This window comes from Podarcis gaigeae, assembly GCF_964106915.1.
Source record: "Podarcis gaigeae genome assembly, chromosome: 8".
In the NCBI taxonomy this organism is placed as follows: Eukaryota; Metazoa; Chordata; class Lepidosauria; order Squamata; family Lacertidae; genus Podarcis; species Podarcis gaigeae.
In genome coordinates, this window is record NC_139684.1 from 70,974,928 (window position 1) to 71,046,503 (window position 71,576).

The 71,576-nt window shown below is 45.1% G+C and overlaps 3 protein-coding genes across 5 annotated transcripts in view; all 3 read right to left on the reverse strand.

Annotated features, from left to right (window-relative positions):
- Window positions 1-20,010: 20,010 nt before the first annotated feature.
- LOC310849946 (trypsin-3-like) lies at window positions 20,011-33,362 on the reverse strand. 2 transcript variants are annotated; one of them, XM_083750974.1, is made up of 6 exons: window positions 33,178-33,362; window positions 29,228-29,314; window positions 22,842-23,022; window positions 22,388-22,638; window positions 22,060-22,196; window positions 20,011-20,397 (listed from the first exon to the last, which is right to left on the reverse strand). In XM_083750974.1, the coding sequence occupies exons 2-6, from the start codon at window positions 29,268-29,270 to the stop codon at window positions 20,242-20,244; spliced, it is 768 nt and encodes a 255-aa protein (XP_083607100.1). In that variant the 5' UTR covers window positions 29,271-29,314; window positions 33,178-33,362; the 3' UTR covers window positions 20,011-20,241. The 2 variants fall into 2 exon arrangements, with proteins under 2 accessions (XP_083607100.1, XP_083607101.1); XM_083750975.1 differs by lacking the exon at window positions 33,178-33,362 and adding an exon at window positions 32,636-32,656.
- A 15,837-nt stretch (window positions 33,363-49,199) lies between these two features.
- LOC310850523 (trypsin-like) lies at window positions 49,200-57,794 on the reverse strand (the record flags this gene model as incomplete). Its single annotated transcript, XM_083752044.1, has 5 exons — window positions 49,200-49,361; window positions 50,163-50,299; window positions 52,823-53,076; window positions 56,607-56,766; window positions 57,755-57,794. 5 exons carry the CDS (start codon window positions 57,792-57,794, stop codon window positions 49,200-49,202), a joined length of 753 nt encoding a protein of 250 aa, XP_083608170.1.
- A 6,999-nt stretch (window positions 57,795-64,793) lies between these two features.
- The window catches only part of LOC310849947 (trypsin-like), a 10,902-nt gene continuing 4,119 nt past the window's right edge, over window positions 64,794-71,576 (reverse strand). For both annotated transcript variants that reach the window (XM_083750976.1, XM_083750977.1), the window contains exons 3-6: window positions 70,261-70,420; window positions 68,405-68,658; window positions 66,852-66,988; window positions 64,794-65,286 (exon numbers count right to left, since the gene is read on the reverse strand). In XM_083750976.1, the coding sequence (XP_083607102.1) occupies window positions 65,134-65,286; window positions 66,852-66,988; window positions 68,405-68,658; window positions 70,261-70,420 (704 nt within the window). In that variant the 3' untranslated portion in view covers window positions 64,794-65,133. The remainder of the gene's footprint in view (window positions 65,287-66,851; window positions 66,989-68,404; window positions 68,659-70,260; window positions 70,421-71,576) is intronic.

Genomic DNA, 71,576 nt, shown 5'->3' on the forward strand with positions numbered 1-71,576 from the left:
GCTATGGGTTGTGGGGTTGGCATATATAAGTAAGTGCAATGCTGTTTCTCTAGAAAAAGAGAATAGCAATGCACCTCCTATGCTCAAACCTGTATTTTTATAAACAAACACATTGGGTAAGTTTTTATCAGTGTAAACCCACTGAAATGAATTAGCCTAATTTAGGCATGCTCAGTAATTTCAATAGACCTAGTCTGAGAAGGACTATCCTTAGTGGGTACAACCCAAGTATTATAAAATGCTATAAGCCTCCAGTGTCAATTTCATTCATAATGAAATTGAACCCCAGTACGTGCTAAAACTTTGGAGATTCTTACTGTTTGGCAAATTAGGGCAGGTGCAACAAGATAGTCAGGCAGGCAGGATGACAGGCTGTATCTGATATGGTTGCTCTATGTTAGTTAACACTGTCCAATAGTGTAGGCCGTGCCGAGAAAAAATTAGATGCTGAGGAGGATGATAATTTGGCTAAACGCACAGCTGTTGACAGCAGGTATTCCCAGGCCACCCTTTTCATCCGAACAAAGCACTAGTCCAGCTCTTTGGCTGTGAAACAGGATCTTACCATCTTTAGCCACTCATTCCTAGGGAGGAGCGATTATCCTACTTTGCAAATACGTATAAGCAAACCAAGCGTCTTAGCAAAGGGAATCTCTGCTGAGGAAACACAGCCAAGTCCTCCTTCGTTCTTGAGTCTTCATTTGCCTTTATTTCCTTTCTCATACTGAGCTCATGTGGCCACTGTGATCAAATTACAGGGGAGGCAGAGGGAACCCATCCAGTCCTCTTGCCCTTTGTGTGACATACATATTATTTCTTGAAGGGTGCAAGAGGGCCATAATTTGGGGGGAAATGGGGGAGTCACAGGGTGAAGCTTTTGGATCTTGTTAAATTCCCCTCTCTTCCTTCTCTCTCCTCCCGTCACTAAACCATAGTGTGGCAGACTGTTCCTGCCACTGGTTGTTGGAGGTCCTGGTTTTCCATGGTTACCAAGAGCAGTGATGCTTGCTGTGTCCAGTTCTGTGAAAAGTGGGTGTTCCTGGGATCACAGGCAGCACCCAGAAGAGGGTGAGCCTGTTCCGTATTGCAGTTGCTGTGACATCTCACCTCTTCCCAAGGCCGCTGGCAATGTGCAAGAGCCCATGGTGTCATCGGGACATGCCCACACAAGCTGCTTTTGGTCACTGAGCAAGCACATTTGCAATGCACCTTGTGAATGGCCAGTGAGCGCAGAGGCCCCCTACATTTGCTTTCTGATTCAATAGCCTAGAAGTGTCACAGGTGCATCCAAAAAACTGCAATGGAATCAGAATCTCCATATTGCTCTGTTCCTGAAAAAAAACAAACAAAAAGTGGTGTTCCCTTCTCTTTTTCAGAATAGGTAAAGGTAAAGGTACCCCTGACCATTAGGTCCAGTTGTGACCGACTCTGGGGTTGTGCGCTCATCTCACTCTATAGGCCGAGGGAGCGGTGTTTGTCCGCAGACAGCTTCTGGGTCATGTGGCCAGCATGACAAAGCCGCTTCTGGTGAACCAGAGCAGCACATGGAAATGCCGTTTACCTTCCCGCTGGAGTGGTACCTATTTATCTACTTGCACTTTGATGTGCTTTCGAACTGCTAGGTGGGCAGGAACTGGGACCGAGCAACGGGAGCTCCCCCTGTTGCAGGGATTCGAACTGCCGACCTTCTGATAGGCAAGTCCTAGGCTCTGTGGTTTAACCCACAGCGCCACCCACGTCCCCTTTTTCAGAATAGCCTACCCCAATTTAGAATCATAGAATTGTAGAGCTGAAAGGGACTGTCTAGTCCAAACCTCCTGCTATGCAGGAATCTCAGCTAAAGCATCCAGGACCTGATGCCCTCCAGGTGTTTTAGAATGTACCTTCTATTGTTTTTGAAAATTGGGGATGCTGGCTGAGACGTATGAGAGCTGAGGTCCGAAACCCCAAGGAGCTCCACTATTGCACTCAAGACAATGCAGCCTAGCCTCTGATGCAGAGCCAGGAGTTTGCTGCCATGTTTCCTTGAGTCCATGGCCGCATGACCTCAGAATGTAGGCCAGGGGTAGAGGGCCACATTCCTTTCTAGGCACTCTTCCCGGGGGCCACATGCCAGGGTGGGCAGGGCCAAAGGCAAAAGAAGGAGCGACAAATGCAACTCTTACCTGCTATAGTCACTCACACGCCCCTCTCTGCCCTCCATTCAGTCAAACAAGAGGAATTATCAAAGTTCAAAGACGCATCTCACCCAGTCAAGAACCCTCACTGGAGGGTGATAAGAGGAATCACAGAAATATTTGTTTGACTGATTAGTTTCAATTTATATCATTTATTAGCTGTCGTAAAGTGGTCTTCCTTCTATCTCGGTTACAGCAGCCACTATGGAGAAATTATCTCAACATTCTATATTGAAGTATACTCTGCGGATGTGAGCTTAATCTGTAATATAAAGTATTTTCTCAGTCTGTTTTGATGCAGTGTGGATGACTGCATACGAGACTTAACAGTTGTACGTGTTTTTGTCTTGGAAGACAATACTTTATGCTTGTTGTTGTTGTTGTTTTTAAATCTATAAGTTTGTAATCATGCCATTTTAAAAAGTCATGGCTTCGCCCAACAAATCCTGAGAATCGTAGTTTGTTAAGGGTGTTGAGAATTGTTAGGAGATCCCTGTTCCCTTCACTGATCTACAGTTTCGAGATCAGTATAACAGTCAGTCCCTTCTTCCAAGGGAAGTCTGGAAACTGTGGCTCTCAGAGGAGGCTGGTATGATGTCTCCTAACAGCTCTCAGCACCTTTAAGAAACCACAGTTCCTACAATTCTTTGGGAAAGCCGTAACTGTTTAAAGTGGTATTGTGCTTCTTTAAATGTATTGTACAGACGGGGCCTGAGTGGGATGAGGGGACAGGAAAGGCGTCAGTGTTTGCATGCTCCCCCGGCACAAAATTGCTCTCTAGATTATCAGCAGTTAATCAGTTAATTGAGAAATTTGCTTTCTTGAGGATTCAGCAACATTCGCTCTGTTTCTCCTCACAAGCTGCAAAGCGCAACAAATTTCCTGGCAGGCTGCGGAAGGTGATGACATGTAGCATCTCGTTGAGATATTTAAGAGCCATAAGTCATTGCACCTCAGATGTGGAATCAAGAGAGGCTTAGAAGCAGGACGGTTCATGTTGACTTTTCTTTTGTTCTCTAACTCCCACTGTTCTTTCATTCTATCTCTTTCGTACCCCATCTTTAAGAACAGGTTCTCCCACATCACCTAATCAACAAAAAGATAAGGCAGCAAACATGTTCACACTACATGATAATCAAAAGGAGAAGAAGCCCCACACTAGGGATGGGGAAGAAATTTGATTCAGCAGGCATTTAAAGGAGATCTTAGCCAATTTTCGCTTTCCAAAAGAAATGAACTGATAAAAACCAGCCCCTCTTTGAAATTCACACTTCTCCGAATTTTGCAATGCCAAATAACGTGTACGAAAAATGCATATGCTAGGGTGAAGTGCTTATAAAAATGCACACGTTGGTGAAAATAGCATACTAGTTTGCATTATTTATGGGGAAACGGCAAAAAAATTATTAGGGGAAATTGCATACCAAAATAAGAGATATCTGCACTAAAATGTTCCTGAATTTTCATGATGACTTTAAAAAGAGAATTGCAAACTGATGTGGAGAACTAAAACTGAGATTGGGAAAATGAGTAACTGAAAGGGACAGATTCACTTCGGAGAACCAGTTCCTAGGGCAGGTAGGGCTTTAGAGGTCAATACCAGTACCTTAAGTGGGACTTGGAGACAAATTGGCAGCCACTGTAATTGGTACAGGATTGGAGCAATGTGTGCAAAACCACCTTGACTTCATAGCATCCTGGTGGCTGCATTTTGAACCAACTGCAATTTCAGAACTGCTTTCAAAGCCAGTTTCTGGACTGTCTTTATCACTGCCACCAACAACACCCGTGATGATGGAGCGCGTGGTTAATTCTGTACCAAAATATGTGCTCTTTTACCAGCGACTGTTTCCGATTTTGTGTAGGTTTCCTGTCTCTGACTACCAGTCTTCCTCTTTGCCCTTGCTCAAAAGTGCAGGCCTGTAATTTGGCATACTTAACTGGCAGACAAGCTTGAAATGCATTGACTGTTAATTAATTTGTGGTCGGCAGTAATCTTACCCAGGCAATTAGGCTTTCATCTTGCCAGATTGATAGATTTTACATGCTGCCCTGGGAACGTATGTGCCAAACCGATAATTGATTTGTGATGAAGCTTTGTAGTCTCTTTCTTTTCAGTTTTTTTTGTTATTAATAATGTTTTACTGTTCTTTCTTACCTTGTGAAACTGTAAGATGTGCCAGAACTATACCTACATATACCTTTATTTTTTTCTAACCGCTAAAGTAGACTTTTAGATAGTCTATCATGCTCGCAAGTATGCTTTTTAGCTATTCTTTTATTGGCTGTCTAAAATTCTACCGTAACTCCTAGATTATATAGGAAAAGATCTTTCCAACCGAAGCCCCTTTTACAGTGGAACCTCGGTTCTCAAACAAAATCCATACTGGAAGCCTGTTCGGTTTCTGAAAACCAAAGCGTGGCCTCCCATTGGTTGCAAGAGCTTCTTGCACTCAGTTGAAGCTGCGTTGCACGTTTGGGTTCTGAAAAATGGAAACGGAAGAATTTACTTCTGGGTTTTTGGCGTTCGGGAACCAAAATGTATGAGAACAGAGGCGTTCGAGAATGGAGGTCCCACTGTACAGTTCATCAAGCCTGAGCTCTGTTTTCGTGCTGGTTTTGACAACTGTATTGAAAGCAAACCTGGATGTTGTAGTCTGACCACTGTCAGGTTGGGGTAGGGCTGATCCATCATATCATGAGACTATTTGCAGGCTGTCCTTTAGTGATCCTCTAGAGTCTAGACTAATTGTCACAGGGGGAATTAATATCTTCATCACTGAGCAGAGGGACCAAATTTTAAAATGTTAGCATCTCTCTCCAACTTGCTATGATTAGGGTGGTTATATGTCTTTATAGAGAATACTCCTCTGTTTGAAGGGTTGCCAGAGGACAGTTCTCTCTTGACAGCATCCTTTATATGAAGGGATGGATGTCTGGTCCAAATATGAGGACCATGAGAAAGAACCATGAGAGGGGAAAACAGAAGGGGCTTTGGGATTGCCAGTTCACAAAGAGCCCCTAGATTGCAGGCTCAGCAGGAACATGAGTCACATGATTTCTGCCCCACTCTGGTGTACTGTATCGCTATTTAAATTATACAATTCTACATTTACATCTCCAAATGTGATTTGAGGCTTGCAAATGTTATGCAAACCTGTGCCCTCTTTTATTTTTGGTGACGTGTTTCCTCATTTTGGGCGGTGCGTGGTAATTGCTAATTCTTAATTTGTCACCGTTCGTAATTTCTTTTGCAGAGGCTGCAGGTTTTTTTATTATTATTTTGCATTGAGAGCTGGGTGGCCATATTGCACGTATTATTGCTGCTGCTGCTGCTGCTACTCTTACCTTTCAAGTCCCCGCACAGCTTGGAACCCAGATATCCAAGGGAATATTTCCCAAACCAAACTCATACATTGAAAGCGCATGGCTTCCCTCTCCCCCCAAAGAATTATGGGAACTGTAGCTTGTTAAGGGAGCTGGGAATCATAAATCTGTGAGGGCCTAACTGCGGTCCCCAGGATTCCTTTGGGAGGAGTGATGGTTGTTCAAGTAATATTGATGTGCTTTGGTGGTATGGATATGATCCAACTTGCCCACACATTAAAATTTGCTTCCAAAATCCTCTCCCAGGTGCCCCCGCCATCAGAGGGTGGCAAGATGGGTGGTGACTGAAAGGAGGGTTTCCTTTGTTGTTGTGTGGGATTTTCTGCTAGAGTTACTCCCTCTTATCTTTTAAGCTTTTATCTTTAAGGCACCATGAAAATACCTTTTTATTCTGATTTTCCCAGGCTTTATAATTGCTGCTGTTTTATCTCTGCTGGATTGTTTGTTTCTATAACGCCCTTCAGTGGAAAGGAAGGGAGGTTCACAACGGCTGAACAACGACAGAAACATCATTGAATGTTGCCTCTAATTATGTTGCCTCTGATCTGTTGTTGTTTTTGATTTATTAGTCGCCTTCTAAACAACCGTTTCGAGGCAATTTCTACATAATTCAAAGCAGTTTAAAATGGGGAAGCTCAGAAACCAAGAAGACCAAAACTTTAATAAAGAATGGGGGAATTTATAGTTTATCTGGGAGACCACTGTAAGCAGATGAAAGCATCAGCAGGATTGAAATAACACTTGTAATGTAGCAAATATTGTGGACAAAATGGAGAGACATAAAATATGGATTACAGAACAATATGAAGTTGGAAAGGTTGACAATAGGACCCATGGAGGGGAAAGTGGGTAGTCCAGAGATTCGGAGAAATCTCTAAATATGGATATGTATTTTGTGTTGTTATAATTCTATACTTGTAAAATCAAATAAAAATTATTATTTTTAAAAGCAGTTTAAAATGCAAATACATTTAAAATATGACTAAAAGTAGGCACTTGTAGCAGAGGCTAGGGGACCTGGCCGCTGGGGGCTGAGCCACTGGGCCCCCACAATCAATGTCCAGTGTGGTGTAGTGGTTAAGAGTGGTAAACTCGTAGTCTGGTGAACCGGGTTTGCGTCTCTGCTCCTCCACATGCAGCTGCTGGGTGACCTTGGGCCAGTCACACTTCTCTGAAGTCTCTCAGCCCCACTCACCTCACAGAGTCTTCTTCTTCTTCTTCTTCTTCTTCTTCTTCTTCTTCTTCTTCTTCTTCGTGGGACTCACAACAAGAACTGTTCTGTGACCTGGGATGGTGGCTGTGGGTTCTCTTCCAGTTCTTGAAAGGGCCTTTCCTGTTTTATTTCTTTATTTCTCATCCTTTGCTCAAAGGAACTTGAAGTGGCATACACAAGATATCCCCCTACTCATTTAACCTCCACAACAACCCTGTGAGGTAGGTTAGCTTAGGCTGAGAAGCAGTGACTGGCTCAGTGAACTTCATGACCAAATGGGGATTCAGCTGGGTGTGTGAAGTAAAGCACAGCAAGGACTGTTTCAAGGGCAGAAAGTCACCTGTGGTAATTCACTGTCGTATGCCTGGATCCTTCATGAAACAGTCACCTACAGATGAACGTCCATTATGTAACAAGGGGTACCAAAGGCAGAAAGTGGAGCTGCAAAAAAATGCACTACGCTAAGAGCTGATGGGGGACTGAGTAGGAATATAAATGCTCTATAATACTTTGCATGTACCCCAGCCAATGTAAACTGCTTTGGAATTTCATTTGTGGTTTCCCAGTGGAATTCCTTATCTTATTGAGGTCTATACCCTGCCTCAACCTTTGTCCTGATGACTCCAGATGTTCCTCAAAGTAATCAAACTCCAGCAAGGTTCCCATCTGGATTCTCCAGGCAATATGGTGGGTGTGGCAATCCATCCACAAATCAACCATGCGTGCCATTTGATAATATAATTTAACAGCCTAACTAACAGGTACTCTCAGGGAGTCTGTGATACAATGTGATGTAATTGCAGCCACAATTAATTGGAGCCATTTTGTAAACGGCCTCAAAAATCTGGCTCTGCATGTTCTGGGATGATGGCACCACTTTTGGAACTGGGTAGGAACCCAAATCGCTTTTGTCAACACGGAGGCTATATAGGGAAAGACTGTAGCTCAGTGGCGTTCAGAAGGTCCCAGTTTTAATCCCCAGCAACTTCAAGCAGGGCTCAGGAAGACTGCTGTAGACAATGCTTAGCTGGATGGACCAGTGGTAGCACCTAGCTCAGGATTGTCCTGTGTTCCTCTCTTCATGCTTTCCCAACAGTAATGTGTTTATCTGCCCTTGCTTATCCCTCAAGAGGTTGCAACTGTTGGCATATGCTTCCATGGGTTACTGAAGACACCACCCGCTTCCAGATGACCTGTTCATTGTGCATTTGTCTTGATTTGTTTGCACAAAGTTTGTGGGGAGGTTATACAATGCCTGCTGTTATTTATGAGTGAGGCATTTATTGACGCAGTGGCTGCTAAACTGTCAACCACTAAGTTTCATGGCTGAGTGGGGATTTGAACCCTGGTCTCCTAGGTCATAGACTCATAGAATCCTAGAGTTGGGAGGAACCATGAGGGTCACTGAGTCCAGCCCCCTGCAATGCAGAAATCTCAACTAGGTCATACTTGACAGATGTATGACAGAGCATGCATGAGAGATGCACCACACTGCCTTCCATCCTGAATGTTTTCATTCAAATACATGTATCTTCAGTTGTCTTGCTTTTCAGTGTTTCAGCTGATTAAGTTGCTGGCGTTCATCTGTCTCAAGAGACAATGGAGTGTGCCTCCAGGGGTGAAGTCAAACTGCTGCGTTAGCATCACCCAAGTGACCTCCTGGGGCACAAGTCTGGGCAGTGTGTAAGGAGGTTCTGGACTGCCCAGACAGCAAGATCCCCCTCTGAGCCACACTGATGTGGTCCAAAGGAAAGCAGAGCAATGTGTTTGGCCCCAGCTTGACTGCAGCCATTGCTGGAAGTGGATGGCGCAAATTTAAATCAGTGTGATTGAAAGTTAATGTACGTTCCCAGTGCCACTTGGCGATGAAGCTCATTGGGTGACCTTGGCTCCCTCAATCCTTCATCTTACCCTAATTACTGGGTTGTTGTGAGGATAAAGGGATGGGGTGCTACAGAAAACCCTGTTCCTTGGAGGAAGGGTGGGATAAAGATGTACTACAGTGGTACCTCGGGTTACAGACGCTTCACGTTACAGACTCCGCTAACCCAGAAATAGTACCTTGGGTTAAAAACTTTGCTTCAGGATGAGAACAGAAATCGTGCTCCGGTGGCGCGGCAGCAGCAGGAGGCCCCATTAGCTAAAGTGGTGCTTCAGGTTAAGAACAGTTTCAGGTTAAGAACGGACCTCCAGAACGAATTAAGTTCTTAACCTGAGGTACCACTGTATTTCTGATAAGGCACTGTGGTTGGGATTTGGAGAAGCTATTGGATTTGAATCAATTGATAGAAACCAGGTGATGAATCATTTTTTATAAATTTTATTTTAAACCTTCTGTTGGTAGACAGTCCTGTTGACAGGAAGCCTCCTTCCTCCTGGTTGTTTAGTGCTTCTCCTGTGCCGATGCCTTTTGCCCCGATCCGTCCGATTTGCTTGCCTCTCCAGTTTAGCAGCCCTGGAGCCAGCAATACACGCCTCAGCCGTTGCCTCATCTTTGCCATCCCTTCAGAGAGATGCCTATTTCCTTGGCTCATCTTTTGTTTGTGTTTGGTCTTAAGCAGACTTGGAGAAGAGGTGGGAGGGGTGGTGCGGCAGAATGTGGCCCCTCCTTAGCTAAGACATCAGAGTCACAAAGAGCAGCATTGTTGACAGGAGACGAAGTGCACAGCTTCTTTCTGGAGCCCCAGACTTCCTTTTGTGTTGTGTTTCAAGGCACTTTCTGGGTTTTAAAGCTCCATGGCCCAGCAGGGATTGCTTTGTTTTGTTTTTTACCTGGCACTTTTCTTGGGAAAACCGGCATTTTACCGCTGAATCAGAGCATTTGGCAATTGCCATTTGCTCCAGTTCAGTGGTAAAACATAGGTTCTCTCCGGGAAATCACTGGGACAACAAAACCCGCTCAGACGCAGAGCTTTAAATTGCGGACCTGTGCCTGGGAATTGTGTGGCACAAAAGGAAGTCTGGATGAGCCTAAAGAACAAGCAAGGGGATGGTTGACCTTTCAGAGGAGAGGACATCATCCTGTGGTTCTGGAAAGCAGGGGGCAGGCAGAAGTGGTGGTCTGAGATGAAAAATCATGGCACCGATTTTCATTTTTTTAAAAAATAAATTTTTATTAGTGCTTATAGAGGAAAAAATACGAAACTTAATATTGAATATATTTTTTCCTCTTTTTGGGGGGGGGGCAAACTAAGACTTTGATCTAAAGACAATACAAACATAAAGAGAAAGGGAAAGAGAGGAATAATGAAAGAAAGAGAAATAAGGAAAAGGGGTTAAGAAAGAGAGAGAGAGAAAATAAAATCCAGAAGCTATTGCACTAGTTTTCAAACAAGCACTGGAAAAAAGAAAACATCGCCTCTACTGATTCCAGGGCTACAGATTTGGGTGCCAGGTATCTGTCAGATATTTGCTTCAGCAGCCATCATTTGACCTTTTACACTGAGTAGTTAACAAGTAGGGACTAGAAATAGAATGCTTTGGCATATCCGCAGCCCCTAACAGGAGCTCTTCTGTTCAGTGCTCTAACCAACTTGGAACTGGGGAGAAGATCAAGGAGAAGAAAGAGGACACCTTTTTTTCATTCTTTCCCACCTTCCTGGAACTTTTTCACTCTCTGCCAGACCCAAATAGGGTGACCAGATGTAAAAGAGGACAGAGCTCCTGCACCCACCTGAAATATACATAAAAGTTATATATAAAATCAGACCTTTAAGACAAGCCTTTGATGTGTGTCTTCTACATACCTATTCATGGCGCAGGAGAACTTCTCTTTTGTGTCTGGTCACCTGAGATGGAAACCTGGATACCTTTGGTATCTTTGGCTCTTCACTTGTTGTTGGGACGCAGTTGCCATCATTCCTGACCCACTGCTGTGCTGACTGGGGCTGGTGACAGTTAAGAGTCTATCAACATCTGGAGGGCCAGTGGTTTGTCTTATTGCTATATAGCTAGGAAGGGAATAAGTTTCTAGTAAGAAGGAAAGGTGAAAGTGCACCCTCTTCCTGCAACCTGCCTGGTCTTCAGCCATCTTGACAGCAGTGCTGTCTGGATTTCCAGTATAGAGTGAGTGACCAAAGCATGGCATTTCCAGGGAACAGGGAAAGCATATTCCTTTTATTTAAAACACGTACACCCTGCCTTTCCTCTGAGGAGCTGAAGGCAGCTGATAACAAGGTAAAACACTGAATTCACAATTCAAAACAACCTTCCCAATTTCCAGAGGAGTTGCAGTGTGAGTCTTCTGCGACAGAAGCACCGGGGAGTCTTGCAGCATCTTAAAGAGTATCAGTGAACAGTTAACGTCAAAACTGTCAGCTGAGGGGGTCCACTGTCTGCATCTTCAGCATGTGCTACATTTAATGTCCAATCCAGCAGTCCTCTCTTAACCTTCTTTGAAAAGTTGACCATCGATATGAACTCAACATCTAAAAGACAACTGTGTATTATAGATAAGATATTTAGTAATGCCCAGTTGGGTCAAACCAATATTATAAAACAAATCTGGAACGGGAGTAGAATTGGGAAAGAGGCGATTTCTCCTGTTTATTCTTGCCTTGTATGAAATTCAATAAAAATATATATTTTTTAAAAGACTAACACAGTTATCCAAACTACCTTTCCTGAGGTGGGTGGGTGTATTGGGTAGAGGTCTCCTTCTGCCCAGCCCTGCCAGTCTCTACCTGCGGAATGATGCCAGGCAGATGGAAATTCCATTGGTGGGTTATCCGCTGGCATCAGCCCTGGAATGGGGCATTTTTAGGGGTGGGGAGAGGCTGAGTCAGCTCAGGATTTATTGAATCTTGAGCCAGCACCACTCCCATCGCATGACAACACTGGGACTGATCTGGGCTAAGTTACTGGGCTAAGTTACTCCAGGCTGGCCCAGTGACCTGGCTGACCCACCGCAATCTTCTGACCTTGGTGAAATGGACCACAGTCCAGGAAAGCTTATGGCTTCATGGTCCTCACCTTCTGACAGGAGTGCTTCAGGTTACTCCAGTCCATCCTTGATATGCCTCCATCTCCCCGACACTTAACGTTTGTTGGCTACGGAGCTTGCTCAGCCATTGCTGGGTTAATTGGGAGGTTGCTGTTTTCTTGCTGCCCCCACCAACCTCCCCCCGACCCTGGAAGTCATTTATTAAGAATTGTCCTTCTGCAAATCCTAGGGTCTACCTGATATTGAGCTGCTGATGAACAAACACCTGGAAAAAAAAATGCTTCTGAATTCCTTCCATGTGAAAAGGGAACAGTGACAGTAATTAAGAGATAGACACATTAGAATCACAGCCTCATTCCTTTGATCTAGATAAGCAACTTGGATCACCGTCAAGGAGCTACACAAATCCCAGGCTCCAGACAAGTCTGTGCAGCCAAAATACTTAACACGGAAGCATCTGTTCAGGAGGCTTGAAATCATTTTTGTATCTCTATTAAGTCTGACTTTAGCAACTGTTCAGGCGGAATGATAAGGCTGAGCACAGAAGCACTTGTAATGCAAATGAGCATTCTGGTTGGTGTCTTTTACATTTGCGTTCCATATCTGATGGAAGCGAGGGCGCTTTAAGCTTTATTTGCGAAAACACCTGTACAGACAATCAGAAAACCCTCCCCGAAACCAGTAGCAATTCACATTTACCAATACAAAGGTTGTCTCTCTTCCAGTTCCGCTGTCTTTCAGCACCTCAGGCTTAGCTTTCAATGTAAAAACATCAATCAAATATTGAAATTTGGTTGGAAGTTTGGCTTCCTTTCCGAACTGTCACTTTCGCACTGCGTATATTGAATAGTGCAGTGCTTTGTACTCCATGCTAGTCCTTCTGAGAGTTGTTGTTTAGTCGTTTAGTCGTGTCCGACTCTTCGTGACCCCCTGGACCAGAGCACGCCAGGCACTCCTGTCCTCCACTGCCTCCCGCAGTTTGGTCAAACTCATGCTGGTAACCTCGAAAACACTATCCAACCATCTCGTCCTCTGTCGCTCCCTTCTCCTTGTGCCCTCCATCTTTCCCAACACCAGGGTCTTTTCCAGGGAGTCTTCTCTTCTCATGAGGTGGCCAAAGTACTGGAGCCTCAGCTTCATGATCTGTCCTTCCAGTGAGCACTCAGGGCTGATTCCTTAAGAATGGATGCATTTGATCTTCTTGCAGTCCATGGGACTCTCAAGAGTCTCCTCCAGCATCATAATTCAAAAGCATCTGAGAGTAGAACCACTAATATTAATGAACATTATTAAGTTAGGTCCTTTAATCTCAGAGGTTTTACTGTGATTTAAACTTTTTTTGATACAACCCTATGTTTCTATAGATCACATAGGCTCTTGTTTATTTATTATTGATCTGATGAATTCATAGCCCGCTCTTAAAGAGACGTTCTATCCAAAGCACCTTACAAAAATATGCCTGAAAATATAATTTTCAGCTTATTAAAGCATCTACTCCACTGTATTACTAAAAGCCAGCACAAATGTAATAAATAGCCCAGCGTGATTTCACATGTACAAAAACCAGACCATTAACTCCATTTATACAGTTCAGTCTGTAAGTAGCTACTGAAGGCTCCTATGACAAAATAGAAACAACTATTTCAACTTTGTTTCGCAAATTACACATGGAAATAATCACTTATAAAAATGGCAGAAGGGAAGAGTTTACCCTAAAAGGCAGCATACAAATGTTTTCTATAAATAAATGAAAGATCTATTGTATGCTGTAGCTTCTGAAGAGCACCAGTTTGGTGTAGTGGTTATACTGTCAAACTAGGGATGTGGGTGGAGCTGTGGTCTAAACCACTGAGCCTCTTGGGCTTGCTGATCAGAAAGTCAGCAGTTCAAATCCCCACAATGAGATGAGCTTCTGTTGCTCTGTCCCAGCTCCTGCCGACCTAGCAGTTCGAAAGCATAGCAGTGCAAGTAGATAAATAGGTACCACTGCAGTGGGAAAGTAAACGGCATTTCCATGTGCTCTGGTTTCTGTCATGGTGTTCCATTGTGCCAGAAGCGGTTTAGTCATGCTGGCCACATGACCCAGAAAGCTGTCTGTGGACAAACGCCGGCTCCCTCGGCCTGAAAGAGAGATGAGTGCCACAATCCCATTCGCCTTTGACTGGACTTAACCGTCCAGGGGCCCTTTACCTTTTATAGTGTCAAACTAGGACCTGGGTTCAAATAACCACTCAGCCAAGAAGCTCATTGGGTGACCTTGAGCTACTCACTTTTCCTTTTAAATTAACCAATTTCACACAATAGATTATCTCACATGATGGGGACACAGGTGGCGCTGTGGGTTAGACCACAGAGCCCAGAACTTGCCAATCAGAAGGTCGGTGGTTCGAATCCCCGCGACGGGGTGAGCTCCCATTGCTCAGTCACAGCTCCTGCCAACCTAGCAGTTTGAAAGCACATCAAAGTGCAAGTAGATAAATAGGTACCACTCCAGTGGGAAGGTAAACGGCGTTTCTGTGCGCTGCTCTGATTCGTCAGAAGTGGCTTAGTCATGCTGGCCACATGACCTGGAAGCTGTACGCCGGCTCCCTCGGCCAATAAAGCGAGATGAGCGCCGCAACCCCAGAGTCGGTCACGACTGGACCTAATGGTCAGGGGTGTCTTTACCTTTACCTATCTCACACGATTATTGAGAAGACAAAATGGGTGGCAGGAGGGAGGGCATGCATGTCATTTTGAGCTCCTTGGCCCTGCCCCTCACCTTCCAATGGATGCTTTTGCTTGGCTAAAATGTCGTTTTGAACTGTGGTAACGCCTCTGGTATGTCTGGAAGGAGCCTAGAGAGATATGTATGTACATATGTTATATAGAAAGCTGTGGCTAGAATGCAACCTATTTCACAATGGTAAGGATCATACCCAACACTCTCTCTACAAGGACTTGTGCAAGTGTGTACAAAGCTGGGGGCCACAAGTGAGAATTAATGCATGCACGGACTACATGAGAGGAGGAGGAAGCTGACAGCCAGTGAATCTTCCTGGAGTGGTTGTAAGCAAGGAGGCAGTCTGGTGGGGGCTGGCTGAGGGCAAAATGGGGTTGGTGGTGGGGCAGAGCCCCATTTGCCCTAAAGAACCAGCCTCCACTGCTTAGCAGTGACTCTTCACGCCAGGAACAGGGAACCTGTGGCCCTTCAAGATGTTGCTGGACTCCAACTCCCATAATCCCTGAACATTGGTCACACTGGCTGGGGACAATGGGAGCTGAAGTGCAACAGCACCAGGAAGGCCTATCTCTGCTTCACAAGGTCTGCCGTGTGTCGCTTCTGTGGGATGCCACCGAGAGGATGTCAACAGCACGAAGCATTATAGAATGGACGAGCTGCTAACCATTCAGAATCGTCACCTTGGGAGTTGAAAGCCACACCCAAGGAGTCACCAGAGGATCGTTTCCATGCACATGGCCTAGCCTAACCTTTCCAAGGCACGTAGCCTCACCCTCAGCTTAAGTAGATGGAGTTTGTTATTATTAGGTGGCACATTGGAGGGAAACACCTGGCATCGTAAGCGCTGTTGGAAAAGAGGTGGGTCCAGACAGGTTGTTCTTGAGATGATTCAAACTAGGCCCGACAGTGACACAATCATGTGTTTTAATGCAGATCCAGGTTCTGAGGGGCTCTTGAACAAGGTGCCTCCCTCCTTGCCACTGTTGTAGGAACATAGGAAGCTGTCTTAAATCAAGTCAGACTTTTGGTCTGTCTAGATCAGTACACTGACTAGCAGCAGCTCTATGGGGTTTTCAGGCAAGGGGTCTACCTGGAGATGCCGGGGATTGAACCTGGGACCTCCTGCTTGCAAGGCAGATGCTCTACCACTGAGCTATGGCCCTTCCATCCATAGGGGGTCCCTGTGGCCATCCTGATCCTGTTGCTGCTGTGCATCCATCTGCCCTGTCAATCTCCTCCCCATCCTCACACCTGCTCAGCTTGCTGCATTTCCAGCACTGTGTCTAGTTGTGCAAGCCACTTCAGCTCTTTTGCAGAACTGCAAAGGTTTAGGATTGCTCCCAAAGAAGGAACCTGTGTTCCAAAGCACACCGAGGAGTAATAAATCTTATTGCCCCTTGTTGCATTCTTTCTAGTTATTGTGCCTCCTTCCTGGCTGGGGCCTGTGTGTGAGTGCACCTGTGCCTCAACTTCTGAGTTGTTGTCCAAAATATCTAGAGGGCACCAGGGTGGCAAAGGCTGCAGCGCAACCTTGGGGGACCTTGCCTAAATAGCAGCACCCCTGTCTGTGTGCATTGCTTGTTTGTCGAGAGAGTGCATTCCTGCCCCCTGGTGGCAACCCCTACCCTGGTGGAGGTGCAGAAACTCCCTCCTCTCATGCTAGTTCAGAAGAGTTAAAGGTATATATAAATACAGAAGTTGAGCAATGACATGGAGTCATTAAGAGTGAAGCCTAACTTATGAGTTGCTCCCCCCGGCTTAACATCTAGTACAGTGGTACCTCAGGTTAAGTACTTAATTCGTTCTGGAGGTCCGTTCTTAACCTGAAACTGTTCTTAACCTGAAGCACTACTTTAGCTAATGGGGCCTCCTGCTGCCGTCGCACCTCTGGAGCACGATTTTTGTTCTCATCCTGAAGCAAAGTTCTTAACCCGAGGTACTACTTCCAGGTTACTGGAGTCTGTAACCTGAAGCATCTGTAACCCAAGGTACCACTGTATGTGCATACCACTCACACAGCCCTAAATCTGCCCCTGCTTGCAAGCAGGGCATGATCACAGCAGTTGTCTGCTGTTTTATGCCCTGTTTCTGCTGAAACTATAAAACGGGGGGAGGGGGGCTTTTTATGCCTAAGGGCCACATTTCCTTATAAGGAACCTTTTGGGAATGGGGGCACAAGCCGGTGGTGGGTAAGGCCAGAGGCAAAAGTGGAGCGAGGCGTCTTCACAGTTCAAGGACACTCTTCAGTCTGGCAAGGAAAGGATGCAGCAGGGGTGTGGCCTGGGAAGAAGCATGGCCTAGGGAGAGTCCCAAGGGCTGGCTAAAGACCTTGGGACACACATCTGGTCCATCCCCATGACAAGGTAGCCAAGTTCTCCAGACCTGTATAAGGCAGGGATGTGGAGCCTTTGGCCCTCCAGGTGTTGGACTCCAACTCTTACCAATGTGCCCAATCACTAGGGTTGATTAGAGATGGGTAAGAAATTCCATTCAGTTTGTATTTAGAGGCAAACTGACTGAATTTGAATTCTACGAAACAGCACACAAACAAAGCACAGCCCTCCTTCACAATTCACACTTTCCTGAATTTTGCAATGCCAAGTAGTGTGTTAAAAAATGCAGGAACTAAGGTAAAGTGTGCATATAAATACACATATTAGTGGAAATAGCATACAAAAATGCATTCAGTGTGGGGAAATTGCTTTGCAGAAATGTGCATGTTAGAAAAAATTGTATGCAACAACTTGTATATTAAGGGAAATTTGTACTAAAGTGCTTCCGAATTTTCATGAGGGCTTGTTTTTGTTGTTAATTGCAAACTGTTGTGAAAATGTGGAGAGCCGAACTTCAGATTGGAGAAAAATGAGAAACTGAAATTGACCCATTTGCCTATCCCTAGAGATGATGGGAGTCTGACAACAGGTGCTCCACCCCCTGATATAATATATTTTAAGACACTGTGTGTGTAGAATTGGAAAGGGGAGTGTTAATGGAGCTGGAAAACAACAGTCCTAACAAAGTTAGGAAGTTTGCCTTTTGTCAGGCAGATTGGCTCATGGTGCTCAACAGCTGGACTTTTGAAAGACTAGGAAATACCTGAAAGGTTTGTACCTCTTCCCCAACCCAAGCTAAGGTTGATGTGGTCTAGATGTCTTCATGAAAAGGACAGGCTTCCCTTTGAGATAGAAGAAGACACAGAGAGCTGAGCTTGAGTTCTGCAAGCATCATAGGGTGCCAGTGACTGTCTCTCTATGGACTTTGGCTGTCTCCTGGATTGTTCAACCTTTGCTTCCCATGATAGTCAACCCATATATTTGTAAATAAGTGAAAACATTATGATAAGCCTCCAGGGATGTCCATCCAAAGGGGTTTGAGCATGGGCAAGGGCTGCCTTCCAGGAGCTTCTCATCAGTTAGAGAAGTGGGATGAGCATAACAATATGATGCCCTTGTTAAAGGCCTAGGAGTCTCTGTCAGGAACAAATCATCATTGATGGGGAGAACATTTCAAAGGCAAATCAAGTGATCCACATGGGCAAGGCCTCCCAGTCTGTGCTGCAACTAAGATCTAGCTATCTCCTGCATGTTCCTAGCACTTCCAGATGTTGAAGAGACATCACATACATGATCTAATTTTAATCCTTACAACAGTCCTGGAAAGGTAAGTCCACATTGCGTCCCCATATTGCAGATGGAGGGGCTGAGGCTGAGGCCCAAGATCGGTTCATGGCGGAGATGAGAGTGAAACCATGGAATTCCTCATTTGCACCTTGGCGTCTTACCCAATGCACTTCATAGTTCCCAACAGGGAAAGATCTTCTTACGTTTTTAACTTGAACATTTCCAGCTGTCAGGGACCTTATTGCAGTCTCCAGTTGCAGTCAGAACATCCTTACCTTGGTGGAACAGACTTTGACTCATTTTAAAACTAGTTCTGCTTCTGTGCAGATTGACACAGTGCCGGATTTATGCATAAACTAAACAAGCTATAGCTTAGGGCCTCACTCTCTTGGGGCCCCCCAAAAAAATTAAAGGAAAAAAACCTGGATATCCATTTCCAAAATATAAGATAAAAAACAAATAAAATAAAACCTACATACAGCAACAGTGTTTTGTGTTGTGTAGGCTCCTATGATGTAAGTAATGGGCCCTGCCTGCTAGCCTGCTCCCTAAAATATCACTGGTTTGCTCATTTCTATATATAGGGTGCCCACATTCTGCATGTACTGGTTGCATCTAGGTCCATAAATTACCATGTAGCATACATTTAACACAAAAAACAGTGAGAATTTGTTGTTGACAAAGGACACCTGGACCTTCAGTAGCTTAGGGCCTCATCAAACCTAAATCTGGCCCATCTAAAACAGGGATGGGGATACTTTTGAAGGCTGCATGCCATTAGTGGGTGGGACCAGAGGCAAGAGGAGAGGGTGGAGCAATGAACATAAATTTTACCTTTGCGCAGGAAGCTAGTTTCTACGCCCGCTCACACACCCTTCTCTGTCCGCCATCCAGGCAAGCAAAAGTAATTTGGACACAATCCAACCAAGCAAACACACTCAAGAATGTGAAGCAAGGCTGGCGAGGGGGTGTGGCCTGGGAAGGTAGGGTATCAATTTACAAGGCCCTGAACAACTTAGGTCCAGGGTACTGCTTTATATGCCAGCATGATTACTGAGATCACCAGCAGGGGCATCACTCATGGTTCCACAAGTTTGCAAGGCTTATCTGACAGCAGCAAGAAACTTTGGTGTCATTGGCACTGGAATGTCATGCCAACAGAGAATTCACAAGGAGCCTTTGCTTTGAACCTGAAACATTTTCGTTGCTGTTGCACTGTAAGCTCTGTGGAGAACTCCAGCTGATTTAGGGACAGTGCATTTTGTGAAGAGGACAACCTGTTGTGTTCCATCCACACTTGTGGGAGTGACGACCAGGTTTGCATTGTTTTGGATTAATGTATGGATGTGAATGCAATTCTCCTTGTTGTTGCAATACTCCAAATGTTGCAATGCAGCTCTCGGTTCAAACAAAAAAAAAAATTAATAAAAAGCACATTTCGTCAGAAAATATGTTCTGGAACACATATTTAAATATATAGATGCTCCATAAGAGTTGAATAAACATAGAGTAGTAATGCTAGAGTGAAACACCAAGTGTGGCAATAGTTGGCAGGATAATATTGATAAACAGCGGAGCTTATTGAATGGAAGATGCTAGTGTTCTCTAAGAGCTTATGAAATGGGAATGGGACTGTTCTTTGGGGCTGCAGCCATGCATCCAGCTGTATGCACATAAGGATTTGTGAATTAAAGGGAAAGTATGAATGCAAAGCCAGAGTGGGTTTTTTCTTTAAATCAACATAATAAAGTGTATTCGTATACTGCATTTTCTTGGAAATCTCTTCCCTCTTAAAACAAGGTCATTCCACAACCACATGGGCTTCTCCAAACAAGGACACTGTGTCCTAAACCCTGCCTTAATTTCCCCTCTTACAACCTTTCTCATTCACTCCATTAACTTATAACGCATACAAATACTGCCCCCCTAATACAACACAATGAGGAATGGGTGGTACAGCCAAACTAATGTTCATTTTCAGCAGAAAAAATAGCTTAGAGCCAGACTTGGGTGGAGCTTGGCCAAACTTTGCCAAAGGTGGAACATCCTTCACCAGCAAAGGAAGGAAGAAAACTGATGTGCAAGGGGGACAATTGATCGCCAGGGTCTTTTTCCTGAAGTTTTTCCCTCCCCTGATTTCAGGGTCTTTTGGCTGAAGCTTTTTCTTCCGTTGAGGTTCATCACGAATTCTGATTGATCGTCTCCCGGATCCATGGCACGACACAGCACACTTTTGCATACACACCTGGATTCCCTCTCTGTGCGCACACTTGTGTTCCCCAAGAAACCACACCTTCGAGTTCCCCGCCGCAGGTGAGTGGGCCCCCAGAGTCACCCTGCATGGAGAAATGGAAAAAGTTTTCAGCAGGTGCACGTCTTCCTTCTGTGTGTTCTTCTGCATGGTGCTACTTAAACTCAGTTAAATGGCCTGCTTTGTTTTGCATAACATAGCAAGCATACTTGGGTCTGTTATGTTCACCAGGGGAGAGCCATTGCTCAGTGGCAGAGTGTAGTTTTGTGTGCTTGAGGTTTCAACATTCAGTTTGGTCAGAGTGGTTGGTGGGGCTGCTTACCTGGCTTCCCAGCGCCGAGGCCTATAACCAAGAGGGAGAGGGCAGAAAGGATAGTGCAGTGCAGGTGCAGTGCAGGTGCGACAGCGGAGACAATACAGTGCACCTCCCTGACCTCCCTGCCATCTTGTCCCTCTCCTTCTTGGTTGCTAGCAGTGGCCTCCTGCTTTGGGGAAGTAATAGAAGAAAAATAGTATGAGAAGAAGTTGTCCTCCTCTGAATTTTGAATATGGTTCTCCGTGCAAAAATGTACAGTGGTACCTCTGGTTAGGAACTTAATTCGTTCCAGAGGTCCGTTCTTAACCTGAAACCATTCTTAACCTGAGGTGCCACTTTAGCTAATGGGGCCTCCTGTTGCTGCCGCACCGGCACAGCGTGATTTCTCTTCTCATCCTGGGGCAAAGTTCTCAACCCGAGGTACTACTTCCGGGTTAGCAGAGTTTGTAACCTGAAGTGTCTGTAACCCGAGGTGTCTGTAACCTGAGGTATCACTGTACCAAAATGTGCACTAAAAATGCATATTTTAGGATAAAATGTGCACAAAATCTTCCAAAAGAAATAAGCTGCCTATACTGGCCCTTTAGTTTGTTTTGACCCTAGAGAAGAGGTCAGCAACATACTGTCCTGTAGGTAACATCCACCCGCCAAGGCCTTTTCTTTCTGAAAAGCTTTCCCCATTGACCCTTTTCTTTTGGAAAACCTACAAGTAAGTTGCATGGCAAGGTGGGATTGAAGAGGGATTTGGTGGAGTGGGTGCACTTGGTGGAGTGGGTGCCCATCAGTTGCTGATCTCTGCCTTAGAGACCTAAACACAGATTTGCTATCTAATTGGGGGGGGGTGTTATTGGGTTGTTGTTTTTATTTGATGATATATTTTGTGGTTTTATTTTATGATTTTGTTCTATGAGCTGCCCTGAGACCTCTGGGTATAGGGTGGTATATAAATTCAATAAATGATAACGATAACGATAATAATAACGACAACAACAACAACAACACAATCGTACCTTGGTTTTTGAACGCCTTGTGAGTTGAACGTTGCAAACCTGGAAGTGACTGTTCCGGTTTGTGAAATATTTTTGGAAGCTGAACGTCCAGCAGGGCTTTCACGGCTTCTGATTCGCTGCAGGAGCTTCCTGCAGCGAATCAGAAGCCGCGCTTTGGTTTTTGAATATTTTGGAAGTCAAATGGACTTCCGGAATGGATTCCGTTCGACTTCCAAGGTACGACTGTAATAATAATAAATTCCATACATTAAAAATAAATAAATGCAGAGTGATGCAGAAATGGGAGGGAACAGGCTAGTAAATGAAAATGTGTGAATCTGACAGGGACCAAAAACAGATTGATCTGTCCATGCTTAAGACCCTAACCCTTTTTCAGCCTCTCAAAAGGTGTAGTCTATCTTCACATCAGCCCTCCTCTCACCTGGCAAGAGTCTGTGCCTCCTTCCTGTACTCCAGCACACATCATGAACGGTGTAATAGCACCACGGTACGCCATATTACACTGTGATGTTGGGACAACATTGACATCTGCACACTGTAGCTGAGCTGGAAGCTGAGCTGGAAGAGATATGTAGAGCACCAAAAGGTCAGTGGTAGTGGTGAAACAGAAAAAAAAAGTCCAAGCAGACAGAAAGGGATGCTAAAAAAAGACTTTGAAGAACACATTGCTGAAAACTTTAATACCAACAACAAGAAGTTCTTTAGATATGTTAGTATCCCCTCCCACCTTCTAAAGTTTGCAAGCTTACCTTGAGGAGATCTGATGGTACCCCAGCCCGAGACACTGCATACACTCCCGTCAGTAGGGCTGCTCGTAGGTAGGTTGATAGTCCTTACAGTTTCGGAAAGTCTGGCACAGGGGCGAAGTCGGAGAAGCATGAAATCCTTGTTATTTTGTCTCCGGTTGTACCCTGGGTACACTTTAACTTCAGCGATATCCAAGCACTGTTCTCCCTGTTCAACCCTCTTCAAGTTGTGCTTTCCTAAGCACACCTTCATTCTGTATGGGGGTACAAGGCAAATGCAAAACTGAACAAAAGAATAGATCGTGGATGAGCTGTGTGAATGCTGATTACAGATCAATCCTGTTTATGCCTCTTTGTCAGATTGCCAGGCTGTTAAAGTAAGGCTGTTGCTTGTCCCAGAGGAAGCATTCTTTCCCCCCACTCCATGTCACTGCATCTTGCTACAGCCTTTACTTACCCGGGTCTGGGTCTGCAATGGGCTGCTGAGAGCACCCAACATGGATGCACTAAGCTTCCTCCACAATAAATGTTCCAGTTGCCTCTGCGTCCGGTTACAATGGCCGCCTGGTAAGGTCTGGACTGTTGTGGACAAACGTACCCTCCAATTATTCGATCAGCTGTGCCTGGCTGGGCAAAAGCTGCAACAAAACAAAACAAAAACATTGTGGTTATTTCCGTCATGTTTTTTATACCAATGGTTTGTTTCAGGAACTCGATTTCATGTAAGCTTAATGTGGGCAAGATTTTAAAAATTGTGAAATAATGAGAGATCCTGAGTATATAATTTTGCCTTAACACAGATTGGTGGACCACAGGATTTCTGCTAAAAAAAAGGAACAGAAGAAGCTGCCTTGTACCAAGTAAGACCATTGGTCAATCTAGCTCAGTATTGTCTACACTGGTTGGCAGCATCTCTCCAGGATTTCCGGTGGGGAACATTCCCCGCCCTACCTGGAGATGCTGGGGTTTGAACTTGGGACTTTTTACATAGAAAGAAGATGCTCCATCATGGACCTGTGGCCCTTCCTCATTCAATGACCATTCAGGACCCACACAAAAAGCTGTTTTCCCAACCTGTGCTTCACAGTTCACTCATCGACATGGTTCGCCAGTGGCACCAATGCTCTTCAGAGTCTTGTGAAGTCTAGGCACATAGAAAAAATGCCTTGCACCAGGGCAGACTATTTGTCCATCTAAGCACAGCATTGCCTACTCAGCTGGGCAGTGGATCTCTGGGGTCTCAGGCAGAGTTCTATCACATCACATGACATCTGCCTTTTAGTAAGAGATGCCAGGCATCAAAGCCAGAACATTCTGCATGCAAGTGTGTGCTCTGCATGCTCTACTACCACTGAGTTATGACCCCTCCATCAGCTCTCTTCAGAATTTTCAGGTGCCCCATATGTGTATGTGTGCAAATTCTGATCTATAGCAGATGGGAGAGGAGGCTGAGTGATGGGACTTGGCAACTTTCCCTGCTTCAGTAGTACTTATAAAGATAAAGGCAAGCTCTCCAATTGCAACCTGGTAGCTACTAACATGAGTTTGACCAAACTGCGGGAGGCAGTGGAAGACAGGAGTGCCTGGCATCCGTGGGGTCACGAAGAGTCGGACACAACTAAACGACTAAACAACAACAGTTCTCTATCTTATAACAGGGGCAGCCAATATGGTGCCCTCCACATGAGGTTGGACTACAGCGCCCATCAGCCACAGACATCAGCCTTGCCAGCTGTGACTTATGGGAGTCCAATAATACCTGGAGGGCATCATCTTGGCTACCCCTGCATTACTGTATCATAGCTTCTTCCTATACAGTGCGGTGGGATCTAAGTATGGAGGAAATAATACACATGGAGCATATAATTCTTACAACCAACAGCACATGGTTTACTGGCAAATTTGGGTTTGCCCAATGAAGGTAAAAACACAAGAAGAGCCTGCTGGATCAGGCCAGTAATACGTCTGGCCTAACATCCTTTTGTCACATTGGCCAACCAGATGCCTATGGGAAGCAGACAAGCAGAAGAACAGCCTTCTCCCTGTTTGTGATTCCCAGCAACTGACATTCAGAGGCATATTGGCTCCAACAGTGGGGACAGAACACAGCACAGGAACACAGGTAAGTTGCCTTATAGTGAGACAGACCTTTGACCCATCTATCTCAGTATTGTCTACACTGGCAGGCAGTGGCTCTCCAGGGTTTCAGGAAAGAGCCTCTTCCATCTGGAGGTGTTGGGGGTTGAACCCGGGATCTTCCCCATGCAAAACAGAAGCTCTACCACTGAGCTGCAGCCTTACAGAACAAACACCCAGTAAAGCAGGTACGTAATATGGAAGCATTCCAGGATCAGGACTGTCCATTGGTTAAGTAGGGATGTTGGGACAAGATGTCTACTGCTGTTTGACGTTAGGTATCTTTATAATTGCTGTCTGATAGGCAGCATGTTAACAACCTTGTTTATCATTCCATCAACCTGTCTGGTAGGTCCTTATTTCTTCGAGGTGAGAAATTGAGAGAGCGTGCCAGCACATTGCTGCCTCAGAACCCAGTTTGCCCAGCGCTCTTTGATTACCTGTAAGTCTCTCCATTTAAAATCCACATAAATGGTTAAAACATTTTTTTTTAAATCACACTGGTTGGAATGTAGAAAGTTTCAACCAGAGAGGGAACAACTTCCCAGATACCAAATACTGTACATATTATTTTTACCTGAGGCAAAGGCAGATGACCCTCCACTTTCATGAATATTACTTCATCACTGAGGTAGAAAGAGGCTCTTAAGGTTTCTGCTAGCTGCCATTTTATTTGCCCAATACTAATACTACTATTTTTTATTATTGTTATTGTTGTTATTATTACCTTTATAACCACCTTTCACCCTAAGGTCCAGGGTAGATTACAACATTAAAACACAATATTAAAAACAGTTTAAAACAACTTACAATCACAGAAAGGGGGGGGAGGAGGTGTCTTTAAAATATTCACCTAGAGCAGGCATAGGCAAACTTGGCCCTCCAGATGTTCTGGGACTACAACTCCCATCATCCCTAGCTAACAGAACCAGTGGTCAGGGATGATGGGAGTTGTAGTCCCAAAACATCTGAGGGGCCGAGTTTGCCTATGCCTGACCTAGAGTGTCAAATACCAGGATGGAGAGCTTCATCTTCAGTATTTGCTAGAAGCTTTAGAGAAGGAGTTACACGACTTAGGGGCTGTCACAGAGAACGCCCTCTGCTGGGCCGCCACCACCTTGTGCGTCTTGGGGGGCAAAGGAACTTCCAAGAGCAACCCAAGAGCAATTGGGGGGCAATCTAAGCACCTGAGAGGGTCTGTGTGGAAGAAGGCCGTCTTCCAGATATCTGGGGGCCTGAAATATTTAAGGCTTTAAACATAAAATGAGCACTTTGCAGTGGGCTCAGAAACCAGTGAAGCTGTTTTAAAACAGAGGCCAGAGCTGGCCTAAAGATGAGGCAGAGGAAAGCACCAGCCTCACATGGTGGAAGCACGACAGGCACTATCCTGCCCACACCACTGCTTCTACCACTAGCAGAACGCCAACCCCCTCGTGAGAGGAGAGGCATTCCAGCACACCCTGTTGCCACTCATCCTCCCAGCCCTGGGGTGGAGAAGGTGAACCCAAACACTTTGCAGAACACCCCTTCTCTGGGAAAGTTTGGCAAGAGAAGGGGCGCTGTGAAGGACAGGCAGGAGCCCGAAGGGGGGGCAGAGGAGGAGGGCGGGCATGAGGTAATCAAGGGGAAGGGGCCAGTGATATGTGGGTTTCTGTGCCACCTGTGAAGCAGGGGGGAAAGGAAGAGGCCAGGTAGCCAGAGATGGGAAGAGAGGTGAGGCTGGCGATAGAGTTGCAGGAAGGCACAGAGGTGGAAGAGACAGTCCCAGGGAGTGCCTGGCCATTAGAATCTGCTGAAGCTGCCATGCAGGAGAAGCTGCTGGCTGCTTGCATGCGCCATGTCAGAAGAAGGCGTTTAATGTGCTGGTGGAGATGAGGTCGCACTGCTGGTCTAACTGTCTGGGTTGGAGCACAGGTCTGAAGACACAGACGCCCAGCTAGCTATTTAGCAGAAGCAGTGCATGCGATTATTTCGCCTTAGAAGCTGATGTAACCAAGTGCCTTGCCAATAAAGAACTAAACCAGGCAACCTAAGGCCCATGGGCCACAAGCGGCCCACGGGGGTTGTTTAACCGGCCCATGAGCCGCCCCTGAACCGAGTGGCCCACTCGGCAAGTCCCCGCGCGTCTACACAGACGCAGATGCTGGAAATCGCAGGTGCGATCTGGCCCACAGAGGGATCTCTGCTGGAGTGAACCGGCCCAGACAACGTAAACCTTTCCAACCCCTGAACTAAACTTTCAATGGTGCATCCTCATTAGGGAGGCTGGTGTGCTCAGAACAGGCATTCTGGAGTGCTGCGTTGCCAGTGATCTTCCTGCCTCTGGGCTGGAGAAGGCGAGTGAGAGCACCTTGCAGAACATCCCTCCTCTTGCTGAGTTTGGTGAGGTGGGGTGTTCTGATAACAGCAGAATGAGAGGTTGCAGCGTGGCAGGGGGGCAGGGCAGGAGGCAGCACTTCCCATCTCACCTCAGGTGGCGAAATGGGAGAGTTATATGAGATCTAAACAGAACCCCAGCCAGCAATCTGGCTGCTGCATTTTGGACGAATTGACGTTTCCAAGTTATATTCAAGGACCACTGCAAGTAACAGCGTATTGCTGTACTCCAGTCTGGAAGTTACCAGAGCATGGAGCACAGCGAACATGTCATCTCTTGCTCAACAAAGAGTGTACCCAGAAAATCAACTGGAGCTGGAGGGAAAGGTGTTGCTACCACTAAGGCCACCTAAGCCTCCAGACAACAGTCTTGAAGTCAGAGGCACCCGCAAACTGTGAACCTGCTCTTTCCAGGGACGTGCCACCCCATTCAAGGCAGATCGCCTCCTGGACGTGAAAACTTGAGACACATGTCACCTCCATCTTTTTGAGATCCACCTTCAGCTTATTGGTCCACATCCAGCCCATCACTGCCTCCAGCACAGGCCTAAGACATCAACAACCTCTTCTGGTTCAGTCGGAACAGAGATGGTACCCCGAGTATAACATCATTTTGGGGAGCTTCTACGGGTGGCTCCAACCAGAAGGAAAACCACTCAGCGCCTCCCAATACATTTCGCTGCCTAAGGCAAAAGATAAGATGGCACCCTTCCTCCTCATCTTACCTCCTTCAACTGACAGGACTGGCAATGGAATCAGCACTGGGTTAAGAGAGGCCCTTAAGGTCATTCCTGGCTGCCATCTTATTTTCCCCCAAGGTGCCCTGGATGTAGTAACATCATCCTGGTTGGGGAAACGGCAGTCTTCACTGAGGATAATTAATTAATTAATTAATTAATTAATTAAGTAAGTAAGTAAGTAAGTAAATGTCAGCGGTGGAGGAAAACAGATAAGACTCAAATTACCACAGGTAAGCCCCTCAAACCCTTAAGAAATTTCATGCTCCCCTTCTGCGGAACTGAATATGGGACAGAGAATTAGGGAGGTGCACTCTGTGACTACTCCAATGAATGTCAGGGGCTGGCTGAGGAAGAGTGGTGGAAACCACCCAACCAAGAGCCGCCACCCCAGGGAAGGCACAGAGGAAGAGGAGCCTGGGGACTGGTGGTGGGACATTGGCCACACCTCAGAGGAGGGGAAGTGCTAGAGCAGGGCACTAGAGGGAAAGCGAAGAGACAGAAACTGGCAAAAACTGCCCCAGCATAGGACACAGCGAGGAGGCTTCCAGTTTGGATGCAGGCACCGGCAGCGATGACAGAGGGGAGGTAGACCCAGCAGTTCTCCCTCAGAGCCACTCTGACAGCTTCTCTGCTGACAGCTTGCTGCCCCGCCATTCCTAGAACGAGGTGTTTGTTGCTTGTTGCCATTCCTAGAACGAGGTGTTTGTTGCTTGTTGCCGAGCAGTGAGTCAGGCAGACACAGAGGGAGTCCCCTGGAGCTCACTGGAGCAAAAGTTCACAGAGGGAGCAACCTGATGGGGGCTAGAGAGTGAAGGAGGGACTACACACCAGTTTCGAACAACTGCTTCATTGGGCAGCTTTACCTTTTAGAAGTCTCTGTTCTTTGTTTTGCAAGTTAACCAAGCATATCTCTCTCTCTCTCTCTCTCTCTCTCTCTCTCTCTCTCTCTCTCTCTCTCCATGGCCGTTGGCTAATGCAAATAAAGTTTATCTTATATCTTATCTTATCTTATCTTAATCTTATTATCTTATCCTATCCTATCCTACCCTACCCTACCCTACCCTACCCTACCCTACCCTACCCTATCCTATCCTATCCTATCCTATCCTATCCTATCCTATCCTATCCTATCCTATCCTATCCTATCATCTTCTCTTCTCTTCTCTTCTCTTCTCTTCTCTTCTCTTCTCTTCTCTTCTCTCCTCTCCTCTCCTCTCCTCTCCTCTCCTCTCCTCTCTTCTTTCTCTCTTATCTCTCTCTCTCTCTCTCTCTCTCTCTCTCTCTCTCTCTCTCTCCTGTGAATGACCTGCTCTGCCTGTCGGCTCCCTGACACAAATAACAACAACTTAGGAACATAACAAAGAGACCTTATAGATCAGCCCTTCTATTCCAGCATCACAGTGGCCAACCAGATGCCTATGGGAAGCCTGAAAGAAGGATCTGAGCAGAAGACCACTCCCCATTTGCGATTCCCAGCAACTATTCTCATTGCTCTCAACACAATAGGCACAACAAGGGGGGAAAGGAAAAAGAAGAAAACAGTGAGCATCGAGCCGTTGCTACCCCCATGCCACTTTGCTTATTTCCTTACCTCCAGAGCTCATCAGGAGCAGCCCAAACGCCAACAGCTTCATCCTTGCACTGGCAGATCAAGAGACCAGTCTTCCCAAGGAACTTGCTGCAGGGTAAAACATTTACGGTGAACAATTGTGATGGATGGATGTCAGATTGAGTCACTGATACCGGTACCACAGCACACACCCAAATGACGATAATGAACAACATTATCATCAGTAATTGTTTATGTAAACAACTCACCAGTAGTTATTATTCATGATACATTATTGTTAGCGCTTATGCTGAAGCAAACGTCAAGGTAAATGCTTCCTGTTTGGTTGAGGACACAGGGTCAGGGCATCAAGAGGATGCGATTTCTTTCCTATCAGCCTAACAACAACACTAATAAAATAAATGAAGGAGGAAAGCAATGATAACAACAGAATAGAAGAATTGCTATGTTGGTTTAACTGGTTGTTAGTTGTTTTGGGGACTGAAGAGCAGAATGAAAAGTTATGAAATGAATAGCAAACGCAAGACAAAGCTTTTAAAGCATTTTTAAAATCAGATGTGTTGTCCCTTAGGGTGGTGCATTATTATGAACCAATGCTAGTTCCACTCAGACCAGACCTATTGAAATTAATGGACATGACTAACTTAGGTCAATTGATGTCAATGGGTCTACTCTAGGTGGAACTTAGTTGGATGCAACCCCAGGGCAGAGACATTGAAATTAGTGGACCCAAGTTAACCATGTCAATTAATTTCAATGGGTGTACTCTGATGATGGTCAACACTAGATGCAACCCCAGGAATCCAAGTGAGAAAAAAGTGGGGCAGTGTGAAGTGATGAGAGAAAGGTTGGGCAACTTGGGGCCCTCCAGGTGTCGTTGGACTACACCTCTCATCATCCCTAATGAGATGACAGTAGGATAGACAGCAGATACATTCTGTCTGCAGGCAGATGCAAATTCCAGCAGAGTATCATTGCAATCAGGTTGTAATCAGAGAGTATTTTCCATTCAACATCCCTGGTAATTGGGGGAGTAATTTTATGAGAGACAGAGCACTCTGGATTTACCTTGAAGCAGTCACATGGTGAAGAGGCTGCATGGTCAAAATGCAGGTGACTGCTAAAAGCTTTGTTTATTTACATTATGCTGTTGAAGTGAATTCCCTCCTGTCCTTTAATCTTACCTGATTAGTGTATTTAGAAGCTTTTTGATCTTATTGTTATTTTATTGATGTTTAACTATATATTGAGTGCGATCTTGCAGTTGGAGTCCAGCAACATCTGGAGGACCAGATGTTGTTGTCCATCTCTGTGTTAAAAGCCCTGGTTTGGGGCAAGCCTGGGGACCCTGTGACCCTCTCATTGGTGTTCATCTGGTAGGTTGGGACCTACTGCTGGGTTGCAGCTTAATCTAAGGCAGTACTACCACCATACAAATACAAGGGTGAATTATGGAGATGGGGATCTCCCAATGCATGTTTGGACTAAAGGTGGGTCTCAGATCTGAAAAAGTTAGGGAAATCCTTAACTCACCGAGGCTTCAACTACCCTCACGTGGTTTAGTCAGCCAGTTGAAGCCATTCCCAGGGTGTGGCCGCTGTTGCATCCGGACAGCTCCTAGAAGCCACAGGTGAAAGCTAAGCACAGGATGGGGACCTAAGGTAGACAAGCTACCGCAGAAGGAGCATGACATGTCCCCCACCAGAGGAACTACCTCTCCCCCAACTCCTCATAGGTAAAAGTAAAGGTACCCCTGCCCGTATGGGCCAGTCTTGCCAGACTCTAGGGTTGTGCGCTCATCTCACTCTAGAGGCCGGGAGCCAGCGCTGTCCGCAGACACTTCCGGGTCACGTGGCCAGTGTGACAAGCTGCATCTGGTGAGCCAGCGCAGCACACAGAATGCCGTTTACCTTCCTGCTGGTAAGCGGTCCCTATTTATCTACTTGCACCCGGGGGTGCTTTTGAACTGCTAGGTTGGCAGGCGCTGGGACCGAACGACGGGAGCGCTCCATGCCGCGGGGATTTGAACTGCCGACCATGCGATCAGCAAGTCCTAGGTGCTGAGGTTTTACTCACAGCGCCACCCGCATCCCTCCTCATACACCACTGCTTATATAACTCCTGCGCATTTATAGGTGCACTCTGTATCTAGCAGAAATTCACCCCTACTGAAAGCAAACTAAATTCCAACAAGGGCCCACAGTATAATAAGAAGCATAATTCCAAGAATTAGACAACTTCTTATCCAGGGGTCCATCAATACAACTGCCAATGGTGACCAGAAATGTAATTCTAGTGAACTGAAGGGAAAGCCTGTAGTAAACGCTACTGTGGGAATGATACTTGGGAATATGGTATTATTTTAAAAGCTACTTGGAGGGAGAGAAAGGGGCGGGGAGAGAGAAAATCTTTCAAAGTGACTGTGTCTTTTACCCTTTGCCTTCTGCAATAATGGCCAAGGTTGCTTTTACTAATAGATAGATAGATAGATAGATAGATAGATAGATAGATAGATAGGCTGCCATTTTGTGGTAGCCACACAGCTTGGCATTCATCAGGCCAGCCAAAAGTTTCAATCAATCAATCAATCAATCAATCAATCAATGATTGCGATCACAGATCAGCCATACACATGACATATTTAAAACATTGTCACACCACTTTAACATTCATGGCTTCCTCCCCAAAGAATCCAATGGAATCGTAGTTTGTTAAGGGTTCTTGGAACTGTAGCTCTGTGAGCGGTAAACTATAGTTCCAATGATTCTTTGGGAGAAGCCATGTTTAAAGTAGTATGAATGTGTTTCAAATATAAGGTGTGGAAGTCACTGCAGCCAACTGTGAAAGTTCAGACTCATCTGAATTTTGTGATGCAAGTCTCCAAATCATGTGTTTGAAAATTCACAGGCAAAATGGGCATAAATGCATATATTTGGATTCCAGAATTTCACATTTTGTGTTACACATTCCAACAGAACAATCCAGCAGATGCCTACTCAGAAGTAGGTTCCATTCAGTTCATTAGGGCCTATTCTAAGGGATAGCGTAGCAGTCTAAATCCATGTTCTTATTTTGGAGTAGAATGAACACACACACAGGGAGAGACTACACATATTTTTGTGCCAAGACTTGAATCCCAAAAACAACAAGAGTAGCAGTGAAGAAAACAACCAAATTTCACCAAAATTCCCAGTATTCTGATAATCTTAAGAAATTCATGCGTTCTGAAATCTCATTGGGATGCTGTAGTCATCTGAGTCTTCCTTCAGCAAGGAACTCTGAAAACAATGGTGTATGGGTGGTATTCTCAAGTATAAGGTTCATTTCAACTCTGAACTCTGAACTTCAAATTGGAAACATTCACCAGACTCACACACAATGTCGCTTCAACTCTTTGAATCCAACTACCCTTCGTTAAGATCAACCCACCTGTAAGATCAACCCCCTGTAGCTCCATGTTGCATTTCTATCATCCAACTGTATAAGCCACTTAGAAGCCAGCTGTGGCGTTAAGCAATATATAAAATAAATAAATAACTACCAGGATATATATTTTTTAAAGCAACGAAACACAGGGATTTCCCCTTGCAAAATTGCCTTCCAACATCCTGAGAAACAGTAGCCAAGAATGACTCCCAATCTCTCCTATTGTTTGACTGCCAAGGCTGCAAGAGAAGGAAATGTAACATAGGCATGGATGGCGTGATGGATGCCTTTGCAGCTTAGCTCCTTGACAGCCGTGATGACGGATGGGTGTTTTAATTATTTATTTGAGGCTCTCCATCGAATAGCTCCCCAACGGCAGCCAGCAATATGCCGTTTCATATTTTAAATAGCACTCCCGACAACAAACACAGATAACCGGAAATAGCTGAAACAAGAATTGCCTGCTGATTAATAAGCACAGTTTCTTTGCCTCCTAGATAACATTCTAAACATAACCCTAAGAGCGAAGCTATATGTAGGCTTACCTGCCGTTCCTAACGGAGAAGCCCTGGGTGGAAGGAGCTTCAACAGTGATGTCTGGTAGGAGAGCAGGTGAATAACTAGTGGAGAAGTTAGCATTTAAATGCCAGGGGAGCAGGGCGGCCTTGATGGATTCCCTTCCTGGTGCATCACAGCTTTGAAGGCTCTCGCTGTGACTCAAAGCCGCGGCTGTCTATCTTCTGATCTCTGAACTTCATCAAGAAAACCCACGTTAAGAGCTGAACGGGCCAGGCTGCTGATGGGTCCACCCTCCACCTCTTCATATGATTGCTCTTGCAGCCTTGCCAAGGGGCATTTTTGCAGGCAGGGCTCATCCCAGGATATTTATGGCACTATATGCAATGCATGCCCAAGAGAACAGTGGCACCTCCACTGTACCTTTTTCCAGGGAAGGGTGGCGGAGGAAAGGGAAATATGAAAACCATCCTTTGCACTCCTGAAAAGATTGGCACTCGAGAAACCTGAAAGGCAGGCTCTCCTTCACCTCCAAAGGAAAATCTAGATCTCTTGCATGCCCATCGATTTCAGGTATACAATCCACCCTTGTTAGAAGTTTCTATTACGCATGTCTATTTTTCGTTTTCTGCACAGAGCAATGCTTCAGAAGAGACCTGGGCTTTTATCAATGTTCCAGCTAGACTCTTAGTGCAGTTGGATGAACAGTGATTAGCAGGTGACCATCTATTGGAGCATCATGCCTTCAGGTTAAGACTTACAAGATGATTTCTGCATGTCAAGCTTCTGTTCACAGCAGGCATGGTGGGACCTGTGCAGCTTTGCTTATCACCTGTGAACGCTAGCCATGCTGGCTCAGGATGGGAGAGAACTGTGATTCAGTTCCCATTCAGAGGTATATTGCGTATTGCCATCATAACTTGTTGCAATTTATAAGACTCACCCTCTGTGGTTTTGCCTAATCCGTTTTGAAAGCTGTGGTTTTGCCTAATCCGCTTTGAATGCTATCAACACATCTTGCAGAAGAAAATTCCATAACACTGAACCCGTAAAATAATGATACATTGTGTGAATCCTGAGTCTTTTGCCAGCCAGTTTCATTGGATGGTCCCAAGGTCTTCTTTCGTAAGTGTCTAATGAGAAGCCCTTCAAATTGAAGCAGCTGAGTGGTGAAATGGAAGTTGCGATGAGCTGAGTCAACAACCCTGGGCAAAATCAGGAGCTGCTGACACATCCATGCCAGGATGAGAGATGGAGAAGAAAAAGCTGGTGGCTGTCTTTGGTGAGCAGCGTCATTCAAAATACCTTAGAGAAATGCAGTTAGGACAGCCAAGCCAGGATTGATAATCAAAACGTATTGCTCATGTAGGAAGAATCCCTGTGATAACCACCTTGAGACAGTTATAGTGCAGCCAACATATGTTTGTATGTGTGAAGAGGCAGAACCCTTTCTTATGCAATATGGTAAGGGAGGCAGTAGTCTCTAATAATGAGGAATCAACAGTTCTGTGACAGCGTGTGTGGTTGAGCACACTGGTCTTTAGATGGTGGGTTAGGTCATGACTTGATCTGAGGTGGTTGCTACAATGCACAACTACCAGACGAATATATGGGTTTTTTAAAAAAAACAAAACGAAGAAATGGGCCAATGCATGTTTGAGTTCAAGGTGGTTCCCAGGTCAGGAAAGGTTGAACATTACAGATCTATCTCATCCCTATTCCTGGTACATCTATCTAACCCCTCTGGATGACTTACCATTAATTAGAAAATTGTATTTTATGAAAGTTATTGTGACCATTGTGCAAATCATGAATACCAATTGTTTCATAAATGAGGTCACTTCCAGTGACTATCTAGATCAGTGGTTCCCAACCTTTTTTGGCCATGCCTCACCTAAACATCTCTAAAATCCTGATTCCCCCCCCCATGACATATAATTCTTAGTATTCAAAAAGTGAACTCCTATTCATGTGGAGGAAGCCTAAAAAGCCATTCACTGTTAATAACTCATTCTTGAATTGTCCCCCTTAAAAATCAAATTGCCCCCCTGTGGGGCTTGTGCCCTACATTGGGAACCACGGACTAGATGAACATACCCAGCACAATACATGCTGGTGCGTGAGGCAAACCATAAAATGGTGGCCCCTCCCTGCCAGAGAAGAAGTGGAGAGTGAGGACCTACATCAGGAACCCAGGGGTGAATAAAGATCTACATCAGGATCTGTGTTCCCAATGGATCCTGCCACCTGAGGTGGTTGCCTTACTTTGCCCCATGGGTGAGCTGGTCTGGAACATACCCAAGCCATGATCAGCATCTGAGACCCAGCTTTCTGGATTAGGGTTAGGGACAGGGCCTTTTCAGTGGTGGTACTGCTGTTGTAGATTTCCCTCCCTGGGGAGCTTTGCCAAGCCCTCATTCCCTATCCTTAGATAGTTTCTGAAAACTCATTTTTATCCAGGCTTTGTGGATTTTTACTGTTTGTGATATTAATTTATTTTTATTATTGATTTATCATCCATATTAGGGTAGGGAACCTGTGGCTTTCAAGGTGTTGGTGGACTGCAACTCTCATCATCCCTGGCCATTGGCTACACTAACGGGAGTTGGAGTCCAGCAACATTTGGGAAGTCATGGGTTCTCAAGCCTTCCTCTAGAATGATATCCTATATAGATGTTAGGGGTGGACAAATATATCAATTTCAGTTTCTCTCTATTTGCCCTTTTTCAAATCTTAAATTCAGTTATCCACATTTCCACATCCGTTTGTGATTTCATTTTAGAGCAAATTCCCCCATAAACACATCTCTGCAAAGCAAGTTCCCCTAATGTAATGCACATTTGTATGTTATTTTCACTAATTTTTAATGTCCTAATATATGATTTTTTGTGCCTTTTGTCTGGCTGAAGAACTGCACTGCAAAATTCAGAAAACTGCAAATTTCAAAGGATGGCTGTGATTCGATTTGCATGTTGTTACAGAAAGTAACAAAGAATTTGTATCAAAATGTGTTTTGGAAGCTGGTTATGCCAGGAGATCAGTGAGATTACTGTTCAGATGACTTTGGTTCTGTTAAATATGCTTTTGGATAGAAATTTAAATTTTGATCATAAAGAGCTGTTGAACTATTGGCTGCACAAGCAGCGGTAACTCAGAAGTGGAAGTCACTGGAGAACATAAACCAGAGGTATCAAAAGGTATGGCAATGTGCTCTTTTAGAGAAATTGACACAGAAAATAAAAGCAATCAAGGGGCAAAAGATAAAGAAAATGTGGAGCTTTTGAGTTATCTCTTCACCCCAAAACTCTGCAAACAAAAATCCTGTTAATAAAATATGAAGAAGAAAGAAAGTATGGAGATTATCAGTATATATAGTCATTGGTCAATCTTAAGCCTGTTGTGGTAATAACTCACCCATTGCACCTGTTTAGTTCACTTCATTTTTAATTCGTATCTTCCAGAAAGTTTAATAAAGAATTTTTAAAAGTGTGCATGTGATAGGTTTGCCTTTACATGCAAGCTGAATTTAATTTGTCTTTCCTCCCTAGTAGCTGCACTGATTTACAATTTTACTGGTCCATCCCATTGTGGACCAATATTCAATACAGTATATGCTGTGCCATTTAACATGGCTTGTCTGGTGCCCTTCCGGCCAACCAGAAAACATGTTGCTAGTCATTGCTGTGACTATTTCAGTAATAGCACAACAGTGCATATAATAACTATGGTTGCAATCGAGGGGAGGGACTGGGTTATAGGTTACAGAAACACACCCAGGGGCCAGACTGATACTTCGAAATCCCAGCTGAGGTGTTCCAGGGAATCTCTGTGAATGGAGAAGCAGCCTTGATTGGGGTGTTTCTTTGGGCTGTTCTTTGGTGCAGATGAAGATGGAATAGTAAGAAACTCACCAAATTCCTGGAGAGGATGCACCTCCCCAGGTACATACCTCCACATGTGGTGGGAATGTCCCCAAATCCAACTCTTCAGGACATCAATTATACAAGAAATATGCAAAATAACTAAGCAAGTATTAGAAGTCACCCCAGAACTGGCACTACTAAACATCTTCCAAGATAATAATGCCCACTCACATCATAAAGAGATCATAACCCACCTACTCTCAGCAGCCAGAAGCATCATAGCCAGACACTGGAGAGACCTGTCAGGAGTAAGCATGTACCAATGGTATCAAATAGTATGGAAAACAGCCTTATTAGAAAAACGAACCAATAAACTGAAACTGAAATAGAAGAAGACGCCTTTATCACATACACAGCCCAACAAGACAACAAGAATCCGCCAACAGCATACAAATCAATCTGGCTAACCTAATACAAAAGCATGTGCACACACACACACACACACACACACACACACTCCTCACACACAAAAACGAATCTTACTACAGCCAACCAAAGACAACCAACCAAACCCTAGGCCACCTTCAACCTCTCTCACCACCAAGGAAATACAACAAGCCAATAGTAAGAGAACCCACACAAGTGATGCTGACACAAAACCCCACACATACAGTAGAAGAATAGAAGCATTGTCACCCAACCACACCACACTCACCATTCCCCTCCCCCTCTTTTCTTCCTAACCTAACAATGTATGCAACACTAATGTCTCACAACAAATGAAATTGATCTGTAGAAAACCCAACTTGAAGAAAGAGACAATGCATGTATTTTTGTAAACTAAGAAATCTTTAATAAAAATATATATTTAAAACAACTAGGAGGAGATTGCTATTGCCTTCTGTGCATTGAGTATCAGTGAGGCAAAAAGATTCCTGCATTGCAGGGGGTGGACTCCCAGAATCACTTTCAACTCTACAATTCTATGGTTCTATGGTTAGTAGAACATAGTGCTGGAGGAGACTCTTGAGAGACCCATGGATTGCAAGAAGATCAAACCTATCCATTCTTAAGGAAATCAGCCCTGAGTGTTCTCTGGAAGGACAGATCCTGAAGCTGAGGCTCCAATACTTTGGCCACCTCATAAGAAGAGACAATTCCCTGGAAAAGACCCTGATGTTGGGAAAGATTGAGGGCACAAGGAGAAGGGGACGACAGAGGATGAGATGGTTGGACAGTGTTCTCGAACCTACGAACATGAGTTTGACCAAACTGCGGGAGGCAGTGTAAGACAGGTGTGCCTGGCGTGCTCTGGTCCATGGGGTCACGAAGAGTCGGACACGACTAAACAACTAAACAACAACAATGTTTAGTAGACTGAAAACCACAACAGCAGTGAATATGGATAGTATTTTCTGGATTGATTCCCATTCAGGATGCGGAACGAATAGGCAGACACTATCAATTTCCATTTCCTTTGGAATCGATATTGAGAACACAGCAAAAGTTTTTTGTTTTGTCTTTTGCGGATGAGATTATCTTCATCACCCGCCTCCGACCAGATGAGGAGGCTAGAGAAAGAATCAAACGGGAGCAGGAAGTGTGCTGCTGTTGCAAACTTATCTATCTTAAAGATACTTGTTTCATCAGATGATCTGTTAAGTGCATCTAAGGAAGGATTTTAGGAAGATAAAGACGAGGTTGGGGGCATGGAAGGCAACCAGCACAATGGGCAGAGCATCAAGGTTGACTAAGGTCAGTCAGGGATAGGGGATCCGCCTGCCTGTTTTGTCCAAGAAGTCTGACAATGCAGGAAAGATGTAGATGTCTCTAACTGTTGCCAGCCTCAAGGCCCTGTTGCCACATGAGCAGGTACAGAGATAATAATGCAAACACTTGGCCGGGAGGGTGTGGGCAAAGTACATAATTTCTGGGTGTTTCTGTGACAGGTGTTGACGATGGTGACAGATGTCAGGAAAATGGGAAGCATGAATATGGAAAGTAGCAATTGCAAGTATGCAGGCAGGACGGAGTGTACTGGCAATGGAGCAATTACTTGGCAGGGATGTCTGAATGATCACAGGAAACCTCTGAACTGCACCAGAAAGTCGTTCCCAGAATTCCTGGGTGAACAGAATGTGAATTAAGTTCATTTGGGGGTAGAACTCTGAGCAATTTCTAGTTCCTCTTCCAAGTTCTTTTTCTTACAGGTTATTTTTTTTACTCTTTGGGCTTACTCCTGGGCCTTTAAAGAATCATATTAGTTGGGGAGAAGAAATTAAGCAATTGACATCCTACTGTGTTTTTGAAAAAGAAGTTTTCTTGGTTTTCTTTTTAAAAAAATCTTTTTATTGAGTTCTTTGAAACAAAAAACATAAAGACATTGGGGGGAAAATACATACAAAGGAAACGAAAACAACACACATAGAAAACAAACAAATAAACAAACAAACAAACAAACGCAAATCAGGTCAACACTGAAACACTAATTGACTTCCCTCCATCTCGGTTTGGGCTATGTAAACACAATACCTTTCTGCAGTTTTATTTTACCATATCTGTACATCGCAGGTTTTATATTCTACCTACTGTGATTTTAATATTTCCTAAATTTGCTTCAATATATGTTATAAATTTATTCCAGTCATTAATAAACTTTATACCTTTTTGATGCCTGATTTTTTGTGTCATCTTTGCTAATTCTATACACTCGAATAATTTAATTTGCCTTTCTCTAACAGTTGGGATGCTAGGGGTTTTCCAATTTTGCGCTAACAATATCCTGGCGGCTACCGTTGCATATTGGAACAATGTTTGGTCTTCTTTCTTAATCTCTTCTCCGATCATTCCCAAGAGGAAAGCTTCGGGTTTTTTGGGAAAAGTGTATTTCAATTTTTTTTTAATTCATCGTAAATAAGTCCCCAAAACCTTTTCACTTCTTCACAGGTCCACCACGTGTGGTGAGAATTACCCTCTTTAGTTTTGCATTTCCAGCATGTTTTGTCTCCGGTCTTATACATTTTTTCCAATTTCACAGGTGTGATGTACCATCGGTACATCAATTTTTCCATATTTTCTCAGAGTCCAACACATGCTGTGAATTTCATACCCTTGTTCCAAAGTTTCACCTAGCTGTCATACTCTAGGTTGTGTCCAAGATCTATAGGCCATTTAACCATGACTTCCTTTATCTCTTTGTCCTTGGTCTCCCAATCTAACAGTTGGTTATACATTTTGGATAAAAGTTTGGAGTTACTTTCTAAAATTTCCACCTGATATCTGGACTTTTTTACATTCATCCCCGTTTTTTTATGTTCGTTCCATAGGGCGTTAATTTGGTGAAATTGTAGCCATCCTGTTAATTTATCCTTTAACTCTTCATATGGTCTAATTTTCCATCCTTTTTCTGATCTTACCAGGAGGTCTTCGTAGGTCCATCTTTCACTTTCCATGTTTAATTTTTTAATTGTTAAAATGTCAATTGGTGATAACCACCAGGGGGTGTCTTTTTCAATAAGTCTTTTATTCCTGTCCCATACTTCGAGCATACTTGGTCTTCTTATTTTATACTTTAGCACAGCAGCTTGCAACATCCCAAGTTATTGATTGATTGATTGATTGATTGATTGCCGAGGAACATTTGGATGAACCAGAGTTGAACCTTGAACTTAATGTGAACTCAACTAGTCCATTTGATAAAGGGGGGAAACGTGATCCAGAATTAATTCCGTTTTGAGGCCCACCATGTGATTCTGAGAAGCACACAAGATGGATATACTGAGTGGATTGAGGAGTGGCATCAGCCCCTAGTAAGAACATCATGATGTTTTTTGCACATGACACACAAGCAGAGAGCGAGGGAGTAAGAAACTGAGCATCTCCACCACTGCTGGAAGATACGCTGCTCAGTGCTCACAGGTGATACCAAGGATGTCAAAAGAAGCATGCCGGGCCAAAAGTGATGTCTAGACTTGCAAACTCTATTGGCAATCCACCTACGATCAGAAATCTATGGAGCTGTAGTCTGGCTCAGCTGCCGCCACCGCCACCACCGCAATCCTACATCCTTCCTTCGCCATTTACGTAAACCCAGACAAACAGCACACACTGTGAAGGCAGGGTGGAGAAGAGATGCAGCTGTGGTGGTGGAAGAAAGCTCTTATTCTTGGCATCTTCATCACTACACAGTGAGGGGAAAGCCAACCTGGGAGTGTTCCTTGGCTGCTCTCATGTCCTTTCTCCCCAGGTACCTACTCACAGGTACTTCCAGGAAATGATGTGGTTGCATTGCTCTGACCAGGCTAATAATGTTGTTTGTTTAGTCGTTTAGTCGTGTCCGACTCTTCGTGACAATAATAATAATAACAATAAATAATTTTATTTATACCCCGCCCTTCCCAGCCAAGACTGGGTTCAGGGCGGCTAACACCAGGTATAAAAACAAATTGATTAAATACAACTTAAAAACAAGATTAAAATACAACATTAAAATGCAGCCTCATTTCAGTAGAAACTCAAATCAAATCGCTTATGTGATGATGCCAACTGCTTTGGAGCAGCGATGCATCTGGTTTGTGGTTCTAAGGCAGGGGTAGCCAACGGGGGTGCCTTCCAGATGCTGTTGAACTACAACTCCCACCAGCCTCAAGCAGCAGAGCCAATGGGCAGGAATGATGGGAGCTGTAGTCCAACAATATCTCGAATGGCATCACATTGGCTACCCCTTCTTTTAAGATCTGTGTTTTTTTTGGGAGGGGTGGTCTTCAGCGCTAGTGCTACTCAGAGTAGACCCATTGAAGTCAGTAGGCATAGCTAACTTAGGTTTGTTACTTTTAACTGGTCTACTCTGAGTTGGACTTAGCCTAATACAGCACCATAGATTGTTAGATATTTACATATTTCATTTTTGCTATCCGTGTTTTGTCTATCATCTATCTATCATCTATCTATCATCTATCTATCATCTATCTATCATCTACCTATCTATCTACCTATCTATCTTTGGAAAGGGCTGTATGCAGCAGAATTCTCCCGAGTAGATCCATTGCAATTAATGGGGCTAACTGTGTCATGCCCATAAATTTCAATGGGCCTATGCTGAGTTGGACTAGCATTAGCTACAACCCTAAGTCTTTAAATAAATGAAGGCAGAGGTGTAGAGGAGACAGACAGACAGACAGACATTCCTGGGGGGGTGTCCTCCACTTGGACACCCACGTGTCCCAAATTGACATCTAACTATTCTGTAAATTGTGTACACATCTTACGGTAGGGTGGGGCCATAAGAGAATTGCGTAGGGCTGCCTTCCAGTTGTTCTCTGGGGCTACATTCTGCCCATCCACTGAATTTATTTTATTTTTATTTATTAAATTTATATGCCGCCCTTCACCAAGCGATCACAGAATAAAATACAAGATAGAACACAATCTGTCCAGATGCTCATCCATTGGCCATTGCTTAACCACAAGGTTGCTGTTGCTGATCAATTCAACAGTTTTGTGTACAATAACACATCCCTTACACCAGAGTAGGTAACTACTGGCCCTTTAGATTTCGCTGGGCTACAGCTCCCATCATGCCTGGCCATTGGGCATGCTTCCTGGGGCTGATGGGAATTTTAGTTTGGCAATACCTGAAGGGCCAAATATTCTCCACACCTGCCTTACGCGTTCATTTTCCTAATAGAATGGATTCCCCTTGATCCTCATCATGCATAACAATGAAGCCATCTGAGAATTCGGGAGCTGGTGATGTAGTCCTGGGTGTGTGAACATGAGGAGAGCGAAATGAAACTATTTGGTCAGGTGTCACAGCAAAAAAAAGGATGTAGGCTTTTAATCTTATTTATTTATGCAAACATTTAAATCCCGCCCTTCGGCTGCGAAAGCACCACTTGGGGCTGCTTGCAACATTTAAAATTGCAGTTTGAACCACAATGTGAAACAATGAACCAGGTGTAAAAACACCTGCCACATGCAAGAAAAGCCAGCCAAAATAAAATGGCCATTAGGTATCAAGGCCGAAGGGTGAGTTTTGCAACTCTGTTCCTCCTGCTTCTTTAAATTGTCATCATAACTTGAAAATGTCCCGGAAAAACCGGAACAACCCGTTTCCCCCCACAAGAGCACCAAGGCCATCACATGAGATCTCACGCTGAAAACAAAACTTTTGGGGGGCTGCGATCCTATGCTACACATGTTTTGGGGTGCCATGAGAGCACAGCCCCCCAAAAGCATGTATTTGGGGCTCCATGATCTCACACGGCTTATGTGACTCATGCAGGATCATGGATGGGAAGACTTGTGTCCTGGCTCTGGGACTCAACATGTTGCAGAGTATGTGATGTTAGCCTCTCATTGCAACAGGCCTCTGTGTCAGTGAGGTGACTGCAGGTTGCCATTTTATATTTCCCTTAATGTCCCTTAGGGGCATTGTGGGAAATTTAAAATGGCCGCTTAGAGACCTAGCCACCTGGTGTAAAAGACTCAGGGCAGGTGTGACGTGGCCAAGTGTCTTACATTACAGTCCTCTGCTTTGAAAGGCTTTCATAGGTCACGACTGGTTTCGAAATAATCCTCTTTTAAGAAGAAGAAGAAGAAACCCTAAAGAAGGGAGAGCAGGAAGGGCCTTGGAGTTGCCTGTCAAGAGTTTGCACCTGAGAAACAAACAGAGCAGGCACACAGGTCACTCGCTCATAGTTTTCTCAACCATGGTGAGATGTCTTGCATTTCCATCTAAATTGTAGTAATTCTGTCTACATTTTCATCACTACATTTACATAAGCATATGCAAAAAAATAAACAATTTGCGCATATGTGCCTTCATTTCTGGTGATGTATTTCCTTTTCTGTGGTGATGCATATGTTGCCACCCAAGCTGTGGTTGCTAAGATAGGGGTGGGGAGCCCTTTTCTCCCCAAGGGCCACATTCCCTTCTGGGCAACCTTCTGAGGGCCACATGCAAGTGGTGGGCAGGACTAGAGGCAAAGCAGGCGGAGCAATGAATGCAAATTTTACCTTTATACAGCACGCTAGCTTCTGCACTCACACCTACCTCTCCACCCTACATCCAGACAAGCAAGAGACATGATGAGCCTTCAAGGACACATTTGAGCCAAGCAGAAAGCTTGGGGTGCGAAGTAGGGCCAGCGAGGGATGTTGCCTGGTGACAGGGAGTTCCAAGGTCCAAAGAGAAAGGCCTGGTGGGCAACATTTGGCTCCTCAGCCTTAGGTCCCCCATCCCTCCAACTAATGGACAAGGCAATCACGTCACCAGAGACACTGAAAATGTGCAGCTACCAGGCCAAGTGTATGGCAACAAGGAGCAGAGGGAATCTTCCAGGCAAGGGCTGTTGTTCTTGGCAAGTCTCGACAGGTGGTTAAATGAATGGAGCTGCAAAATAATTGGCCAGTGATGAGCTGCGACACCATTCCTCACCTGCAGCTCTTCTTGAAGCTGGAACCTTTCCTGTTTGGGGCGGGCTAGGAAAGCTGACTATGAAGAGCATTGTCCAATGGGGATAAGCATTCTATTAAGTATCTGTGCCCCTCAGTAATACCCTAGTGTGCATTAGCTGAGTTAATTATAATGCCTGCAACACAGAAAGCAACGCCTCTGTTCTGCTGGTGGGTGTGCAATTCCAGCGCTGCCTCTGCGTCAACAAGACGATAATTATGCCAACCCGGCGACAACTGCTCACTCAGCAAATCCACACTTCCTGTGCTGGAACATCCTCTCATTCTTACTAAAGCACATTTGAAAGATGGAAGCCAGACGCTGTGCCAAAGCTATCATTAAGATTCCACCTTGGCTTGGCATTCCTTTGCTCCGAGATTCAGGAAGTTGGATCACGTCCTCAAATTTAGCTGGGTATATATATATATATATATATATATATATGCAGGTTTTGGTGTCCTCGGGTGTCTTCCCGTGTAAAAGTTGGGGTGTCTAGGCGACGTTTCGACGAGGTCTCACTCGTCATCTTCAGGCTGGTGCTTTCGGCTTCTTGTTACTGGAACAGAGCGGGATCTCAATGTTTGAGTTCCTATAAATACTGTAGAGGGGGTGTGGTGTCTAGCCTCCAATGTTCTGGGCAGAGAGGAAGTTCCCAGGCTAGTGTGCCTTTTCTTCTTTTGTTCCTTAATTACTTGAGAGATACCTTGAGTGATTTCTTGAGTGATATCCTGAGTACCCCTTAGGTGGGTCATTAGGTGTGGATTAGTTGCTAAAGTCTTTGTGTCTTGACCTCTTGAACTTTGTGAAGAGTTTTCCTGAGAAGATGGCTGTATTGCACTTAGTTGTGCTTTGGCTTGGCTTCGTGTATAGGGGCGAGCTGTGGTTTTGTGGCTTGTGTCAGCCAGATCTGTGTAGGGATTGCAGGGGGGTGCAGCATCCGGAGGTGCCACCATGGATTGGCTACTGGATGGTGTCAGTAATTCATCTGTGGAGAGGGTCTGGGTTTGGGTCTGGTGTGGTTGATTGGTGTTGGCGTTCTGTGTGCCTCTGGATCTGGTGTCAGTTTTTGTGGAGAGGGCTAATTTCCAGATGTCTGGCAAGCGGGATGTGTCGTCACGCTTGTTCATGTTGTGAGGGTGTTTCTCTATCTCGATGGCTTCCATGATTATTCTCTTGTGGTGATGTTCCGTGTTAAAGAGCAATTTGGAATCTGCAAAATTAATTTCGTGTCCTGTTTCTTTCATGTGTTGGAAAAGAGAGGAAGTTTCCTCCGGATGCTGCACCCCCCTGCAATCCCTACACAGATCTGGCTGACACAAGCCACAAAACCACAGCTCGCCCCTATACACGAAGCCAAGCCAAAGCACAACTAAGTGCAATACAGCCATCTTCTCAGGAAAACTCTTCACAAAGTTCAAGAGGTCAAGACACAAAGACTTTAGCAACTAATCCACACCTAATGACCCACCTAAGTGGTACTCAGGATATCACTCAAGAAATCACTCAAGGTATCTCTCAAGTAATTAAGGAACAAAAGAAGAAAAGGCACACTAGCCTGGGAACTTCCTCTCTGCCCAGAACATTGGAGGCTAGACACCACACCCCCTCTACAGTATTTATAGGAACTCAAACATTGAGATCCCGCTCTGTTCCAGTAACAAGAAGCCGAAAGCACCAGCCTGAAGATGACGAGTGAGACCTCGTCGAAACGTCGCCTAGACACCCCAACTTTTACACGGGAAGACACCCGAGGACACCAAAACCTGCATATATATATATATATATATATATAATTTTTAGCATACAAAATTTTAAAGACATACCACACAAATTATTACACACATATCTTTGTTTGGACTTACTTCAGCACCTCTGATAATCCTCCGTCTTAATTACTCCTCCTGCAATTCTTAACTTAATATTGCCTTTACATTTTCTAACAAATCATCTCTCCCTTTCCATTTTTACAATATTTCTTAAATTATTCCTCACAGAGCTTCTTGCAAACCTACAAACGTAATCTGGTCATCACAAATACTTTTCAAATACTCCATAAATTTAGTCCAGTCTTCAGTGAACCTCTGGTCCCACCGGTCTCGGATCCTTCCTATTAGTTTATCTAATTCTGCGTAGTCCATTACTTTCACCCTCCATTCTTCTAATGTTGGCAATTCTTCTTGCTTCCATTTTTGTTTCAATAATATTCTTGCTGCTGTTACCGCAAATTTAGCTGGTTTAAATGCCTCCTGGTTTGTGCTCATGCTTCCAAACCGGCTCCCTCCTCTCACTTGACTGAGTGCAAACGTTACGAGATGTATCCTTTCTCCCCTGATATACATATAGAGGCGAGAAGCAGCTTCCAAACACACACACCCCATGCAATCTGCATCAGGCAAGTTTTTTCCAGTTACGTTCTGTGCCACTAGAATGGGTGACTAGGTCAATTTTGGTTACTCACAGTTTCTCACTTAAGTTCGTTTCTCCTCATTCCCATATCCGTTTGCATTTTTTTAAAAAAAGTTCTCAGGGAATTCCATCAGCCTTTTGGTACTTTTCTCTCCTAATATACATATCTTAGTGCAATTTTGCCCAGTGTATGCATTTTTGCAAAGGTTTTTCCCCCCTTAACACAATGCATTTTGTATGTTAATTGCACTAATATAGGCATTTATATGCACACTTTACCTTACAATCGGCATTCTTGTGCACATAACTTGGCTTGCAAAATTCAGAGAATTGCAAATTTCAGAGGGTGGCTGTGTTTGGGTTCATGAATTGCTTCGGAAAGTGTGAATTAAGTATGTTTGCCTATACGTGCGAACGGAATAAAATTCCCTCCTGTCCCTGTATGCCATTTAAAGTTGCCACTCTTCTTTTTGTCTAACCTCGACGTCTGTGTTTCCAACAACAGCTTAACAGATGTCTGTATGGCAGATGATGCTTTCCCCTTGTAAATGAAGTCATTCAAAAAGTCACGTCCTAAATTTCTTCAGGGTTGTGCTGCTGTGAAAGGCACAAGAGGAAGGCAACAATAACAACACGACATCCCTAGTGTTATTCAAAAGCTGGCTTTCAAAACAGCGTTCCTGAGGAAAATAAGTTAACTAAAGATGAGAAATTAAAAAAGAGGGATTTTTGTTTTTTGTTTTTATGTGCTTTTTTTCTTTTTCCTTTTTATGTTAAATGTTTGTATTTTTGTATTTTGTAATTTTGTATTTTTGTGCTTTTATGTTTTTATATTTTTCTTGTGCTTTTTCTTTTCTCTGTTTGCTGGTTTGGAATTTATTTGATTGTTAAAACTTAATAAAATATTATAATATATATATATATAAAAACAGCGTTCCTGAGAACTTTGGTGTTTCTTTGCCAGAGATTCCACAACGAAGTCAGCGATGACAGACAAGCGTCTGCAACATTAACAATCTTTCCTTCACAGGAGGGCAAGGGTGGAGAAGTGTGTGCTTTCTTCCAGCCCAGGGCTGGATTCCCTCAAGGGTCATGGGTCAGGGGCTGCATATTGGCAGTGGGTGAGATCAGAGCCAGCAATAGGTGGCACTACTGCCACTCACCACCCAAGAGCTGTTTATTGAATATTCATTCTGATTTGCTTGCACAAAGCTTACACCCAGCCAGGGCTGGATTTAGGTTTGATGAGGCCCTAAGCTACTGAAGGTAATGGGGCCCTTTATATGTCCTTTGCCAACAACAAATGGTCGCTGTTTTATGTGTTGAATATATGCTATATTGTAATTTATGGACCTAATAAGTATCTAAAGCATTTGCACATGTTGCCATGAAACCAGTCCATGCAGAATGTAGGCACCCTATATATAGAAAGGAGCAAACCAGTGATATTTTAGGGAGCAGGCTAGCAGGCAGGGCCCATTACTTATATCATAGGAGCCTACACAACACAAAACGCTGTTGCTGTATGTAGGTTTTATTTTATTTGTTTTTTATCCTATATTTTGGAAATGAACATCCAGGTTTTTTCCCTTTAATTTTTTTTTGGGGGGCGGCCAAGAAAGTGGGGCCCTAAGCTATAGCTTGTTTAGCTTATACATAAATCCGGCACTGCACACAGCTTAGATTATTTTATGCTTTTATTCAGCATTTCTTTGTGGGGGAGATGATACAAGAATGGGCATTCATCCTGATTTGTTTTCAAGATGATTATACACCTTCCTGTTCAACATTCATTCAGCACACACCTTTCTGTGCAATTTCTGTGTACTTTCCCAACTGAGAACAGACTGTTGTTTTTTAAAAATGGTTTTTTTACACAATAGACACAGAGCACGTCAATTCACTTTAACTGCAAAACTGCAAAGCCGGCAACTTCTCCATCACATCATGAATCTTTGCACCTGGAACACAGCAAACCTCCCAGGACATCCTGTTACCTCCACACACTGCCCCATCCTCCTCTCTGCTGAATTCCACAATGGCAAGGCTGAGAATAAGAAGGAAGAAGAGGACAGGCAATGCCACCTCCTGGAATGGAAGTAAGTAAAAGGGCAAGCAGATGGTAGCTGGCTGAGGGCAACCTGAGGTCAGTGATGTGGTGTCCCTCTCACCCTAATGAAGCAGCCTCCACCGCTTTATAGCAGGGGTGCCACTGGTACAACCAACTTCTGGAAGGACACAAAAGGCCAAGAGACAATACCCAAGACTTCTTTCAAGAGCTTTATTTTGCAAACTGAGGACAGGAAGGGATACTAGGTTGTATTCCTCAGAGATGTTGAGCCAAAGCCATTGTCTCCTGCAGCCAATGAATGTAGTTGCAGACCTTGACAAAGACGCTGGGGCTTTCTACCTGAGAGCATTTTTCAAAGCCCCAGGATGTGATGCCTTGCAGTGTGTTATCACACACGAGAGGTGAGCCAGGGTCTCCCTGCAGAGGCAAAGAAGAAATGTTGTTATGGAGTCAAAAAAATCCATCAATTCAAGGTGCCAGTAAGGTAAAGGTAAAGGGACCCCTGACCATCAGGTCCAGTCGTGGCCGACTCTGGGGTTGTGGCGCTCACCTCGCTTTATTGGCCAAGGGAGCAGCTTCCGGGTCATGTGGCCAGCATAGCTTCCGGGTCATGTGGTACAGCTTCCGGGTCATGTGGCCAGCATAACTAAGCCGTTTCTGGCTAACCAGAGCAGCGCACGGAAATGCTGGAGCAGTACCTATTTATCTACTTGCACTGGCATGCTTTCGAACTGCTAGGTTGGCAGGAGCAGGGACTGAGCAACGGGACCTCACCCCGTAGCGGGGATTCGAACTGCCAACCTTCTGATCGGCAAGTCCTAGGCTCTGAGGTTTAACCCACAGCGCCACCCGTGTCCCCTTAAGGTGCCAGTACTGGGATATAAAGCCTGGGACCTACAGCAACTAAAGGTACGCCTCGCCTCTCATTTCAGGGGTGGAGGCCGAATCTTAATCTCATCACCCACGATCCTGGGAAATCCTGGGAACTGTAGTTTGTTAAGATTGCTGGAAACGGTTGGTTTTTGAGGGGGAAACTACAGTTTCCAGGATTCTTTGTCAGAAGAAATCTTTGTAAACAGCCCTAGGCCCCAGGCTTCCTGTCGTCAGCCATGGGCAAGTAAGTATCAAAGACTCTAGGAATAAATCAGGAGACACAGGCATTGGGGTGACAGTGGTGTTTTATGGCTGGGAGAGGGTGGTAGGAATGGCCATGCTCACCTGGCAGGAATCAGATCCACCCATCTTGACAGTGGCACATAGCATGTGGCCCAAGTGGACAGCAGGATAGGCAGCCAAACATTCCTGGTCAGTCAGGGTGGTGATATTTCCACAGTAGAGGATGTCTGGTGGGTACTCTAATGGGGCAAGGGTAAGGGAGAGAGGAATGGATGAAGTAGGTATGTAACATGCTGCAGGAAAAGCTCACTCTCTAATTATTTGCTGGATTCCCCACCCCCGCCAACACACCATCGCCTTTTCTCATGGGGCTGATTCACACAGAGTTTGTGGCCGGTTCCTAGGTGTAAGAAGGCATCATTTCCCACTCCAAACCTATGCCTAGTCGCATGCAGTGCTGTTTCCATTCCACTGCAATGCGGCTTCCAACATTTTTTTTTTTATTCGTCTCAGTGTTCACTGCAGCAGAATTTCATGGAATAAACTACACAGGCGCGAATCCAACTAAGTTTCACTCAGAGTAGACTCCTTGAAATCAATAGTCCTTCGTCATATCCCTTAAATTCAGTGGGTCTCCTCTGAGCAGGACTAGCAGACAATCCATAATTAATCATGTATTTATCACGGAATTCCACACCATTCAATTCAATGCAAAGGAAACACAATGCAAATGTGAGGGGGAAGTAATCAATTGTGTGTCATTTGTGGACTGAAACCAACTACAGCAGCAAATACCAATTGTATTTGCTGGATTGAGTTTTGGGCTGAATGTGGGATGACTCAGAAAAACATTGGCCATTTCTGCTCCCATTTCCATTTGAATTCTCTGACATCTGTAGACCTCAAGCTAAATGCCTTCAGTCACTGTCACTACTGCCCATTTTCATGACCTTCTGCTCCGGGCCCAATGTCAGACTCCTGCACCCTCTTTCTCAGCCAGCTAGGGAGTGTTAGGATGTTAATCCTTACAGAAAACCTAACCTATAACTGCTGTTTGTAGATGCTTAATGGATTTTGGTGAGGTAGAAGTTGAGGATCTTAGAGAAGTGAGGAACAGGGAATTATAAGACATTATACAGCCTAAACAATGGGAAATTGCTGTAGGATCTGTACGAAATATTTCCTTGGACCTGAAAATTGAGATTGTTGCAGCAAGAATGAATATTTCAAGTATAAGAGGGCACTGTTTAATGTAGGAGGTGTAAAGCTGGGAATGTCTATTTGATGCATATGGAGTGGGTTTGTACAGTGATATATATTCCTTTTGGTCTGAAGTTGTTAGTCACATCAATTTAGTATTGGCAAAATCCTCGATATTTGCGGGTGTTCATGTACTTTCAAACTGTATCCCTGTAGTATGGGGATTAATAGTAGTACAACAAGTGGGGTTTTCGTGAGCCCTTATGGTGACTAATAAAGTTACATTTGAAACCTGGAATGATACATACCCACTGTCTATTGCACAACGGCCTGAGCACCCTCACTGTCCTGGCTGCATGTGACCATATTGCATACAGGCATCAGCAGTGCTGTTTTTCTAGAAAAAGAGGTGCCGGAACTCACCATGAACGCCTCCCTCTTTCTCTTATAATTGCAATGGCACCCATCTGAGAGGTGCCAGAACTCACTTGAGAGGTTCCGGAACCCACCTGAGAGGTGCCAAAACCGAGTTTTGGCAAGTTCCCTCTGAAAAAAAGCCATGGGCATCAGTGTTGTGTGGCTACCTATCAGGACATCTGGAGGGCTTATATTAAATTGTGTTTAATTTAAGATACATATACCGTATTTTTCGCTCTATAAGACGCACTTTTCCCCTCCTAAAAAGTAAGGGGAAGTGTGTGTGTCTTATGGAGTGAATGAAGGCTGCGCAGCTATCCCAGAAGCCAGAACAGTGAGAGGGATCCTTGCGCACTGATCCCTCTTGCTCTTCTGGCTTCAGGGATAGCCACGCAAAGCCTCTTGAGCGCAGCGGGAGCACTCCTGCCTCTTCGCTCAAGAGGCTTTGCGTTGCTTTCTTGTTTCTTGTTTTCCACCTCTAAAAACTAGGTGTGTCTTATGGTCGGGTGCGTCTTATAGAGTGAAAAATACGGTGCTGATGGTCACTGTGTCCACAATGTGAACTGATCATGGTCTAGTATTATTTGTATATTCAGCAGCAGCAGCAGCATCTCTCTTTCTTCTTTAATTTTATTTGACTTTTTCTCTTTCTGTTGCTCACTAAGTTTTCAAATAAAAAATTCTGCCGCATAGTGCACCAGGGAAAGGGTGAACAGTGGGACTTGGAAGATAAGAAAGTGCAGTGATAGAGGCTTCTCCCACTTCATCAGTAACAGGGATTCAATCCCACCCCAACTTTAGTACACATTTCCCCCTAATGAGCACATTTTGTATGCAATTTTGCCAAATGTACACATTTTTGCAAAATGAATTGTCATTATGCAATGCATTTTTGTGTGCTATTTCCACTAATATCAGCATTTTCCTGCAGACTAATATACACATTTTTGCACCCATTTACTTGGCTGAAGAACTGTATTGCAAAATTCAGAGAATTGCGAATTGTGAAAGACGGCCACGTTTTGGTTTCTGTACTTTCAGAAAATCTGAATCAGGTAGGTCTGCCTTTAAAAGCAAATTGAGTCAGAGTTCTCCCCCATCCCTGTTCACATCCTAGGTTCCTTCCAGCTCCCCACCCCCACTACCTTTCTGCAGAATGGGGGTGCCCCATCCAGCGACGACACAGTAGCTGCCAGGATCAACACAGCTGCTGGGCAAGGCAAGTGGCCGGACGCTGTCAGTCAACCTGATGGGGGTCAGGAGTTTGACCAACATGATGTCGTTATCCTTGTTGAAGCTGTTGTAAAAGGGGTGGCGGATTGCCTTGATTCCGATCTTCAGCTGCTCTGTCCCTTCAAAGCTCCGTAGGCTGTTTTCTCCAAGAGCCACATAGAAGAAACTGTGGTACAAGGAGCAGGTGTAAAGGACAAAGAGGCACCCAAAGGCATTGGAGCAGGTATGGCCCTTCAGGTCTCTTTCTCTCTGGCCCTTGGGAGTCTCCCTAGACCACACCCTCTCTCCAGCCACGCCCATCTTCCCAGGCCACTCCCCCTCACCAGCCCTGCTTTGTACCCTCTTGAGTGCTTTGGCAGTCCTGGATGCTGATAATGCTTTTGGCTTGCCTGGATGAAGGACAGTTTGTCTTCAGTGTCAGTATATATAAAAATTCCATTTTTCTGACCACTTTTGCTTCTTGTCTCACCAGGGCCAGCACATACCCTGGCACTGCTTGGCGAAACAGGAAGTCCTGCCCTGCTGCTGCCACTGCTGCCACCACCACCAAAGTACCATGCCTGCTCCTGCTTCCATCTTCACTGTACATTATGCCACCTCCACCATTAGCAGAGAAGCAGCACAGGCACTGGTGCCAATTTCGGGCAAGATTCCAGGGATTCCAGGGAGAGATCTCGGAAAATATCACACGAGATACCTTGCACACCCCACAATATATTGGGCGATTTCGGCCAAGATCTCACCAGAAATTGCCAAGGTGTCTCCTGAAATCAGTGCTGATTCTGGCACTTCTCCATTGCTGGTGGAGGTGGTGGCAGCCTCACCCCACCCAATGACTGTGCTGCTCTTGGGTCTCACCCACCACTGACATATGGCCCTCGGATGATTGCCCAGAAAGGAATGTGGACCTCAGGCCGAAAATTACTCCCCACCCTTGTTTTAGAGCACAAGGCTGCCCTTGCTACATTTGGTTCAGATATATCTATTCCTTTCCCCAGGATTAAAGTCTGCCTCTAAACATGCCACAAAGTGGTCTGATCCCCTTCTAAGGTCATCCAAGTGGCCACTCTGGATTTCGCCTTTGGCAGTCTTCTCCAAGCTGGTCCCCTCCATATGTTGTTGGGCTACAACTTCCATCAACCCCAGATAGGGATGTCGGAGGATTCTGACGAAAACGGAAATGGGAGGGGGAATTGCCAATATTCATTTTTGCTGTTGCTTTGAGCCCACAAACAATTATTTAATTGATTACACACACCCCACTTCCCATTTGCATTGTACCTCATTGGCACTGAAATGAATGGGGCCGGAATAATACAAAATGGCAATGCGATTTACGTAATAAATTGCACAAGTTACATAGTTTTGCCACTGTGGACAGCAAGCTGAATAACAGACAAACTGCCTTAAACAGAAACAGGACTAATACAGGGAAGAATTAACAATTATGCCTTTTTACATCCATAGCCCCAATCATCATGGCCAATGGTCAGGGGTTGGTGGGAGTTGTACTCCAAAAACATCTGGAGAGCACAACTTTGGGGGAAAGCTGACATGGGAAGAACGTGGCTGTTTGCCATTGGAAAATTGTGTAAGAGCTAAATTGAGCCAGAGGACAGTGAGCTGGAATCTCCCAAGTTGTTTGTGATTAATGACAAGTCAAGGCAAACAACTTCTTGGCACGCCAATAAAAATTTCCCCCAAAGGGCTTCATGGCACTTCAAAGGGCATTCTGCAGCAGGGTGGCCCAATTTGCTCCCCATCCTGCTCCTGCACACCTTTGAACAGCAGTCTGACATAAAGGCATTGAGCAGGCGAAGCTTTTTTGTAGCATAGTGATGCACAAGGGGAGGGCCAGAGCTCAATGGAAGAGCATAGGCTTTGCATGCAGATGGTCCCAGGTTCAATCCACAGCATCTCCAGGTAGGGATGGGAGAAATTTGCTGCTGGAACCCTGGAGAGCTGCTGCCAGTCAGTGTAGACAATAGTGAACTAGGTGGGCCGATGGTGTGACTCTTTACTGGGCATCCCAAGACTGACTCAATGCCTGGGGTATTCAGGGGGAAACAAGGTTCTATCAAGAGCAGCCACCAATGCAAACCCACTGAAGACTGGCAAACACCTCACCTCTGAAAGGCACAAATGGGGATCCCCAAGAGTGTCATTTACTCTCCAGGGTGAGTTCTTCTCAAAAAAGCTCAACAACGTTGGCTGGGTAAAAAGCCCTGGGTCTAACCTTCGTAGACTTGATTGCATTCCAGCCACACAAAAGCCAATAGATGCACTCCCCTCCCCATCCTGCATCCAGACAAGCAAGAGGCAACATCACAGTTCAAGGACACATTCCAGCCAGGCAGAGGCATGCAAGGAGGGTGTGGAGCAGGGCCGGTGAGGGGTTTGGCCTTGGCAGAGGGGGTGTGGCCTAGGGAGATGCCCAAGAGTTGGGCAGAGAGGTCTGAAGAGCTGCATTTGGCCCCCATAACTGAGGTCCTCCCCCCCTCAATATCTACCCTTCCCTCTCTCAACTAGGGCAGTTCTGAATCTCTGAAAAGCAGAATTTCTTGAGCTCTCCTTAATTCTCGGGACCAGGACCTGCCAAGGTCCCCTTCTTTACTGACGGCCCCATCTGCACTATACATTTGAAGCTCAGTGGTACAGCTTGAAACAGCCATTGCTTCCCCCAAAAGAATCCTGGGAAGCCTCGTTCCTTGATGATGCTGAGAGCTGGTAAAGGTAAAGGGTAAAGGGACCCCTGACCATTAGGTCCAGTAAAGGATGACTCTGGGGTTGTGGCGCTAATCTCGCTTTATTGGCCGAGGAAGCCGGCGTACAGGTCATCTGGGCAGCATGACTAAGCCACTTCTGGCAAACCAGAGCAGCACATGGAAACACCGTTTACCTTCCCGCCGGAGCGTTACCTATTTATCTACTTGTACTTTGATGTGCTTTCAAACTGCTAGGTTGGCAGGAGCAGGGACCGAGCACCGGGAGCTCACCCCCATCGCGGGGATTCGAACTGCCGACCTTCCGATCGGCAAGTCCTAGGCTCTGTGGTTTAGCCCAGAGGCCCCTATTCCCCCAAGAGAGCTGCAATTCTCAGAGTGGGTGAACAGTTGCCCAGTTTCTTTGGAGGGAGCTATAACCAGGGCTGTCCAGCCCATGATGCTGGGTGAGGCAGCCACCTCAGGCAGCAGGATTGGGACAGCTGAGAAGGATGGCAGATCCGGGCCCATGAGGACCATGTTGCTCACTGCCTCCTGTGCTTGTCACCTGCTGCCACTGACTCCTCCTCCTTCTCGACCACTAGCGACAATCCATCCCTGCCTCTTCTTCCACCTTTGCCCACCCACCAACTGGCCTCCTTTTCAGCCTTCTTTTTTCTCCCTTGCCACCTTCAGCATACTGGGGCTTCCTTGGGCCACCTCAGGTGGTGGAGGCAGTGGCGACAGAGTGGAGGAGTCATTGTCATTAGTGGCAGTGGCAGGGGAACATGGTGGCAGTGGTGGAGGAGGAGAAGGCTGTTTTCTGTTTTGCTTCAGGCAGCAAAACGTCCTGGTTCAGCCCTGGCTATGATGGTGCAATGTGATAAGATGCAGCTTTGAGTGTATAGAGCAGACAGAGCCATAGTTCCACAATAACAGGCCTCCAGCTTGTCCTTCGCAACAAATGCAGCCCCTGCCTCCCAGTCACACATACCGATTTGTGAAGCACTGAGCAGCGGTGACCAGCCACTGGCTGTTAATCAGAGTCCCTGTGCAGTGGAACTCCCAGCCATCAAACAGTGCTGCTGTCCAGGGCTGGGAGTTTTTGTTGCAGTGGAAACCCCTGAGCAAGCCGGGTCCGTTCTGTGCAGCCACTATAATGAAAAAATAAATGGACAGGGATGTCACAGCAAAGGGCTGGAAATGGAGGAAAGCAAATAATGTTCTTCTAGCTCTGCTGCAGCAAGGCATGGTCACATCTACACACCCATCCACCCTCCCAGCTGAGTGGAGAATACTGATGAGGGCAAACGCCAACACTGCTCCACTAACCTCAGCCAGCCCTGCCTGCCTGTCTTCTTATTTGCGCCAGATCCAGGGGCTAGCACTGCCTGGCTTGCCTCCCTCGCCCCCTCCATTTCAGTGTTGCCCTGTATAACTCAGCAGGGGGAAGATGGAGTCAAAACTAGAATTAGTTGGCTCTGTTTGTCATTGGCTCTGGCACCACCCACTGTTGGTCTTCCTGCCTTCTGTCCCGCCAGTCCCAAAGGGCACCAGCCACCAGCGATACTGATCAAAAATGGTACTCATTTGTCCAGGTCGGCACCAGTGGCTTGGCATTGTTGGGCACTTGCTAAGAGCAACTCTCCAGGAAGAGAACAGGCATTGCCCATCTTTAGAGGCCCCTAGGCCCTGTTGCTTAAGACCACAGGAAGCTGCTGTATGCTTGGGAATGAATCTGGGACCTTCTGCATGCAAAGCAGATGTTCTGCTGTTGAGCTATGGCTCATCCCCAAAGGAGTAGAGACACAGGGAGCTGTCTTATACAGACCATTGGTCTGTCTAGCTCATCTCTACACTAACTGACAGCAGTTCTCCAAGATTTCCAACCAAGTTCTCTCCCAATGCCACCTGAAGATGCTGGGGATTGAACTTGGGACCCTCTGATTGCAAAGCTGATGCTCTACCACTAAGGTATAGCCAGTCTGCTCTTTGCTCCCCCTTCCTGTTCACCTGCACTCTCTGAATGCACAAGCCGAGAAGCATGTATTGCCTATCTTGAATTCCTTTTGGAAGTAAAGCTGTATATAGTTTTCAAAAATAAATAAACAAGCATATCTGCTCTTATATGCATGATCTCACCTGCTGTGACCAGAAGTCCAGCCATTGCTAGAAGCTCCATGCCTGTCATCAGGACAGGCAGCAAGAGTAGGCTGTTGGGTCAACAGACGCTGGAAATTTTCTGAAGGATTGAAGGAGAACTGTCATTGCCAGCTTGGGAACAAGGCTGTACAAAAGGGGTGGCCAATGTAGTGCCCTCTAGATGCCCTCCTCCTCCTGACCTCTGGTCATCCATTTTTGCTGCTGCACATCAGTAACACCTTAGAGACCAACTACCGTAAGTTTGTTCTGGGTATAAACTTTTGTGTGCATGCACACTTCTTCAGATACATTGAAACAGAAGTCACCAGACCCTTTTACATAGTGGGAGGGTGGGGTGGGGTGGGGTTTTTCTCAGAAGGGTAGTGGGAGATGGGTGATTGACTCAATCGGTATGGTAAACCTGTTGATGACTGTTAATGACTACAGGAAAAAGCAAGGAATACTATGCAGATGACCAAAAATAGCTTTAGCATATGTAATGAGACAAGAATCCAATAACTCTATTCAGACCAGGTCTCTCCATAGTTTTCAGTTTAGTAATAAGTTGTAATTCAGCAACTTCTCTTTCAAGTCTATTTCTGAAATTCTTTTGTAATAAGACAGCTGTTTTGCGATCCTGTATTGAATGTCTTGAATGTCATAAGCAGTCCTTCATATATTGAATGCCATAAGCAGTCCTTCATATATTGTTATTCGTTCAACGATACACACACACAACGAATAGCACTCCTCCTGTTTCCAATGTTCAGGCTGTGAGTGCCATTTTTTAATGTACCCTGGTTGTGGGGAATCTTTGGCCCTCCAGATGTTGCTGAACTACAACTCCCATCAGCCCCAACAAGCATGACCAGTGCCCACCCACCCCCACCCACCACCCACAGAAGAAGAGATTAGTAGGTTGGGGGGGGCACCTCCAGTTTTGCAGAAGTACAACAAAAAACTTTAGGAGGAAGAAATCTAAGAGGGTAGACACTAAAGAAATCCTAGTGAGGACTGAGCATGCTCAGTGGGCACAGGCTGCTGACTAACAGTTGGGGAGGGGGAACGGAATGGAGTGGCCGGAAAAGGAGAATGGAAGGAGAGAAACATAGCTTGATAAGGTCCACCCATCCCCTCACTCTCTCGTCACCCCACTCCTGCCTAAGAACCAAGAGGTTTGAAGGCTTCCCTCAGGCAAATGCACATTTGTTATGGGCCCCCATGAACTTCAAAAGGTGGTATTCAACTAGGTTTTGCTCGGAATAGTTCCATTACTGAAATTAAGGGACCTAGCTTCATTCATTTCAATGGGTCTACACTTTACAAAACTTAGTTGAATACCACACCCATAATCATGATCACCCAGCCATGATCCAGCATGCCACTCAAAATGCCCACCACCACCCTGAAACAGCAGCCCAAAGAAGATGTAAACCCGTCAAGTCACCTGAGGTCCCAATTTGGGATTTTGCTTTGAGGGAGGCTGTGATGGTTAGAAGCAGAATCCACAGGTAACAGATGATGGGGAGAGAGGTTCTCTTGGGTTGATCTCATGCAATGGGTTAGAGAAGCAACCATTCAGAGCAGAGCTTCACTTTCCTCCCCACCCCTTTCACTGCCCAATGCCCATTCCACTGTTTGGAAGCCCAACCTGTCCCTCCTTCCATAACTACACACTCCTTAGATTTTTAACTAGCTGTGCAGGTCAAGGGCATCAAGCAGCTGGTGGAACCTCTGAGATACCTCCCCCTCCATCATTAAAACTCTTGTGCTCGTTTCGAAAATTCTGCACAGTGACTCATTTTTATTTGGGGTGTCACTGCTGCTTGGCCAAACTCACAAAGTGGGATTATGCCACTGATCTCATTCTGCAAACATGCACTGGTTGAGGAAATGCAGCAGCTGATTTGCTTCTTCCTCACGTTGAGCACAACCAATAATTGCCAAGCATGTTGGGGAGAACCAGGGACAAGGGATGGAGTGGCAGGCAACACCCCACAACGAAAATTAAGGTTGGAAGCTTCCATTCCTGGTCTCCTCAAATTGCACGGCAGTTAAATGCAGAAGAGCGAGTCTGGCTATTTTATCGTCCGATCAGGTGGCAACTCTGAGCAATGGCATTCCAAGTGATGGAGAACAACGAAGCAGATTGAAGATGGGATTCACACGGACATGTCCAATAGGGCTGCACCAAGTGTTGTGTGTATGTATCAGGGGTGGGAGACCTCAGGCTCAATGGGGGTCAAAAGTGGCCCTCCCAAGCTGCACCCCCCCCCCCCAGAACACACCTTCCACTGACTTTGCTCATTTAACAAAGCAGAATGCAACCTGAAACTGCGATAATCACTCATGCTTGCCTGGATGGAGGGTAGAGAGGGATGTGCATGTGTAGAAAGGAACATCCGGATCTTTGGTAAAATTTAAATCCATTGCTCCATGCCCACACTTGCCTCTGACCCTGCCTGCTACTGGAATGTGGCCCCTGGGAGGTTCCCCAGAGGGAAATGGTGGACCTCAGGCTGAAAAATGTCCCCTACCCCCTTGTATAAATAATCAGTGCCAGGGTTGTGGAGGGCAAACAGGTCTGTGAGCAGTGGCAACAGAAATGCTCTGCATCAGCCCCAGGCAGCTGGGATTTGCCCTTCTGAATCTCCCCGTGCTATTCAGGAGACATTGAGGGTAACTAAATTGGCAACTCTCAGACTCAGCCGCTTATTTAAAGGAGCGCAGGTGTAAACAGAGGGCTCTGCTTGGCTCTTGCTGCGCTGCCCAAGCCTGCTGGTGCCAGGATTCAAATAATTACTGTGTTTGTGGCATTTTACAGAGGCAAAGAAAGACGAGGTCCCTGCCTTGAGGATCTTACAATCTAAACCGCATTATTTATTTAAATAAATTCCAGCAGTGGGCGTGAGGCTACAGAGGGTGAGGAAGGAAGGGAGTGGCAAAAGGATGGAGGATTGTTTGCATCAATGTGCTTAATAATGGTTTAATTTCTCTTTGCGTTCTAATACAGTCTGCTTAGTTGTTTTAAAAAGGCTGGCAAGCAGGTATGGGCAATGCAAGCAGGTATGTGCAACTTGGCCCTCAGAGATTACCAAACACGTAGGATGGGGTCAGTCACATGGCATCATGTGACATCACATAGCCCTGACATTCCATCATAAATTTGCGCAGTGCACACTCTAAGGTTCCCAGTGGTTCCTTTGCCTCTGTGGCTTCACTAGACACACCGTTGACATCAGATGGCACCAGGTGAGTGACAGGTGGGTGTGGCGGGGTAAATGGTCTTGTGGTCCTCATTTGTCCTGTGGGCCAGAGGTTCCCCATGCCCATTATAGGGAAAGATCAGGAGATCTTGTTACATTTTAATATCTTGAGTACTATCAATGGCCAGGTGATGAATAGCCAGGGATTTACTGAACATTTAATGTTAATTTAATGAACTGATGTTAGTGTTGGAAAGGAGCACACACTCTCCTGCAGAGAGTTGCGAGCTGAGAGTTGACTGAAGAGGAAGCTCTTTGAGATCCCAGGAATCTGATCCAGCTTAGGGACTCAACTGTACTGCTGCAAATAAAATGTTTTAAGCGTGTTGTAAGGTGCAGTATACAAATGTGACACTGGATGGTGAAAGAGAGCTATGGCAGATTCAATATATTTTTCAAAACTTTTTTTTATAAAGCATTTTCACAGCGTTTTTTTATATATGTGTAGATTCCACCTAGGGTTTAACCACAGAGTCTAGGACTTGCCGATCAGAAGGTCGGCAGTTCGAATCCCCATGACAGGGTGATCTCCTGTTGCTCGGTCCCTGCTCCTGCCAACCTAGCAGTTCAAAAGCACGTCAAAGTGCAAGTAGATAAATAGGTACCGCTCTGGCGGGAAGGTAAACGGCGTTTCCATGTGCTGCTCTGGTTCACCAGAAGTGGCTTAGTCATGCTGGCCACATGACCCAGAAGCTGTACGTCGGCTCCCTCGGCCAATAAAGCAAGATGAGCGCCACAATCCCAGAGTCGGTCACGACTGGACCTATGGTCAGGGGCCCCTTTACCTTTACCTAGATTCCACCTAGGAGTGTTTGCTGCCTGCCGGAGGAGTCTCTGCTTACATTGTTCTCTGCATGCATTGTTATAAATAAAACAATACTGCCTCAGGACCAGCAGCCACACATTTCCAAGCTCATCTTTTGTAGGCGTGCTAGTTGGGGCTAATGGGAACTGGAGCACACCAGGTCTGTGAAGGCTGATCTTAATGTGATAAATAATTGTGGGGCTCATCCACTTTGGATTCGCCCTGGAGCTTGTGTAAACTCATGGTTTGGGTGCTAAAGTTCAAATTCCTTGGTGTTGGGACACTGTGTGGCAGTTTCTTTATGCATGGAACAATTGTCCCAGTCACTCCCTTCTCCTTCTTGTGAGGAGAGGAGTGGTTGGTCACCCACGACTATGGGTGATCTCACACTTCCAGGTTGTCATTCAGGGTGTTCCAACCCGGGGCATTGTTTCAGGGGATCATTAATGCATGTTTTATGATTTACTGTGCTGTAGAAGAAGCACAATGACAAGATATTGTTGAACACCTCCCCAACCTCTGAGCGGTGCAAGATTCCAGGGCCCACGGGGCCAGGGAGGAAACGGTTCTGAGCACAAAAGTGTTGGTGTTGATCTTTAAAGCCCTAAATGGCCTCGGCCCTGGATACCTGAAGGAGTGTCTCCACTCCCATCATTCAGCTCAGACATTGAGGTCCAGCTCCAAGGGCCTTCTGGCGGTTTCCTCACTGCGGGAAGTGATGTTTCAGAGAACCAGGCAGAGGGCCTTCTTGGTAGTGGCGCCCACCCTGTGGAATGCCCTCCCATCACATGTCAAGCAGAAAACCATTTATATGGCTTTCCTTAGACATCTGAAGGCAGCCTGTATCAGGAAGCTTTTAACGTCTGGTGTATCCTGTGTTTTTTATATTCTGTTGGAAGCTGCCCAGAGTGGTGGGGGCAATCCAATCAGATGGGTGGGATACAAATAGATAATAATAATAATAATAATAATAATAATAATAATAATGATGATGATGATGATGATGTTCCAAAACACACAGGACACAGGAGCCTCCATAAGGACAGATTTCCCCTGCTGCACATGGTTGCCCTTGAAAATGTGGAGAGTGCTGAGGACAGGGGGTGATTGTGCATGCTCCCCCTTTTTTGTCTGCTTATTTAAGTTAGGGGTGGGACACCTCAGACCTGGGGGCCACATCCACCCCTTGAGCATACCTGTCAACCTTCCCTTTTTTTTGCGGGAACTTTCCTTATTCCAGCGCCGTTTCCTGCTGCTTCCCACTGCTATCCCGGATTGTTAGATATCCCGTAGACTGTCCCCGGGACAGGTGAGGCTGCTGATCCCTTATTTTTGAGGCTCCCCAGAACAGGTGAGGCTGCTGATCTCTTATTTTCGAGGCTGCTGATCCCTTATTTTCAAATCTGAAAGTTGACAGCTATGCCCTCGAGCCTCTTTATCTGGCGCTCAGGCCACCCTTCAGGCCCTTTCTCCTCAGGCCACTGGCTCTGCTTCCCACCCTGAGTGTTCTTGCCTGACTGGAATATGTCCTTGAACTCTGATAATGCCTCTTGTTTGTCTGGATGGCTGATAGAGAGTGGTTTCTGAGCGTGTAGAAACTAGACTACTCTACAAAGGCAACATTTACATTCATTACTCTACTTGCTTTGCTTCTGGTGCCGCTCATCACAATAATGTGGTCCTTAGAATGTTGCCCAAAGGAGAACACAGCCCTCAGGCCCAAAATGGTTCTCCTTTCCTGAGGTAATTCCTATTATGAACTCATAAATAGGGCTTGTGAGTTTGTGTATATGTGCACATGTAACAAACAGATAAATCTAGCTAGAGACCAACTGCCATTTTTTTCCACCAAGAGGTTCTGGGAACTGTAGTTCTGTAAAGGAGCTGGGGATCTCAAATAGAGAATTTTGGATGTCCTAACAAAAAAGTGGGAGTTTTTGCATAGCTTGATCAAAAGTCTTCCTGTTGTTAAAAATGAGATACTCTGGATTTCAGGCAATAAGAGTCACATCACTGAGAGCTGCTATTGTGAGAGAGTTAGAGTCAAACTAAACCCAAAGCCTAGCAATTGTGTGAATGGGTTTTTTAAAGTAAATTGCTGGTGGGGTAAAGGTTCAAACCTGGTATAAATGAATCTGTCAGTTATGTATGTCTGCATTTCTTATCTTTCCCATCTTAAATTCAGTTTTCCACATTTCTGCAGCAATATGTGATTTATTTAAAAAACACATGAAAATTCATCAGCATTTTAGTGTGAAATTCTCCTAATAAACACAATTTCACAGACAGTTTTGACTTGAATTAGGACTGCCATAAGTCCGGAATTTCCCAGACATAATTAGGATCTGCCCATCAAAAATAACGTCTGGGTGGAATTTCTGGTCAGAGGTGTTGATTTTTTTTTGGCAATTTTCCCTTTAAAAATAGGTTAAAAACTTCATTTTTTTTCCTCCAAGATTTAGCAAAAATAGTTCAACAGCTTTGGCAAAAAAAAAAAGTGTCTGGATTGAAATATGGCAACCCTACTAGAATACATTTCTTTTTCAAACAATTTCCCCTTACACGATGCATTTCTTTGTGTTATTTTCACTAATATATGCATTTACCCATACACACACTTTACACTAGTCTATGTGTTTTTGTACACAACACGTGACTGGAGAAATGCATTGCAAAGTTTTGGATTTTGAAAGATGGCTGTATTTCAGTTCAGATCTTGTTTTGGAAAGTTCAGATTAGATAAGTTTGCTTTTAAATGTGCCAGGAATCAAATTTCTCCTCCATCCCTACCCCCAACCTGCATGCTAGGGTCCCGTTCAGACTAGGGGCCCCACACCTGCAATTTACCTTTCAAAAGTCATTTGTTGTTAATTGCACAAAAGGTGGTGTGTCTAATTTGGCCCTTTAGCAAAAAGCATTCATCAGCTTGAGGTGGTTTCAGAGGGCAGCAGAAGATTTGGTGGTCAAAACCAGGTTTTATTATTGTACATTTTTACATAGCGCCAAAGAAGTGTCACAAACACCGCAAACCAACTTAGGGGACTCTAGTGAAGTCCATAACAAAAACATCAAATGTGTTCCCCCCTCACTTCAGAGTTTGTTCAGGGTTGGAGGAGCAGCCGTAGCTTAATGGTAGAACACTTGGTGGTAGGTTCAGTCTCTGGGATCTCCAGGGAAGGGTGGGATTGACCTCTGCCTTAAAACAATGGAGAGCTGCTTCTGGTCAGTGTAAACAGTACTGAACTCAATGGAGCAGTGCTCCAATTTGGTATAAGGCAGCTTCCTTTGCTCCAACTGCCACAGGATCATCAGTTATTGCGGATAGTTTCTCGGATCCAATCCACATATCTGCATACATTCACATAGACGCCAGGCCTCCTAGGTTGTGCACAAATCTGGGGGCCCCAAGATACAAGCCCTTGCAGCTTCCCGTTGCAGATAAGGGGGCCGCCTGAATCACCCTGCAGAAAAAACAAAACAAAGCACAATCACTTCTCTAGATCCTTCACTGACAGTTCACCTGTGAGGTAAATAAAGCTCAGGGAGAATGATTTGCACAAGGCCTGTGGCAGATCTTTAAAGTTTCTTATAACTAATTAGTGGTGTGTGTTTATTGTTGGGACAGGGCCTGTCTTACTATTAGGCAGATTTGGACAGCCGCCTCAGGTGGCAAATGCTGGAGGGCACTATTGAGGTGCAGCAGACGAACAAGCTCCATGTACTATATGGCTTGCCATCCTCATGGGTAGTGGAAGACTATGGGTTGTAAACAACTAAGTTTTCCTCTGAGTAGATCAATCAAAATCAGGCAAAGGCAAACTCGGCCCTTCAGATGTTTTGAGACTACAATTCCCACCATCCCTGATCACTGGTCCTGTTAGCCAGGGATGATGGGAGTTGTAGTCCCTAAACATCTGGAGGGCCGAGTTTGCCTATGCCTGATCAAAATGAATGGATCTAACTTACACATGTTTGTTCATTTCAATGGGTCTACTCAGAGTAGGACTAGTCTTACCTACAACCCTATCAGCAGTATTGAAGTAAGATTCAGCTGCCACTTTGTTCAATTTCTGTATGTGAAGTGGTGAGGGCACCATTCTGTCTTTCGTCTCAGGCAGCTTGTTAGAAACATCAAGGGTGAATCTAGAACAGAAGATGTTTTGAAGACTGCACTGGGAGTGAGGGATTTCCATCCCATAGGCTGAATATGACTCTCTCTCTGGCCCTTGGGACTCTCACTGGGACATACGCATACAACCCTCAAGGCTTTGCCCCTTCTCACTAAGGCAAGCCCCTCACTGGTCCTAATGCTCATTGAGGAGGAATGATGTCACTTTGGGGAGGCCAGCTTCGTGGCTCAACCCTACCAAACAGAGCTATAGTGAAACAGGAAACCCAAATCACACCACAGGTTTAATTAACCACCAAGATGACACTGATAAAAGCCCAGATTAATGAAAGAAATCACAGAAGGAGCAAGCAATTATCTTTCAGTGGCTAATTCTGGTGGTTAATTCAGTTTGTCGTATGGTTCCGTTTCTTGTTTTACTGCTTTTGGTGGTTAATTTTATCACTTGATTCAATTTGCTCTGTGGTTTCATTTCTTGTTTCACTGCATCTCTGCCTCATTTGGCTTGTAGAGTTGGTTTCCTGCTGTATGGGAAGCGTAATTATATAGTTTCATCACTAGGTGGCACTGGACTTAGTTCTATCTGCTGTTCTGTTCTTCTTCAAGAGGAACAATAAAGTTCTTGTTTAGCTTCCTGACTAGTACAGGTCTTCAACTGGTAGGATGTGACCCAACACTGGATCTTATTGTGAGACAGATCACAACAGCAGAGCTATCACAATAAGATCTAAAAACCTGAAGAACTGGGTCCTCAAATGCTTGATTAGGCTAAAGGTGGATTGTCTTAAAAGGTTAAAGATTGCTAATCTACAAGATTCCAGAAAACACTTTTATCCACTGGCATTCACCTAGTCCTCAAGAATATTCTCAGGCTTAGTGGGAATCAATTCAACTCACCTGGCAAGCATCTGTGCCTCCTTCCATAGAGCCAGCGCAAACCATGTTCTCATTGATATAATTAGGGTAAATGGACCGGCAGACGTCTTGACCAACAATGGTGACGTTTGCACAATGCAAAACACTGGGGAAGCTTGCTGTAAAACAACAACAACACAGTGTTTGGAGAGAGTGTCAAACATTACAGAATGGGTGGGGACAGAGCAGTATCCCCCGCTCACTCTCATAGGAGCGTCTCCAGCCCCATCGTTCCACGATGTGTCTCCAGACCCATCACTGAGGTCCAGCGCAGAAGGCCTTCTGGCGGTTCCCTCACTGCGAGAAGCCAAGTTACAGGGAACCAGGCAGAGGGCCTTCTCAGTAGTGGCACCCACCCTGTGGAACGCCCTCCCACCAGATGCCAAAGAGAACAACAACTACCAGACTTTTAGAAGACATCTCAAGTCAGCCCTGTTTAGGGAAGCTTTTAATGTTTGATGTTTTACAGTATTTTAATATTTTTTTTGGAAGCTGCCCAGAGTGGGCGGGGTATAAATAATAAATTATTATTATTATTATTATTATTATTATTATTATTATTATTATACTAGGACTTGGGGTCATTTGGTCCAATGACTGGAAGAAGATGCAGGACCTGTCATCTTATGCATTTCTGAACACCTTTTTTCTCAAAGTATGCATTTCTAAATGCACTTTATCCTAACATACATACACGCCTTTAAAAAAAAAAAAAAAGATGAAACTGCAGCACAAAGTCAGAGAAGTATGAAATCTGCATTCCATTCTGCAGGTTTTACTGGAGATGGCAGTTCAGATTAATTCGTATCAGAATCCACAAATTCATCAAGCATGCAGACCATGATCACAGCCATCTCATTCACCCAGTGATGTCTGTCCTGTTCTTATTTATGCCTTCAGAAGAGGAAGTCCATAAGAGAAATGGTGGGTTTGAGATAGGGATAGGGATAGGGATAGGGATAGGGATAGGGACTAATAAATGAAATGAGTAAAGGATTGCAGCCTTTGTGGTACAAGTGGGGAAGTACCAATCTATTCATTTCGGTTTCTCTCAGTTTCTCGGTTTTTTCAATCTTAAATCCAGTTCTCCACATTTCCACAAAGGCTTTCGGTTTTTTTTAAAAAAGTCCTTATGAAAACTCATCAACATTTTAGCACAAATTTCTGCCAATGTACACAACTTTGTAGGCAACTTTCACAAATATACACATTTTACCAAAGACTCTTCTTTTCTTATCTCTGCAGCTGCAATCACCTGGGTGATGCGGATGCCATTAGGCAGTTGAATGCGCATGCGTACTCCGTTAGTTTCCCTCCCTACAACCCTCCTGCTGTGTGGCTCCGGACACTATGCCACTGGTTAGAAGTATTTAGTGGTGAAGATTGTAAAAAATGGGTATTATTACTTTGTTTTTAACTCTTTTGTAATTTGCCATCCTGTGCTCCTTTGAGAGGAAGGGCAGGAATAAAATGTCATGAAATAAAATAAGAAATAAACGTTAGGTTGAAAGGAGATGCTTTAAAAGGCAACATACCTTGGGGGCTTGTCGTGGTGCCCCACCCTGAAACAAGGCATTGGGTCCCGGGCACAGGGCAGCTGGTGGGCAAATCAATGACGTTGACTTTTTTGTTTAAGCAAACCGGGGTCAGCAACTTGACAAGCATGATATCGTTGTTCTTGGTCCGAGAATCGTAGCCCGGGTGCACAATGACTTTTGAGGCTAGTTTCAGCTGCTCAGACCAGTCCAGTTGTTTGAGGTGATGTTCCCCGAGACGGACAGGAAAAGGACTAGGAGCAAATAAATATAAATGGCAAGTTAGGCTGGTAGGAGTGCTGCCAACAGTGCTTTGCTTTGTTTTTCTTACTGGACTTGATCCTGCACTTTTAACAGCATCGCAGAGGTCCAGCAGATGCAACATTTTCCAACATGCATGCCAGACTGTTGCTAAAAGAATAGGAGCAGCACCTTTAGAAAAGTTGGCAACTCTACCTGGCAGTGAAAAAAGAGATGATGGTGGTGGTGAATTAAATTTATAGACTGCCCTATATCCAGAGGTCCCAGGACGGTTCACAGAGATGGTCAAGTATATCCACTTTTTTCACAGGACGGATGGGGAAGCTGTGACCCTCCAGATACTGCTAGACTCCAACTCCCATCAGTCCTGAGCATTGGCCATCCTTCCTGAAGCTGATAGGAGTTAGAGTTGAACAGATTCTGGATGGCCGCAAACTCCCCTATCTATGCTTTGTATAAATTGCAGTGAGACATTGCAGGCGAAGCTCATCGAACATTCAAAAGCACTGCACAAATGCTCATTATTATTAGGTCTTTTGGATGCAGATGCTGGATGCCACTTATGCAGGATTGAGAACAGAAGCAAGACTCCATTGCCACGTAAGATCACTCATGATGACTGTACGTGAGATTTACATTAATGCTGTGTGGGAATGCCTTCCATGCTGAAGTTTCATAATGCGTGGCCTTCAGCTTGGTCGACACATGCTTGCATATGATTTGCAGGGGTCTTGATGTCACAAGATTGCAACACATTTGCATATCCTAATTTGTCTCTATCGATGCCTCTGGAATATGAAGACTGTGGGTGGCTGGAAATGCTACAGTACAGTGCCCAGCCTTCCTATAGTCAAAGTAAAACAATGTTTGGGTTTTTTTTCATTAAAAAAAAAGCAGGGGTGAGGCCCCACTGTAACAATGCCCCTGAGATTAGATGTGATGAGTTCCCTGGGGAAAGGGATTGGTTATTAAGACTACTCTGGAAAATGAAGTTCTGTGAGGGGAATTTAGGGCTCTCCTAACAACTCTCAGGTGCGACGCGGGTGGCGCTGTGGGTTAAACCACAGAGCCTAGGACTTGCCGATCAGAAGGTCGGCGGTTCGAATCCCTGCAACGGGGTGAGCTCCCATTGTTCGGTCCCAGCTCCTGCCAACCTAGCAGTTTGAAAGCACGTCAAAGTGCAAGTAGATAAATAGGTACCACTCTGGCGGGAAGGTAAATGGCGTTTCTGTGCGCTGCTCTGGTTCACCAGAAGCGGCTTAGTCATGCTGGCCACATGACCCGGAAGCTGTACGCCGGCTCCCTCAGCCAATAAAGCGAGATGAGTGCCGCAACCCCAGAGTCGGCCACAACTGGACCTAATGGTAAGGGGTCCCTTTACCTTTACCTTTAACAACTCTCAGTGCCTTTAACAAACCACAGCTCCCATAATTATTTGGGGGGGAACCATGACTGTTTGAAGAGGTAGCATAGTGCTTTAAGTGAGTGTAATAATACGGTGCCTCTCATGTCCACAAATGTGCAAATATTGATATTCGTATGTGTGCGCATGCACACACAAACCCCCAGCCCTCTCCCTGCCCGTGTACACTTACACTCCCATTTTACAATGCGCAGCAGTGAGCACCCATCTGTTGGTGATCAGGGTCCCTCCACAGTGCAATCTGAAGCCTGAAAAAAGTGCAGCCTGCCAGGGCTGGGAATTGATCGGACAAGGCCCCCCGCCAATTATCCGGTTTTCATCTGCTGTGGCAGCTGGAAGAACATAAAACCACAAATCATTACCATCTTGCCACATAAACGAAGCTCTATATGTTGCTACAGACCTCCAAGCGTCCCTATTTTCCACGGACGTCCCCAATTTATTCTTTTTAAGTACTGTTGATTTTAATCATCTTCTGAATATTTTCAAATACCTGTTTTTATCAATCATTTCAATGTTTCGTTTTATATTTTTGTAAACCGCTCAGAGGTTTCCTTACAACCAAGCAGCAATCTGAATGTTCTTAAATAAATTAGACAAATCAAACAACTTTGTGTGATCACAGGTCTGTTCACCCAGTGCACAGAATGAGGCCACAAGCTGTCTCTGCACAAGTACAAGCATTTGTGTGAAAGAGTGTACACTAGCTGATTTGTACAGCTCAGCTATTATGCACACAGACACACAGACGGCACACTTGCTAAACATGTTGAATATGACATGTGAATAACTGTGCAAATGTACATCTCCGCTTTTTGGGTATGCTAGGATCGGCATATTTCAAAAAGTGAAAATCCGGACAGAATTTTTTTTGGGGGGGCAGGGGACGAAAGTTGTTGAGCTTTTTTTTAGGAAAATCACCAAAAACAACATTGCCAACATGGGTTGCCAAACAACATCCAGATTTTCCCAGGCATTCTAGTGATTTCTGCTTCCAATGGCTGACTGCTGGCTATGTCTGGGAAATTCATGTATACATGCACACACAGACGGTACACTAGTCAAATGTAATTTGTGAACAGCCCCTAAGTTACACTTTGTGAGGAATAGGTGCACGACCAAGGCCTGTTTCACAAGTTATGTTTTTAGGAGATACCAGTTGCAATACTAGAAAAAGAAACATATATATTGGGGTTTGATGGAGGAGGCAAAGTTCAGTCTGGGGCGGAGGGAATTTTGGCGGATATGTTCAACTTCTAAAAGAGACATTTATTATCTACATATTTAAGATATTTGTATCCTGCTTTTCCGACTAACCTCACAAGGCAGATTACATAAAAATATTGAGACAAAAAGCATGAATTAAAACAAATAAGACAAGCAACTGGGGATAGCCTTTATGAAAACTAGATCTCTCCTTTCCTCAAAACATAATGGTTCTTGGGTAGCCTTGTGATGGCAATTGAAGGAAGAAGAGGTCACATCCGC

What these genes read in the sequence shown, in the direction of transcription:
- LOC310849946 (XM_083750974.1), bottom strand. Translation starts at nt 29,270, where the DNA reads ATGAAGCTGTTGGCGTTTGGGCTGCTCCTGATGAGCTCTGGAG. An exon ending in GCTCCTGATGAGCTCTGGAG is followed by an intron (nt 23,023 to 29,227) that starts GTAAGGAAATAA and finishes GTTTTGTTGCAG; the next exon opens with CTTTTGCCCAGCCAGGCACA. An exon ending in GAGGCACAGACTCTTGCCAG is followed by an intron (nt 20,398 to 22,059) that starts GTGAGAGGAGGG and finishes TTCTCCATGCAG; the next exon opens with GGTGACTCTGGGGGCCCACT.